This window comes from Hirundo rustica, chromosome 3 (genome assembly GCF_015227805.2).
Source record: "Hirundo rustica isolate bHirRus1 chromosome 3, bHirRus1.pri.v3, whole genome shotgun sequence".
NCBI classification, from domain to species: Eukaryota; Metazoa; Chordata; class Aves; order Passeriformes; family Hirundinidae; genus Hirundo; species Hirundo rustica.
In genome coordinates this window covers 76,343,464-76,415,552 of record NC_053452.1, presented here as the reverse complement: position 1 = coordinate 76,415,552, position 72,089 = coordinate 76,343,464, and the positions used below count along the sequence as shown (strand labels likewise).

The 72,089-nt window shown below is 39.0% G+C and overlaps 2 protein-coding genes across 4 annotated transcripts in view; both read right to left on the bottom strand.

The window, feature by feature from the left end:
- Window positions 1-14,696: 14,696 nt before the first annotated feature.
- Window positions 14,697-43,000, bottom strand: GPR63 (G protein-coupled receptor 63). Of its 3 annotated transcripts, none has more exons than XM_040060654.2 (4): window positions 42,739-43,000; window positions 27,499-27,583; window positions 22,865-22,942; window positions 14,697-19,813 (listed from the first exon to the last, which is right to left on the bottom strand). In XM_040060654.2, the coding sequence occupies exon 4, from the start codon at window positions 19,669-19,671 to the stop codon at window positions 18,412-18,414; it is 1,260 nt and encodes a 419-aa protein (XP_039916588.1). In that variant the 5' UTR covers window positions 19,672-19,813; window positions 22,865-22,942; window positions 27,499-27,583; window positions 42,739-43,000; the 3' UTR covers window positions 14,697-18,411. The 3 variants fall into 3 exon arrangements, with proteins under 3 accessions (XP_039916588.1, XP_039916589.1, XP_039916590.1); XM_040060655.2 differs by lacking the exon at window positions 42,739-43,000 and adding an exon at window positions 42,141-42,201; XM_040060656.2 differs by lacking the exon at window positions 22,865-22,942.
- A 25,941-nt stretch (window positions 43,001-68,941) lies between these two features.
- Window positions 68,942-72,089, bottom strand: part of NDUFAF4 (NADH:ubiquinone oxidoreductase complex assembly factor 4) — a 3,522-nt gene continuing 374 nt past the window's right edge. The window contains exons 2-3 of the mRNA XM_040057596.2: window positions 71,569-71,666; window positions 68,942-69,465 (exon numbers count right to left, since the gene is read on the bottom strand). Coding sequence (XP_039913530.1) covers window positions 69,151-69,465; window positions 71,569-71,666 — 413 coding nt within the window. The 3' untranslated portion in view covers window positions 68,942-69,150. The remainder of the gene's footprint in view (window positions 69,466-71,568; window positions 71,667-72,089) is intronic.

The following is a 72,089-nucleotide window of genomic DNA, read 5'->3' as shown; positions in this document are numbered from 1 at the left end:
GACTTGCTGCTCTGCAGAAACCCTGAACAACTCTTTCCCTTGCCCCGAGGGGATAGACACTGAGCTCCAGACAACAAGGGCTTGAAGTTTGAACAGATGTCCCAAGTTTAAGCACAGCCTTTTTCCATTGCAGATGGATGCCCGCTCCTTGAGCAGTGAGTCAAAGAAGAGAGAATTTTGCAACCCTTGAACCCTTGCCATTAAGAGCAGGCAGAGCTGATCCCAGTGATGTTGGAGAGGTGATGCAGACAAGCTGAGGGAGAAGTGTTGCTAGAGAAATCAGCATTAGGGGGGACATGAGAAGTCTATGGAATAGCAAGATGGGATTTATTTCTGCCAAGCTTTGCGTGCAACTGAAGCAGCCTGGAGATAAATGCCTGTGTCTAAAGCAAGCGCACACCAGTGCAAAACTTAGGCAACCTGTAGCACTACCTTCAAGGAAAGAAGGCTTTTTAAGGTTTATGTCTAACTCCACTGCTAGAATAGCAAAGCACTCAGGCTTCCCAGAAGACAGAGAAAGGAAGTTGAAGAATTCAAGCTGTAGTGTAATGAAATGCACTTTCCACCCACTTAGGTTTAAGACTGTGATTCAGTACTGCATTTATGCAGTTTCTGGAATGGAAGGGCATTGTGATGCATCTAAATAAGATTTCTGAGCCAGTGCTAGCAGATGGACCTCAAGAAAAGAACCCCACACAGTCATATGGCTAAAATAAGGAGATATTTTTCACCACTGCTATTTTGGTGATGGTGTCACCCTCTGTCATTGCCAATTCCAACAAAACTAATAACCTCTCTAAGAATTGAAACACATGGGAGATAAAAATATCAAAAGCAGAGATTAGTCAATTTAGCAACCTCACCTTTTTTTGCAAAATTTGCATCATCTATATCACCTGTATGACACTTTGATGAACAGTTACACAAAGAGCCTTTACTAGCAACCCAGGACACCAATCATTATAGGTTATCCCAGGAATATTACTCTAAAAAATACATTAATAGACATCTTGAGAAAAAGATGGCAGCCATACTTGATAATTAGCTCAATTTTAAGGAAAATATATAACAGACTAAATTTGTAGTTTTATCATTAATTTGCTTTTTTTAAAATAAAACTCTAAAATTATATAAACCAACGAGGCATTGAAAATCTTTTATGGCTAATCTTAATCTTAACAGAGAAATGTTCCTCCCACTTTAAAGTTGCACAGCCATTCTGCAAATTTTACTTAGTGTTTCCCTTCCAAAGCAGCATTTGCATTTCTTATTCCTGCATTGGAAAGTCCTGTACTCTCCCTTGCTGTTTAAAAAACCCAACAAACAAAAAACGAAAAGTCATCCAACCAACTAAACAAACAAAAACAACACAACCCCCTCCACCAAATTTCAGGACAATGTGATTACTTCTTATTTGATTTGGACAATCCAGTGTTCACCCAAAATATTCAGTCTTATCTAAGGGAGATAAATCACTCCAGCATAATGCCAAACACTGTTTGTAGTTTCAAGCAGAGGAATAATTATTGCTTTCCAAGTCTAACCTAGGTGGGGATATTAAAAACAAGTAAATTTAGACTAGCATGTAAAGCAGAAAAGTTCAGTCATCCTGAGGCAGACCAGAATAGCTTGTAAATTAGGAAGACAGATGCACTGATTTAACATTTTTTGCCTCTTAGACTTTCAGTTACAGAAATTGTCGTACTTAACTACGTCATTACCATTTCATTCACTGCTTAAGATAAAATGTGGCCAAAAGCATCCATCTGTTCATCTTTAGCACCCACCCAGACAGAATGTATAGTGCCAATTTCTACTCAGAAGCACACTGAGGTAAACCAGTAATAACCACTTTGACAGTAATGTATTCAGGTTTAATATAGAATAAAATTTGTTTCCTGTTTGGCAGCTCTCTAAAGACTAGAAAATCGCCTTGGAGCCTTACCTAATATTTCTTCTGAAAAAATCTCCCTAGAGACCTACCTAATACTTCTGGAAAAATTCATGCTCATCTGCAATAGTATTTAAGTCATTGTTTGGCAGATCAGTGTAAACACTCTGACCATTGTTTAAATGCTGGGCAATCTGCTTTAAGGCATCATATTTTAGAAAAGCATCATATTTAGAAAAGCAATGTACCACAATACATTGAATATACAGGAAAAAAAACTCCAAACAACATTCTTTCTTCAATATCAAGTTCTCTAATTAGAAAATAAGATATTTGTGGGATATTATAGGAAGTTTTGAATGTTCTTCCATGTCCAATTTCACCCTGCATAGAGCAAAGCTACAGAGGGTTAAGGTTACAACAATCTTCAAATCAATCCACTCTGTGTCTCAAATGGCTTCATAAGCATATGAAATCTTACATCAGACTCTGTACTCTCATGCTCAATGAAGATCACGAGTGAAATAAAGTTGAGAGACTTTAGAGTGCAGCTAAAGAATCAATGATCATTCTCACTCTAGCAAAAGCCTGCAATAAGTATGTTTCTTAGTAGAAACATATTGAAGGGTAGAAATGAGTTGATTCTGTTGCCCATATCAAGGTCTGGGAAAAACCCAATGAAAATTCCACTTTAGGATTTTTCCTAATTCCAAGAGTAGTTGGAACTCATTACCAGTTTTTGAGAACACTAGTGGTTGCTGAAAGCCCTCCTAATTTTGGTCTTTGATGTCTCTAATCTAAATTATTCATATTGGTTCAAATCTATAGCCCTAATTAAAGTTCTGTTTCACTTCTGCGACTTTCAAGCTCTCAAAGGCAATGGTATTTCTAAATGTTAAAAAATAAAATAACTGTGTTTGTAGTAAATGAGTGCATCTCAAGTTCACTGCTGTACTTTCTACTTGGCTATGAAATCTATGTATGAAATGAATATTAAAAATAAATTGATGTTACATTTTGAAGGACCACCCATTATTTGGTAGCTTCAGAAATCTACTTTGAAACTATGAAACATATCCAATCCAATTCATTAAAAATTTATTAAACTCTCTTCAGCCTGAGTATTAGAAGCACAGTCACCATTTCCTGATGAGACTATGACCAATGGAAACGTATGCCGTGACACAGTGTAAGAAGTGAGGTAAAAACGGTAGTACTTGGAATTTAGAAACTTTCCTCACTGCATTCCTGCAGTGGGGGTACGAATTCAGCTGTGTGACTTCGTTGGCTTAAGTGGGAGTCATGCAGCAATATCTGGCAAATGGGTTTGTCTACACATTCCCATGGCTGGCATTCACTAATAGGACTGTGCCGACAGAAACATTGATTATCCTTTAAATTATTTTATTATGTTTCTCCCATATAGCAGGGTAACTACATTATAATCTATATTTCTGTCATTTTCACATTCACCTTTGCTCAGACAGTAAAGCTACATTGGCATGAGAAACTGCATCCTTGTGCACAAATACCTTACCAAAAAATTGACTTTTGGCAGCTCCCACACTTGTCAAAAAAATGTACCAGTTCTTGCAAGGGCTAAAAACAGTTAGGCCCTTAGCATCTTTAGCAAGGAAGAAGTTCCTGCCTAGTTACTGACCCCCATTTTGACCTCTAATCAATAGATAAAGAACTATCAGCAGATAAAAAACTATTCAGTGCCCTGGAAAGACCTTGCAGGAAATCCTTCTGATGTGCCTGCAAACAAGCTGCATGCAGCTTGTTAAAATTTAGGAAGAGTTCTTGGAAACTCATCTTGCTTACCCCACATGCTTGCAGGGGATAACACTATCTGCTATGACATTGGACAGTCTTTCTTCCTCCTATTTAAGACAGCACTAGGTTAAAGCAACCTGGACTGTGCACCACGGTCCCAGAGTACATTACAGTAACTATTACAGTACTCTTGTACCACAGTACATCACAAACTGTGTTGCAGCTATATTTAGGTCCTGCATTGTGAGAACAACTCTCTGTAGGTGGAACGGAAAGACTGATTTGCTGAAGATATTAAAAATATCATCAGAGAGGGTGGATGAAAGAAAGAAATGCTGCTGGACATAGCTTGGAGCTAAGAGAGAAACTTTTAGACAAGTTTTCCTCTGTGCTGTATTTTATATTAATATTTTTTAAAAATATTTGAAACAATTTCATCTAACTGTACCATAACAGGGAGTGGTATAAAACCTGTCACTAACAATACAGTTATTACATACAGAATATGACTGTAGCAACATCTTTATTATTATTATTATAATGCTGAAACATCTGCCATAACAGAAGCTTGCACTTATTTTTTTTACCAACTGAAACTCAAAATCTTAAGGTAATGATGCAAAGATAGAGTAAGTTAGCTACAGGTGTAATTAATGGATTGAGTAAGAAAGTAAAATATGATGAGTCCTGAAGAAAGGGTGAGTGCAAGGTTTATTGTAAGAAACATACTGAAGAGTCTGGGAAATTTCACCTAAAACTTAGAGGGGTCATTTGCAAACTTTAAGTAATGTCATACAGGAGAAAAACTGCTGATACAGAAGCAAGAAAAAACAATGATGAGACACCGCTGGCCAGTCAAAATTTGAACTAAAGAAATCTACTGCTTTTTAATACTCTAAGCAGAGTGGACTATTGTATATATTCCAAAGACAGTGGGAATGCCATATCTGGTACCTCATTTGCCTGCTCACATAAGACTTGATTCAGTCAAACTATTAAATAGATACCATGGGATAATCATGGTGTAATTCTGTGCTTCTCTCTTTTTGAAACAAATGCAAACATGGTAATAAATGAAGAGAAGCAAACTCTTAACTTCATCTTACCACACTTCGGAGATGCAAAAGTCAACTTCTCAAAAGCTTACCCTCCTCAAGAGTCACTGGAAGCAGGTGGGCATTTCTGAATAGTGACTCATCTTCCTAAAATAAGTTTCTTGGATAGAATGGATGATTCACCACCTGAAGATACCTAGAGAGCACATGGGAGTAGTTTAGATTGGATGCCTAATCTTTTAGTGCTAAGTTAGATAAAATGAATCCATAATACAGTAGCTATTGATATTCCCAGAATCCAGAAATTTAAAAAAAAAAAAAAAAAAACCAAAACAAACAAACAAAAAAAAGGCACAAAAAATAAACCAACACAAAATGAGATTTATTCATTTTCCTCACTCACCTAGACTTACATTGCCTTTCAGAGCTGGCAAGTAGTTACAGTTTATTCTTGAAAAAAATTCAAAGCAAATGCCATTGAAAGACATATACTGAGCTGGTAAATGCAGTAACAAAGTAACATTTTAGTGTTTCTTTTATTTCTCACATTGCTATTATAGAAAGGAGACACACAGTTCAGGAAACCACAATGACTCCCATTATTAATTTTCAAATACAAACCTCTTAAAGCAATGTGCATTTCACTGTAAGACATAAAAACCAGCACAAAATCATGCTTGCCCAAGACACTGGCACCAAGAACTTCAAGAAACATCCAGCCTGTCTCCAAAACCCACCTGACCGAAGAAAAAAATAAATCCAAGTACAATTCACCACCTTGTCAAATGAATGTTTCTAAGTGATATAACTGGATATATACCCCCTGCAGGTTTAACAGTGGTTGATGTTTCCCAGCTCCAAATCCCTACTGGAGTTAGAGGGTGTGGGGTGTTTTTTGGTGTTTTTTTTGGTTTTTTTTTGTTTGTTTGTTTGGTTTTTTTTTTTTAATAAAATATCTCAGCATATAGTATATATATATAGAAACTAGAAGTAGTAGGCCCTTATTCTCAAAATGAAGCATCCTCTGTATTACTTTCACACAAGGATATTCCATAGCAATGCATGTCTTGAATTATTTCTTCAGCAGGAAGAGGTTTCATTCCACATGCAATTTTTTCAGTGGGGCAGGAGTGAACTGGCACTGAGAAACTGCCACTGTCCTTGTGTTATATTAGTCCTGGTGGCAAAGAAAGAGCTGAGTATGTATTTGTTATTTTTAATAGTCCCTTAAAAGACAATAATCCCTATTTCTGGCAAACTAATGTTTAAACTAATTCCTCAGATACAGGGGAATATCAGGAAACAGCAGGAAACTCTGGGAAACAACATGTTCAGACTGGCACATTTAGGAAAAAGTTTCTTTTTCTGGAAGTTCAAGCACATTACTACATAAGCCATAATTGCACTTCCTCTGCAGGAATGTTTGCATTATTATGCATTATTATGTTTGTCAGGAATGGTTGCATTATTAGTTTTGAATGAAAGGGTCAGAAAAGCAATAAAAACACAGATTTTACTATGCATATTTTACTATTTTACACGCTTGTAAACCAAAGTTTTCTATTGCACTCTGAGCTCAGCAGGGTATCTTATTGTTTGAAGCACAGTTCATATAGAAACCTACTATTAAATATCCCTGACTGGAAATGAGTTACATTAAAATATCACTGGCTAGATAAGTTCATTGGAAAAAAAAAAAAAAGTCAAAATTTGATTTCTTGAGACTTGCTCACTAAGAAATTTTTATGAAGTCTGCATAAGAATAGTGATATATAGGTCATAAATGCATTACAAATGCCAGGTTTTTGTGCCCTACAAGAGCCATTATACTTCCATGTCAGAAATATTTACTCAGGTTTATATTTTCAGCATGCTTTCTTTTAGTCTCTCTGTCTAGGGCAGGCCTCAATCAGAAGATTGGCTCTAGGGGGTCAAAGCACAGTGCCTGTATCATGATATTATGTGATAGCAATTGATATGATGATTCAGGCTCTTGACCTTCCACCCGAAAATAACTTGAGTTTTGCAAACCAGGTCCTTTGAAAATGGTACCACCTTCCTTGGGCAAGACATGCATTTTACATCACCATGAATGACAGCTTTGTCATTTTCCACTCCAACTGGGAAGAAGGCCAGTATAAAGGACTGTAGTAATCTCATATTTTTTACATATTCAAAATGCAATAAGAAATGTGTAGCAGTAGAGCCTTCCCTTTTCCACTGTGGCTGTATCTGTCTTTGAAGAGCAATTCTAAATTATAGGATTTGTTTTATGGAGCTTAGTGTGGATATGTCTGTAAACATAAACGACAGTGATGACATTGACAACAGCATTATGTAAGTACACATAAACACAAAATCATAGATTACAGAAAGAGATCTGCAAGGATCATCAAGTCCAACTCTTAAGTGAATGTCTGATAAGAGGATTGAGCCCACAATCTTGGTGTTACTAGCACCATGCCCTAAGTACACACATGCAAAAAAATATTTTGTTCTGGAGAGTGTCATACCTTTTACACTGGTGCCTGCCTAAGTTCAGAAAACCAGCACCTACTGCAAAAACACAACCCAAAATTCTCCACACCAAATTTTTCTTGAGAATAATCACTCCATCAGCAGCAGAACTAAGGAATTCCGGTTTCCCAGTTTACAGATTATGGATACTTATACACTTTCCCCCCACATGAACTACATATTTCTCTTTGTTCCTTGTAGTTTTGGATATAATAAAATGCACTGAAGTCAATACAAACAATATCTGCTCTATGTTACTCTAACACCAATTTTTTAAAGTGGTGCTAGTATCAAAATTTTGAAAACCATTAGTTTTCTTAACATTTTAATAAAATGTATAATTTCAAATATGCAATTGACCAGTGGCAACACTACAAAATCTTTACTGCTGTAAGACTGAAAGTTATAATCAATCAATCAGACTTCCCACAACTTATTTATTCCAAACCATTGCTTAAATGATTTACAGCCTACAACATAAAATGATGATACAATTAAAGAAGAGAACCTATTTCTAATTGCACATTCATTTTAAAAGCCGTCCAGTCACTTGATACACATAATAGAAGCAGAGACAGTGGTGATCTTTAAACTCAGCTGCAAAATTTCTACATAGATTGGGGTGGGAGAAATATAATGGGTTCATATTCCCAGGCATTTTCTCTCTGATTATTTTTACTTCATATACTCTCACATGAGAAGTCATGGGGAAACAGACTGCCCTTTCTAAAACTTCAATCCCTTTAAACTGCGTAAGGTCTAACATTCAGAATCAGTCATCTGGAAAAAAAAAATCCATCATGCAAAAGTTATGTACAAGATATAGAATGCTCTGGAAAAGGTGTGAGCCATTTCAGGTCTGATATGAGAGTGGACCTGAAGTTGAGCATAACCCTTATCTGCAGCTCCAGGTCAGTCCAATTCTATTTTCAATTTATTTACCTGTTTGAGTATTCAGACAGTACTTCAGATTATTCCCATGTGATAAGGCATCTCCCAGAACAGCCAGCCAAACATGAGCTGCAGAGTATTCCTGGGACTGTACTAGACTGGGTTGAGATACTCATTAAGCCCAAAACCAGTTATTGCTACAAGGTGTGATGGCTGCAAGGGCTTCCTTGTGTAATGAATACATGTGTTTTATTAAAGTCCTGGGCTCTTGAGGAAAAGAGTGGGCATGAGATAACTGTGTCACCTCTGTAAGCAGGAATTGCATTAAATGGCTGGACACTGGCAGAGCTTTGGTACGACTTAGGCACCTCTATCACAGTCAGATAAGGACACAGCTGCTCCTAGGCATGTCCGAAGAACTTACTTCACATAGCTTAGAAGTGTAGACACCTGCTGACCCTCAGTACCTCCAGGGACAAGGAAGCATCTAACTAGAGGTTATGTTTACTTCATTTTTCTAAAAATTAGTGTCTCTCATGCCTCACTTCATAAAACTTTGGATAATAATCATTCTTTCTTTCATGGTGTCAGAAGATATATTTTTTAGAAAACTGACTGTAATGATCAAAGTAGTTAGAAAATATTTGGATTTCTCAGCTAACAACTGCTTTGTATATTCTGTTCTTACCTTTGGGGAGATATTTTTAACTCAAATATTTAGACTATTTTACTTATTTCCAGATTGTACATATTGTACATGTACCATGGTGAGTGGGTTAAGTTATGATACTGTAAAGTTATGAGTTCTATTGAACAAATATTGAAATTCATCTCACGCAAATTCTACCCTAGAAAACGATACCACTTACAGAGTCACCCAAACTGAACACAAGAAAGAAAAAAACAAGACAAAGAAGCTCACTCAAACATTTAAAAGGTTATTTGAAGTAATTGAGGGGTTTGAGGTTTCCTCCCCTTTATCATTTGTACCTTGTCTGGGCCAGTGGATAAAGGTAAATTAAGAGGACAGAATGAAATCTCTATCCCCAAAAAGCTGAATATCCAGGTGTGCTTTTTTTATATAAGCAAGATTCAAATACGTATTTCTACTCTGCATAGAAGATGATACTATCTTTTGTAACTCAAGAAAGCACTCCTGGTATTTCATTTCCCTCTGCTCTCACTGCTGGAATAACCATTCTTTTTTTTTAGTATCACTGAAGTATATTACAGGTGATTGCTTTTCTCTGAAGAATTATGGATGCTGAAATATATTTGGGACTAGTTGTTTTTTCTTTCCCCTTGGTCATGCTCTGGTGTAGCTCTATATTTGAGTCGAGGCTGAACCTTGCATTACATTCACCATGGATGGTGATATGGTTCGTGCTGATCTTTTACTCCTCTGCAGGAGCTTTCCCATTGGTCAAAAAACAGCTTTCAAGGAAGGAGACTCCAAAACAGGCCCTGGCCATAGTGCTATTTGTGGCCTCTGTGTCTGGGGATAGCATTTCATCATTTTTTGCACTGTGTTTTGCTTTACTCCTTGTACATATTACAGTTTCAGGCCCCCAGGAGATATTCTGCAGAATCTGTTGCTTAGTAATAGTAACCTTCATGGAAATTAGCTTGAACTTCAAAAGAACAAAACATCTTTCATTAGTCACAGGTTTTCAGTTAATGAATTCCTCTGAGAAAGTTGATTAGAAAAGCAAACTTTCCAGAATCAAGTACCACCAATGTTGACCTAGGATGAATTACTGTCTTGAAAGTGCCATTTCTTTGTCCTCTTTAAATTATGTTTGAGATTGTTTCTATCAATAGTCAGGCTTACCTTGACAATGGCACTAATAAATTTAAGTTTCACTTAAGTGGAATCAGGATCTCATACAGAATACAGCCAGAAAGTTACTACAGTCATGTAGTCTGGCCTCCTGTAATATAAATCGCATGAATTGTGCTAACAAAAGCACCTCTCGAATTATCTCAATTAAAAATACTTTTAGAAATTTTCTTTTTTCTTGAAGACCTACTTCAGTAAAAACAACAACAACAACAACAAAACCAAAACAACCCACCACAAAAAAACTAACTCCTGTTGTGTGATAAAGATGAGGCATTAAGAACCAGAAGGGCACCAGAATTGCTGCAGACTTCTATTGAGAGAGTCAGAAGTAGGGACTTACACCTGCTGCCCTGTGAGTGAAGAAGTCAGCCACTTCTGCAGGCTGTCTCACATTGTCCAGGTGACAGAAAAGCAGCTGTTCAGTAGAAATGCTTGGCAGGACTGGCACTTTCCTGCTGAAGTCCTGGTTACCATCCCCCACAGCACCTACCTGAAATCCTACATTTCCAGTTCATGAGGAGGAAGGCAGGGATCTAACGATAAAGAATTCATCTCCTTTAAAACACAGACACATGGAAAAGAACTTACCTCTCAGCAGAATGGTTCAGCAGGTGCTGCATGATCCAAGTGCCTCTCCCACCACTTACCAGGAAGCACAGCACAATGCAAGAGGCCACAAAACTTTGTGGGGACAGAATGAGGGGAACAGGAATGAATTAGATGCTGGTGCCTAGAGATCAGGACATGTAAGGATGCATGATATGGACAGGACACTCCTTCATTTCACATCAGGTAATACCCAAACAAAATCTGAAATCAAATAGGCAGTTTGGGCTGTCTTCAAAGATTCTGACTTGCCCAAATTAGTAGGCTGCAAAGTCAGGTCCCCTCAAGACTTGGGTCCCTTGGCTTTGATCTTACTTAAATTTAGTCTTACAAATCTTCCATTGTTCCATCTATCTAGTCTAACAAAATAGATATGAGAGCAGCTCAGCCAATGCAGTGATGTCTTCTGGACTTCTAAATTTGACATAACAGAAATGCTATAATTAACAACCTTAAAACTCATGCTAGAAGGCTAGGTAATTTTAGAAGTGACTTTATAGTCTTCTCTGCATTGGAACATGAGAAATCAAAGACCAAGTAATTAAAGATACAAGGGCAATGCATCCTAATTTAACAATACTAACTCTCATTCTAAGTGTTTGCACACATAAGCAAAGGGTTCTAATTCCTTCTAAAAAATTAGACTAAACTGAACCAATTTTAATTTTTCAGGAGAAAATCCACATCATGGTTAGAAATGCAGGAATTTGCATCTCATCCACAAAGAAGCATTAGAGGAAGTGAATCAAGTTCTGCAATGCCCAATCTTTTTTTTCCAGTGGAGTCACCACCAGAAACAAATTGTTTAGGGGTTTATCATGCTGTTTCTCTCACTCCTTTTGCAGGGTAACCTTCCAGAGGAGTTCCTAAAAACTTGAAAATGTCCACTCATCTCCAGTGGCTGCAAAAGAGCCTCAAGTGATTGGTTGAGCTGTCTAAGCTACAGACAGCTAAAGTTTCAGAGATGTATCTCATACACCTGCTTCTGCATATGTCCAGAAGTGCTGCAGCACTGATGGCAGTAAGCCATGCGCATCCCCAACTAGAATTTACAAAACAGGCTTTACATTATCTATGCCACAGAGAAGATCCAGCCATGGGCATTTTCAGAGCTCAACCAACAGCTTAGTCTGCAAAAAAAGGCCCATAAATGCAAGTCTTGGTAGACTTAACCTTAACCTAATAATTCAGTAGTGAAAATATTAGGAAGATGAGGTTTCAGTTGTTCTCAGGACCTCAGGGGATTTTCAACAGTCTCTCCTCACCCCTTGAATTTGTGGATTACCTAATCTCAGTTGGGAATATAAAAGGCACCCTCCTTCACCTCTGTAAAAGCTGTTTCACATTTAAAGACTAATAAAATGTTCAGCAGAAGGGACACACCTGGGCTGGAGTAGTTACTGCACTGATGGGAGAGATCCTGGCTTCCACTGCTGCTCTCCTGACCGCCAAACTGTGAAACTCAACGTCATCTGGTACCAAACAGTGGCTGGAGCACATCCTCTCACCTTCTTCCCACACTCACCCTTTCTCTCCAGCCCAAGGAGTGTTCAGTGTGACACAGTTCACAGGAGGGGCTGATGGTACTGCTCATCTCCTCTAGATCAGAAACAGAACACAGGCTGATAAATGACACTTTCAATTCCCCTTCAGTGAGGAATGGAAAAAAACCGAAGTCCAGGGAACCAAGTTCAGAATTACTGTTCTCACAGTTAAAGTGTCAATAAAGAAGCAAGAGATGTTGCAAGAGATTTCATTTCATCTCTCTTCCTTTGAAAGGAATTACTTTTACAGAAAAAGGCAGCTCTGACATCCAAAAGAATAGCAGGTCTCAAACTATAGCACTGAGATTTTCACATAGGCTTCAGCAGCTCCCTCTTGCCATCCTGGTTGTTGAGGCAATACCCTCAGCCACCAAAAACTTCTCTGTCTTTGACACAGAGCCTAAGCCCAGTAAATCAAAGGAAGATACTGTTAAAATTATTACAACTGTGATTACATCTCCTTTGGAGATCAGATTTAACTGGCTCTTGGAGGAACTGTCATTTATTTCACTAGACCTCCTCTTTCAAAAGACGGGGAAACGTTAGTGGAATTTCTACTCACGATGGCAAAAAGGCTTATTTTATTTCAGGTCAATCACAGAGGTTTGGATTGCAGTAACCTACTGAAGGCAGAGCACCGATTAAACAAGAAGTATATCTCATTATTGCTATGTTCTGTGCCTGCAAATTGGCAAAGCTTGGTTATGTAAACAGGATGATAATATAAAGCAGGAACAAGTCCTACTTTGGTATTTATGAACACTGTTACTTATCAGCAGTACTGTAATGATTTGGTATCAAACTGCATTCACTGTCACACAATAAGGCAGAACAACACAACCCAACAGTCTGTGCATAAATATCCATATATCAGTTTTAAAAGCAAGCACTGTCTCTGTAAGGGGTACTTAAGAAGTCCCATTACCACTCAGATTTTCCTCCACCACAGTGCAGCCACTGACTTACAGCTGTTTTACCACTTACATCCAAGCAGAGCTGCAGATGTCTTCATGTATGCCATTTTGTTTTGAGAGCAAGCTGTAGGAACTTCTGTTATGCTGGAAGCTCACTGGCAGATCCTGTGCCCAGAACACTGATAGAGACACAGGTCAGCTCAGGGATTCTTATTCAGTCATAAATTGGCTGAAGATGGATGAAACTCAGTTGCTAAAAGATGTAGAATAAAATTTCTAACACTACTGGGGATAAAATAAGTATCCTGCACTAGCACTAGAGGCAAACATACATGCAGAGGTGGTAAAACTCATCCTCAGTGTGTCCTTGATGGTCCAACCTGAACTCAAGACAGCAAAGAGTGGCACAGGGTCAGAGGTTTGCTGCCTCCACAGCATGCCCAGGGACCTCCACCTCCTCCTGCCACCATTGTACCTGCTGCAACACAGTGGTGCAGAAGAAGCTGCCTTGGGTGGACGGGGGGGGCACACCTGGAGAGGATGAGGGAGGAAAAAGTGGCTGTTGCAGAGGTATGGAGTCTCAGAATGAGGCACTTCAGCAGCTGAGCACAGCCATTTTCAAGCAACCAGAAATATCTATCTCCTCTCAAGCACTCTTTGGGGACGTGTCTTTATCACTTAGAGAAATCACTCCAGCAGAATTTCTGCTAAATCATTGTCAAGCCTAAAGTTTTCCCCAAAACAGCAGAGTTGCTGAACTTTTTTTCACATTACTAATATGGGGAATAATCCATCACATACAAACATGCAGCACTTGAATCACAAAGGTCACTGTCTTGTGTTGATATGAATCATGTCCTGCAGTACTAGCGCCTGCTTTATTTATTACACTGCAAGATGATCTTAATTACTTAGAAAAAGCTAAAAGGTAGGACACCGAGTTCAGGTAGTATTTTAGGAAAGTTTCTTCCTTATTAAGCTCTCTCTCTGCTTGCTAGATACTATCCCAATTGTTCTAGATATCTTGACATGTCTCTACTCCAGTGTCTCAGAAAAGAGCATTCTGCAAATGCTTTATGCAAGAAACATTTTGGCTTAGACAAAACCACCTCAATAAGGCAATCCTGGTTATTTCACAGATAAAAGAAATGTTTGAAACTATGGAGGTGGGCATTAAATACAAGAAACAAGTGCATGTACAAACAAGAGTCAATTCTAAAGACTTTTGCTACATTTCTGGAGAATGTTTATGTTTATTTTCTCTTTTTTTGTTGTTGTTTCTTGGGTATTTTCATGGGTATATTATGTACAGAAAAGACAATGCCATTCTACTTAACAGCTTGTTTTAAAACAATAATTTCAGATTTCTCCACATCAGACAATGACTAGTCCTCAAAAAAAAAAAAAAAAGAAAAAAGGAAAAAAAAAAAAATAAATAACAAAACCAACCAACCCCTCTCCAAAAAAGAAAAAAAAAAAAAAAAAAAAAAAAAAAAAAAAAAAAAAAAACACCAGTTCAAAGTAGTGGCAAAGTAGTGGCTCCTGGAAAACTGGACTCAAGATATTCCTCACCATTCCAACCACAAGCTTGTGCTCTGAACTTTTAGTTTTCACACTAAAATAAATTAAAATCTCTTTCAAGGAGTGCATTGTTGAATGATCTAAGAATCAAAAATCTCAAATGGTTTCAGAAAGATCACTGAAATCTTAGTTTTTTATGCATATGTCCCAAAATAAAATATGAAAACATTAAGCATACAAGTGAAAAAAATGGTGACAGAAAGCAACAATGGGCAAAACAATTTTCTTCTCTATATACAGAAATGTTTTTACATAAGTAACAAGAAATGTCAAAAATACACATTTTTGAGTACAAAAGAATCATTTCAGCAATAGATTTGTACAACTGAGAACTGTGTAAGCAGCATGCTTTGACTGAATGAATTAAACTTCAACATACTTCAAAATACATTCATTTAAATCCTCCATACCAAGATGTCTGAAAATAGAACATGAGGGAATACAGATTAGTAATGAATATCATCTCTGGAGAGGAAAAAAATTATAATTCCCCAGTAAAGTCAAGAAGGATCAGTCTGAGTTTTTAAAATCCTTGGTCTTGGTCAAGACCATTAAATTGCCTCAAGAGACCCACTTCTGCCAATATGTATGCGTTTTAACATCACAAATCTAAGCCAAGCTGTGCAAGACTCTTGGCAGGATCACAGACAGCAAGACTGAGCAGTTCAGAGGTCTTCAACTCGGTCCTAGGACTTACCAGCTGTAATTATCAAGGCACTGCTCTCAAGACAGTACATAGACACAATAGCACAAACGATTCTGTATACACATAATTACCCAGGGGATACTTCTACACCACCTTGTTTCTTTTTTTGAACACCGTTTTGTTGACTATATGCGTTGATCACCTCAAAAAGCCCCGGTAAGTGTGAATACTGTATCACTATGGAAATCACCTCTGAATTTGGGCCACAGAATTTGGGTTTATTTTTTCTAAGGATCAGAAGATGCAGCTTTGACTAGAAGCCTTGTTACAGTCAGTGTAAGCAAATGCTTAATTATCAAGACAAATTGACTCTTTGATGTTTGCAATTTATACTTCACACCCAGAACATATCAGAAATCACGAAAATCCCAGAAAATGTTTTTTCTCTCCTCCTTCAGGAATGTAATTTCACTAATTTTCCGGTATTGTTCAACTTCTTTCCTTCTTGAATTACTGTGTTTCACAACATTCAAATCTCTTGCATCGTAGAGCTGGAAGACAGCAAAAATATCTGTTCCTACCATTTAGGCAATGTACACTCTGTTACATCAACTCTAAGCACAATTTTGCTGCTTTCAGAGATAAACAGGTATGACAGCTTTGAAACAGAAAATCCATACTAACCAGAATATAACCTTGTGCTATCAATGTAAATGTAATTTAAAAATAAAAGCCTTACTGCAAAGACACACTAAACACTGCTTTATAGTGGAACTCCTTTAGATCAGAAAAATCTATACCACCATCAGTAAAACTGACAAGGAAGAGAAAGCATGGACATTGATAACATCACTGCCAGGTGCCTCTACATGTAACCCACAGTTAGGGGCTGGCAGTTTTTTGTTTTGTTTTTTTAATGAAAATACTGATAACAAAATTCTTCCTTTTGTACTGCTAAAATTTAAATAACAACGACAGTTTCACCATTAGATGTCAATGAGAAGAAGAGAGATAACTTAAATAAGTTCTTTATTGAAGACCTTTAAAAAAAATCTGGGGTGTGAACACTTTGTTGTCCTCAGGAAGCAAGCAGTCCCTGGACATCCACATAGGACAAGGCATTCATACACGTGTGGATACACAGAACTAGATAAAATTGCTATTATTTTTCCTCCTCTGGTAAAAGACCAACGGAGACGTCCCCATGCTTTGGGGCACTGAAAGACAGATGGAAGCAAAAGAAGCCCAAACCCTAGCTCTGGTTGTTGTTTGTTGAACATCAATTCCTCTGTTCTCAGTCACAGCTCCAAAAAGCTGACTCTGCAGGCATTCTTCCCATCCTCAGAGCAACTGAGGATCTGGCTCCAAAGCTCAAACCTAAGTCTTAATTCTACTTGTCTCACAATAAATATTTATTTAGCTGATTGAAAAAAAAAAGTGTCTGAGTTTGGTTTGCTATCATCAAGGAAAATCTTTTTTTTTCTGCTCTCCAGGAGGATACCAACACAGCCTGACATTAATCAGAAAGGTAGTTTGGCATTTTAGGGAGAGAAGCTGATGCCTCATAGATGAGCAGCAGCCACTACAGAGACAAAGAGGTAATGAAAAAAAAAAAAAAAATCAATGTGAAGTAGTATCAGAGGGAAAAGGGGAATTTAAATTACATCCCCAGCAAACTCTGCTGGCTGACTGTTATAAGGGGTAATTGCTGAAAGAGAGCAGATTTAGAAAAGATATAGGATGAAATTCTTCCATGTGAGGGTGGTGAAGCACTGGAACGGTTTTCCCAAAGAAGCTGTGGATGTTCCACCCCTGGAAGAGTTCCAGGCCAAGTTCAATGCAGCTGAGTAGCCTGGTCTAGTGGAAGATGGGGTTGGAGGGGGGGTTGGAGCAGGATGGTATTTATGGTTCCTTCCAAACCAAGCCATTTTATGATTCTGTGACTGCTTATGGTTTTGATCCAATACTTAAATTGTAAAACAAGTCCAGGATTCTTTTTCTCCCTGTAATTACTATGTAGACTAAATCCTAATCTCAGCTATGGTTCATTTGCTATCTGTGTGATGGTTTACCCTACTATTTCAAATCCTACCCCAACAAATGCCTGACAGCATGATTTCAGCAGTGTAGAGCACACCTAGCCTATTATGAACTCCAAGAAGAAACAACATTACACCAACACAGTATATATTGCAGGCCCAAAAATTACTATTTCAGACAGATTTTCAGGCATAGCATCAGGTTTGGAGAACTTGTAACAGCCTCAAGTAACAACTACAGTAACCCTTTACCCTGTAACAATTTTAACAGGAACACTATTCACCTAGACCATGTTCTAGCCTCAATCTCAGGTCATAGTATTTTTGTTGCTTTTGCTTTCATTCCTCTGTTTTCTCCCTCCAATGTCCTAAGAACTGAGCAGGTAATTTTGATCAATTGTTAGAAAACCAGAAAATCTATGACTGTATATGTAGCTATACCAACATAAATTGCCCTCTTAGAGCTTACATGAGTCTTTCATTGAAATTCACCAACATAACAAATAATAATAGAAGCAATAATAATACACTTTCAATACAGAACAAAATATTCAAATGAACAAACAATATAGTAAATTTTTAAAGTGCACAAAAATATTAATGGAAATATTTAAAAAAAAGTCTTTAATGTTACCATGAAAACTTTTGAAATATCATTAATTTACATAGAAATAATCTAATGAGACTTTTTGGCTCTAACATATTGGCAGACAGCAGCAACAGTTTTCAAAAAACTTACACCAACTAAATGCACCGTATCTTAGCAGCATAAAAAATGTCCCTACAATTAGATAAAATTGCAGGCCTAGTAAGCATAAACCTGACAAGATGTTCCAAATATAGTTTTCATATAAAGAATGGATTTTCATGGAATCCTAGAGGTAACATTTGTTATTCTGTTTACACTGTATTACGGCAGTAAACCCAACTACAGCAAATCACGTTCCCTCCCTCTATCTTCCCAAAATTGCACAGAGTACTGAAAATTTAATCAAGTCATAAGATATGGCCACACCAAAAAAGCCATATGAAACAAAACAAAATTCAACCTAGAGCCTAAAAAGAAATTACCCCAGCAAACAACAATCACTGTCAAACAACTGCAGTTTCAAACTACCGACCGATGCTCCCCACACACGTAGATGGCACTGGGCCGGATGCGCCGCCTCGTATGGCCAGGGAGCTGTGGCAAGAACTTGAAGAATCTGGGCATCAAGTCTAAGCATGCGTCATGAAACTTCTTAATCCTCCAGTAGTAAATCAGTGGGTTCAGTGCAGACTTGAGGTAGCAGAGCCAAAGGAGCCAAGTGCTTATCTCAAAAAAGTTGTGCTTGTAGTAGAAGTTGCTGTTGAACGTGGCAATAAGGCTGTAAGTGGTGAACGGTGCCCAACAGACTATGAAGACAAGGAACAAAATCAAGATGGTTGTGAAGGCACGAGTTTTAAAGCTCATATCAATATTCATCTGAAAAGGTCTCTGTAAGCTCATGAGACCAAGTTTGCTGGCCTGGCTGAGACATATGCTATCAGGGTGGCTGTGGATACGAACTGCATTGTGGCGGACGGTGTTGAGTATGCCCATAAAAGAATACAGCATTACCAGGAACGGAATGAAAAAAGAAATTAGCAAGATAACTATCACGTAGGCTCGGTAACCTGGGCTTGTAGAGTAGCCAAAAACACACTGAGGTGCTCTCGACGGTATCTGCAGATTAGGATTCCCTACTGACAACGGAAACGCAACAACAAAGGATGCTGCCCAGGAAATCACAATAAGAATCTTTGCACGGTAGGGGTTCAGTTTATCTTGCCTCTGAACTATGATAAGAAATCGGTCAATACTAATAATAAGAAGAATGGCTACCCCCTCTATGACAAAAAGCCAGAAGAACATGGCAGAAACTCTGCAAAATATATCCCCAAAAATCCACTGAGTGGTAATGATTGTTATCAGAGCAAATGGCATGTTCAGCACTGCCAGCAGCAGGTCTGCAAAAGCCAGGCTTGCTAAGAGGATATTAATTGCAGATCGCATAGCTGCCTTCTGGTAGACCATCAGGCAGACAACAAAGTTTCCAAGGAAAGAAACAAAGAGGATAAATATCATAGCAGCAGAAAGAATGACTTGGAGTGGCAAACTCAAGCTCCTGAAAACTTCTTGTGATGGCAGGATAGCTGTGGTGTTTACCAGGAAAGTACTTCTCTCAGTGGTGAGCACAGCACCTGAATTATATCTCAATGGTTGTGTTGTGCCACTATGAAGCAAGAACGGGGGAGTGGTAAAATTCGTATAGGCATTTTCATAAACAATGAAAGTAGCATTTGAGGTCCCAGAGTGGGCCAGCGTCAACATTGCGGAGAAAACCATTGCTTCAGGAAAAATGAAAGCAGAACCAAAGGTCTTCAAGGCATTTCATCTTGTTCAGGCAGTATTTTGAACTGGTCATTTAACAATCAAAATTCAAGGTTTGAAAGCATCAAAATTCTTAAGTTCATGTCAGTATTTCCATCTGAAAAAGAAGAAAGAAATGTAAATACACAAAGTAAAACTCTCTGAAACCAATGGGAACCTAATGATTGCTCAGCTTTGCTTAATGAGAATAGTATCCTTAATATATGCTTACACTTCAGGTTTACACAATTTACTTAAGCACAAGACACAGGAATCTCATAATATTTGGCCTTTCTCTCATAGGTCCTACTCCTGATACTGTGCAATACTCTCAACTCACCACATTTGTTTTCTACCATAACCAAGGGTAGAGAACTTTTATGTTTGAAAACAAACTTGACTGATTAAGATCAGTTTGATAATAAATCAAACAAGTATTTTTATTTAAATCTTGTCATTTTCGAACTAACATTTTGTTTTGAAATTGCCTGCAGGTGGAAACTTTAATAACATTTCTAAATAGCTTAAATACTACTAGTATATTGCCTATTTGGTAAGCACTGAAAGCCTATTTATCCAAGTTATTGAACGTAATACAGAATTCTTGGTTCCATGTCAGTCATCCATATCAGACATGTCAGGAAAAACATGCAAAACATTCTAACTGGTTATTATGAAATAACTTGTCCACAGGATAAAATAATTTGTTTTATTTAGGGGCCGATTCACATTAAGGTGTAGGAAACCATCACTTCTTTGGTCACTACAACTCTTTCCCTAGCAGTAAGCTTTCCTGCTTCCACTGGTCTGGGCACATTTTTGTTAATTCATCTTGGTATCCCATGTAATTTAACCACGTGTGCTCTCTTTTTCCTTGGGTAAATCTAATCCTTAGCCATCCTGCTGAACTCCCTTGTCATTATAGTCATAGAACAGCTTGGGCTGGAAGGGGCTGTAAAGATCTTCTAGTTCTGACCCCCCTGCTCTAGCAGTGACACTTTCCACTAGATCAGGTTGCTCAGAGCCCCATCCCACCTGGCTTAAACGCTTCCAGGGAAAGGCCATCCACAGCATCTGTGAGCAACCTGTACCAGTGCCTCAACAGTCTCACAGTAAAGAACTTCTTCCTAATATCTAGTGTGAATCTCTCAGCTTTCAGCTTAAGACCATTGCCCTGACCTTGTAAAAAGTCCTTCTTCAGCCCTCCTGCAGGCCCCCTATAGGTATTGACACAACACAACATTCCCTTTTATAGTTTACAAGCACTGTCTTGTTGCACTATTACTACTAGTACTATTACTAGTACTAGTACTATTGTTACATATATTTGCATGTACATACTCTTAACAAATAAAATGCAAAGGAGTTGAGACTTTACCCACCTTTTCAGTGCTAGCTCCTCCCCCCTGTCTTGGACTATTAAACTAAACACACTCAGAGCACACTGGCATCTGATCAAGCTGGAAACCAGAAGGATTCTATGCCCTTTTCAAATAAGAATCACCACGGCCAGAAACATGAAGTGGGCTTCACCTCATTCATTCTGGATGACTGCAATAGTCCCTTCTAGCTGTTTTAATGTTTATCATTAGAAAAGGGATAAAGGCATCTTCAGAGGGCAATCTCTTCCCGCCATCTCCGAACATAATGACAAGCTCGTGCTACAAACACAAGCAGCTTACAGTAGCACAAACCCTGCCCACAGTATTTATGCAGGTTCTGTTTAGCGTCAATGTCAGGGAAAAGTAAAGGGAGGAAGGAATGTTTTTAATGAATTTACACAAGGACCACATGCTTTGTATAGGATAAAAAGTTTACCCTTTGCTGGATAATACTTCACCAATAAAGAAATTAACTGTAAGTCAACAAAGTCTGATCCATGCCCCCAGTTTGGACTTCTAGCAATCTGAAAGCAAGTCTGCTCAGGCTGCCATCAAGAATTCATGAAATAACATCAGCACTATGACCTGCTCCTTTCATCCCCTGACTATCTGCAAGCTCTCTCACTAGATGATTTCCAGGGCCAGACTACCAACAGCAGTTTTATTTCAGATAAATGATTAACCTCTCTGTGTCCTTTAATTTGCAATGGAAGCACAAAAAGGTATTATAAACATCCTAATATAATTGACTCTTGTGATGGCCTGATCCTGGCTGGACACCACATGCCCACAAGAGCCACTCTTTCACTCCCCTCCTCAACTGGCCAGGGGAGAAGTATTACAAAAGGCTTGTACGTTGAAGTAAGAACAGGGAGAGATCAGTCACCTGTTATTATGACAGGCAAAACCTCAACTTGGGGAAATTAGATTAAATTATTACCAATTATCACAGTAGGATAATGAGAAAATAGAGCTAAATCTTAAAAACACCTTCACCCCACAGCTCTCTTCTTCCTGAGTTTAGCATTCTGCCTAATTATCTCTATCTCCTCCCCACCAGCAATGCAGAGGGACAGGGAACAGGGATTGGAGTCAGTTCATCACACATTGTCTCTGCTGCTCCTTCTTCATCGGGGGAAGACTCAAACTCTTCCTCTGCTCCCATGTGGATTCGTCTCATTGGAGACAGTCCTCCATGAACTTCTCCAATACAAGTCCTTCCCACAGGCTGCAGTTTTTCTTCAACGCTCGTGTGGGTCCCTTCCACTGACATTGATTCTATTGGTCATAGAGGAAGCTTCTGGCAGCTTCTCACAGAATCCACCCCTGTAGCCTCCCTGCTACCAAAATCTTGTCACACAAACCCAATAGAGAGTCAAAAGTTCCACTTTCTAGAGGTCTTACTGCTTGAATGAAGGTCATAATTTTCTATTTTGTCCTATTATATTTCAAAGATTGTAAAACTTGGCAAATGTACATAAAGCTATGTAAATTGACATTTTGCAAAAATAACCAATTCCATTAACTTTATTATAGATTTTTCTTTCTCTCCGTTCTTTCTTTTTAAATTTTATTTTTACACTAACTCCTTTAGAGAAAACCTCAATGTTAATTAGAGGCTAAAGCATATATACTAGCCAAAGCTCTTCTTTGGTCTATATAAACTTTTCCTCTATTAGTCTTCTTTAAGATTTTTTAGAATAAAATATGTAACCAACAGGAAAAAGGTTAACAGAACTTTCCAGAATAAATAAGAAATATTTTAGCAATGAGCAAGAAAATCTCACCCAAAGTTCCACTGAGGTTTATGACTCCACAAGCTGAGAACACTATGAAGGAAAGGAAGCTGTAGCATTCTGCAGGGACTGCAAAAGAACATAAATTGAACAAATAATTCTGGATTTAAAATCTTGGAGCAAGAAAATTAGAACCCCAGGGTAATATCTTTTAGAGCTGTGTAAGCAGTAAGTCAGCAAAGGTAACTTCTGCATTTCTGATTCGCTTTATATAGGTCTTTCCACCAAGGTGCCAAAAGAAACTAATCTGCCATTAGATAAATGTAAAACCCTCCTAGAGATAATAATCAGTCTCAAATAGGAAACAAAAAAAAGGAGTGGTTAGTATTGCAGAGAAAAGAGGCATCAGAATGATCCTACAAATAAAATCTTTACTGGGGTTCAAGTTCTTTAATCTATACAGAAGAGCGAAATGCAAAACCATGACAGTTGCTGATGAGGAACATGAACTGTTTATCAGGTCAATTTAATAAAAACAAAGGTCAACTATAAAAAGGTACAGAGGAATCTCTCGAGAGTTAATGGCAAGCTAACAGTCCACCCCATAAAATTCAGTGCTAGAGATAAGCCTATGCCTGTATTGAAAAAAGTTATCTGCACAGTAACAGAGGCTAAACCAATAATTACCATGCAGAAGGAAAACAGATCTTCAAATTTTCATAGTCTGCTCTATGAAAACATCAGCCATGTGTTCAGAATCGCTTGCAAAGGAACTGAGAAGAAAACCAGGAACTAGCTATATACACTATATATTTAGATACACCACCTGCTAAAATACACATCTACAGCACTTCTTCAGTACTATGTTCAGTTCTGATCTCTATTAAAAAGCAACTGAAAAAAGGTATCATAGAGGTCTACCAAGTTTTTAGTGACACAGGGTAAGTGAATGATTGCTGTCTCTCATAACATAAGAATAGGAAAAGTCAAAGAAGGACAAAACACCTCTGAAAATCATCTTCTCCAACCTCTCGCTCCAGCAGGGCCACCTAGTAGAGTGCCACAGTAGAGAAAAATTGTCTCCTGATGCTCAGGGGAAATTTCCTGTTTCAGTTTCTGCCCACAGCCTCTATCATCTGGCACTACTGAAAATATCTCAGCTCTGTCCTCTTTGTATCCTCTCTTCAAGTATTTATATAGATTGGTAAGATCTCCCTGAGGTTTCTCTGCTTCAGGCTGAACAGTCCCACCTCTCTCAGCCTTTCCTCACGGAAGGGATGCTCCAGCCTCTTCATCATCTTTGTAACACTTCACTCTACTCTCTTCAGTATGTCCATGTCTCTCTCAAACTGAGGAGTCCACATTTGGAAATTATTTTTTCACAAGTAATTATGAAACCACTTGCCACAGGATGTTGTGGAGGTCACAGAGCTTCTGTGAATTCAGATGGCATTTGGGACATATTTCATATCATTATGCAGATGTTCATGTAGAAAGAGGTGAATCACCCATCTCTCTCTGCTGACTGCAAAGGATACATGGCCTTCTGATTTGAGTACAGACATTTCAGCACATACATGTGGTTACTTGACTAGCTTTAAATGTACATAAGAGAATTTGATCACTCTGGTTAAGTTTACACCCTTTATGCTACATACACAACCTCACACTCTGACGTATGGAGTTCAGCAGAGGCTTAGATGATAGCATGTATCATAAAAGCTTTAAAGAGGAAAAAAAAATCAAACAAGAACCAGAGAAACAACTGATAATGTTACTTAGTAAACAATTAAAGCTATAGAAATTACTGCTATATCCTAAATTTTCCTTCTTAACAGAAAGAACCAGACAAGGAGAGAAAGCATCCTTAATTCAGTTGAAAAGACTGTGCATTTCTCAAGTCAGTAGCACCCAGTATATAGCAAAGGCCAAAGGACTCACAAGTGTCTACAGTTTATTCCTAACAAACCCAGAAAAAGAAGGACAAAATTTCACATATGTTCTCTCATCATCTCAGCTCTCTATGGAAATAGCTACATCCCCTTTTGTGCTTTGTCCCCTCTGTGTGATGTTCGCATGTTTCTCTGTGCAGCATTAAGAGAAGAGGAGTAGAACGATCTCATCCAAGCTGCTGCCTGGATCCAGCCTAGAGCTAAAAGTGGAAAGGGAGCAGCAGCCATTTGGCTGTTGCAGAAGTCATCAGATATATCTTTTCAAGAAGGATGAAAGAGTGCACAGTGATCAACTTCTGCAAAGACATCTAACCCAGTAAGAGGACTGCAGGCTTTTGATCCCATGTTGCTCCTGTGCTCCTTGCTTCCGGATGGCTTCCAGCAGCACCCTTCGCAATGCTCTGTTTACACTCTGAGTATGAAATATCTGTGTGTAGTGCACACAGAATCTGCAGGCTCAGACATTGGTTTGGATTTACACTTACCTAACCTGCAGGCAATGCTCTTTCTTGGCTATCATCCTTCATGGAAGTGATTGACCAATTCAGCCAATAAACTCAAGAGGTTCCCCTCTGTTGACACCATATATATACATTTTTCTCCTCTTTTTTTTCTTCCTACTTAAAGGCTTTCTTCCACAAGCATGTACATGATTATTAAACACATGCCTCCACCCTTCTTCTTACCCTTCCAACTCCTCCAAAATCATGTAAAGATAGAAATATAAGATTAAAGAAACCAGTAAGATAATTTCACAGCAACAGCATTTCAGCTCTCACTCGTTCTTTGAGAAAGGCAGATCCTATAATTTCAAAGCCCCAGTCCTTGCTGAATGGTAATCACACAGCTTGTAAAAGACAACCATGCTTTGATAGTTTGAATGGGTAAATCTACTGATGGTCAGGTACTCAAGCAAGAGGCAGATAGGTGCATTTTTGTCACAGCATTCTCACTTTTGGAACATATACTCTCACAGATTCTTTTCAGATGCAAAAAAGCTTCATACCATACGATCACTTTTTTCAATTTCAGTGCCGAAATTTACTGTGTATGCACATTTTCTCTAAAGCAAGGTTCTCACTCACACACAACTTTCTTTTTATGGAACATAATAGACACAATTATTTCAATGAAGTACATACTTAAAGCTAAATAACACACAAATTTCATTCATCAAATATAATTACTGCTAGAACTATGGCGTCTGTTTTTAACAGCTTTAGAAGCTAAAAGGTTGCTGTTCAAAATTTGGATAGCATGCTCAACTGGAAATAAAGATTATATGTTATATGCAAAGCTGACATCAATCAAAGTCAGGAACTCCAAAAAAGACAAAGGAAGGAAAATAACCGTGCCATAATAACAGTTAAGTTTAACGCTGATCAGAACACACTATGAACAGCTGCCAAAATGTTCAGTGACTTAATAAATTTGTTTGCTAAAAGCAAGAACATATTGGCAGTACTGACCAGCACCAAGATTTCATCCAGCACATAAAAATCATTCTTATTCATAAATCTGAAGGCAACACTGCCTGGTACAGTGATCCTATTTCTTTGGGATATTTTAAGTGGTCCCAGAAGCTTCTGCATGCTTTATAGCTACTACCAATGGTTTTATTTTACAGGCAAACTTTGGCAAAAAATTATTTTTTGCAACATAAAAAATAGTTAAAAAGCAAAGTATTTTTAGGGGGAAAACAATAAAAAGAAGCATGAAGGACATGGGCTTATCTTGCTTTCAAAAGAATTTATGTTCCACAAGAAAATACTCAAGTATGAGCTCTCTGACACCACATGATTGTACAAAGCAGCCCAGGACATACACCCCTCTAAATACGAATCAAGCATTGTTTCCTATGCAATTAAGCACAGGCAGAACATGTTACAATGGAATCCTTTCTGCTAACACCAGTGAAAAGAATGAGTCAGAGCACAAAGCAGCAGGGACAATGTTCTTACTCACTTAAAAGGAACCAGCAGTTTTCAGTTTTAATACCTATTTACATATAACCTAAATTGAAACTAATCAACTACACTGCATGAGTAGATGACCCATAAAAGTATTCACAAGAGGCATTACTTTCATTTAGGAAATTGTTCTTTTTTCCACTCTATAAACACTGCTGTCGCAATTTTCATAGGAAAGTACTGTGGGAAACAGTCACCTCTGCTTTGGGTCATTTGGTACAACTAATTGCCCTCTCGATGATATTTCCTTATGACCTTAATTCAGAGAAGCATTAACTGTCAAGAAACGTCAGTCATGGTAATCATTATCACTGCTGTAAACCACAAATATTCAAAATGTAAAAAATAATTCTATTTTCTTAGCTCTTGGAAAAATCATGTTCTCAATTTGCAGATCATGTGAAAGTTCTTGGGCAGTTCTAGGTCCATTTCTAGTTCTGTCTTATTTCTCTTGACTTCTAACTTTCCCACTAGTCCAATGGTCACATTAACGATAATCATGATGAAGAGCTGAGTGAGCATTGTAGTACCCTGAATAAGAGTAAACAGTGAACATTATCAAAAACATACTATTTTAATTCGTAGTCTCCACCTAGTTATTAACATGCAACTAACAAGTTGAAAGCTCCCTAAAAGATTGGATTCCTAAATTTTAAATGGATCTTTGAATTATACATGCAATCACTATATGTCAGTGTAGCAAAAAAAAACAAAAACAACCAACCAACCAACCAAAAAACCATTACACAAAACCCAAACATACCAATCCAGACAGGTTCCCATGGAGAGCAGGAATCATAAGCCATCTTGTGCTGTTTTGTTCAGCTAATTATTCTCTTCCCAATAACCTGCCAAAAATAATAATAAAAAAAAAAAGTGACATATTTACACTCAAGGCAGGACAAGAGCAAAACTTTCCCTGTAATAAAACTTTAGTTTTATTGGGAGAAGTAGAATATGGTGTGTCACCTGAAGGAAGGCAGATTACATGCCCCCTTTCTGGCAGAAGGGATAGGAAGGACTAAGGCATGAAAGTTTCATCAAACCAAAGAGATCCTCAGCTATGCCACCTGTGGATCATAAGAATCTCACCATTTCATACGAGTATCTGTCAGGGCTGGAGTAACATGTCATTTCAGGTCTCATTCAGCTATGTTTATTTCACTTGTAGACAAGCACGCAGCGGCCAGCTACCAAAAGTCTTACTGGATCTATCAAAATAAATCCTTACCCTTAACCATGAGGACCCTAATCTTTATATCTTTAAAGATGCTCAAAACATTAACATTTAAATCTACTACTGAGCATCATAAAGAAGATCAATTTTCCCCAAACAGCAAAGATAACAGCACTGAAAAAAAAAAAAAGACAAGAAAACAGGTCTAGAGAGGACGAATAAATCATTGAAGTTTCAATGCAGGATCCCAGCACTTCCTTTACACATGCTTGTACCAATCAATCCTCATCACACTGCTAATATACCTCAGATAGCTAAATTGTTTCTGCAAACTGAGCCTAACACAGCTAAAAAGCTGCATATTCTATCATGAGTTCATGTGAGATTCAGTTACCATCAGGTATCATCAGTTCTTAACTGAGAATGTCAATTTTCAAGGTAACTTTTCCTTATACTCTTAAAAGGAAGGCATAAAATTTCAGTAAGCCTTGAAAACTGAGTCTATGTCACACTAATAGTTTTAAGTGACTTAATTAATTTATATATTTTTATATATATATATATCAAGAGGACAAATATATGGGACAGTTTACATGCTTGTTTTTAAGCAGCTACATAACTTAATTTCTGCAAGAATAAGCTTTAGGAGCATCTCAAAGTCACCTCCACACTGGAACAAAAGATATCAGGATCCTTCAGAAACAGGTTTCTAAATAAATGATGCACACAGGGGCTGAAGGACAAACGAGGCAATGAGTTGAAATGGGCTTCAGCAAGGGAAGCAGCAACAACAAGCTGCACTCTAAGAATGCCCACAATGTACTGACCCTTCCAATCATACAGTGCTGAGTTTCTGTATCTGCAGCCAACTCAACACGGACTTCAAACACCCAAAACATAAGGCTTGATTTGCCAGACTGGAGTCTGCTGAGACATCTGCCTTCCGCAGAACACATTATCTAGCCACAAGGGAAGCCGGTGTCTGAAAGATTTTTCTGATAATCTATTAGTACAAGTTGTTTTCCATAAGCACAAAAATTAGGTCTTTGCATTTATTCCACAGAACAAAGAGGGAAGGAAAACAATTCTCAGATATACATATGTATAAAAGAGATAAAATATAGCAATTGGATTACTACAGACATTCTCCATTTGGTTTGTTGCCTTTTTAGTGAGGTAAGTCATATAAACTGGTAGCCTTCTGCTTTCTGAAGTGTCAAAGAAGTGAACAGGTTTGCAAGGAGGCAGAAAACTACCAGGGGCCTGGACAAGATTAAATACTTCAATAACCTGCAAGATCTTTCCAACAGACAAGTGCATCCTCTGACACAAGAGCCATTTCCAATCTCTACCCAATCATGATCATAGGAAAATTCCCAACTCTCACTAAAATAAAACTGTCTTTAAATCAGCTTAGACAAGCATCTGAAACATCACAATGAACTAGGAAATTCTTTCACTCCAAGCCTCCAAGAAGGAAAAAAACAGAAGTACTTTTTTAAAGTGAATCTGTAAAATTTTGTTAAATTGGAGTACCTTGCAGAGCTTGCTGGGCAAGACTGCTTTGGGTAGTTTTCTGTTGACAGGTAGGGGTTAACACTGTTTCATAATGAAATTCCTTTTTTTTCACTCCATTATAAATGATTAGTCAGGCTTTTTTCTAAGAACAGAGGGAAAAAGCTTTTGTAACCCTTCATGAAATTTGAGTGCAAGGACTCCTGATCCTGCAAAGAGCTCTACTTGTGGAATTACAATCTTGATGATATCAGCATTCAGACTTGGCAGAGCTACTGAAGGGGCAGTCCTGACCTTTTCCTCCTTCATTCACTCATTCCTGAACCCAGCTCCCAAAGTAGAAGGAATAAACTGGACTCAAACAGACCCTGGCAAACAAATTTAAAAGCTTCACATTTCTGGCCTGAAGCTGTAAGATGCTGGGGAACACAGACCAAGGCTTAAGATGCAGATTTAACTTCTACATACTAAGAGGTATTTTAATTCCAGACAGTCACTCCCGTGCCACAAGCAAGAATGGTGCAAAACCTGTACTTACTGATGATCTCAGAAAAATCTGCATCTCTAATTTGATTCCCCAAACCAGGAGCTGTCATTTCCAAAGAACTGAAATACTGGAACTAAAATCACAAAGATCTTAAACATAATTAAACTTAAAGGTGTTTCCCACAAGTATTCAGATTACATTAAAAACTTCGCAAGAGCCTAGAGAAGATAAGAAATATTATGAAATTGCTTTTCAAATGAGCCGTAATTTTGTTAGATACTTTACTGACAATTCTCTGTGTCTCCTCATGCCTTGTGTATAGCCATATTTTATCAAGTTTTCCTAACATTTTCTTGGGATACTAAGTCAAACCACAGGCAACAATGAACTGAGATACCAAAAGCTTACCTCCTTCACAAGAGTCAGTCCATCATAAGATAATTACCAAGTAAAAAAGTCCACTTCAAGTCAAAAAGCTTTAAGAGAGTTGTCCTAAGGCTATTTTGGCTTTTCAACTACAGAAACTCCTCCACTAATATTCTCAGAATGAAAGACTGAGCTCTGTGAAAATGTTCCACCTTCATATACCTTAAGGTAAAGATCTAAAGGCTCTTTGCATTACATCATTCTTATCGCCTCTACAGTGCCCCAGTATACCCAACATACACTACTGCATTGCCTTCTGCTAAAAACAGGGGAAGAGGAATTTTTTTGTCAGTAGTTTGGACAACAGCTGTTGCACATTGTCTTCTTTTGTAAGCGAGGGCTTACAAAATTCAGCTTATAAAAATGGTAATGCCAGCAGCAGCACTCTACACTGGTGGAATTTAAGCTGTCTCTCCCAGAGAAAAAGATACCTGTTTCTTGAAACAAAATTTATTTTAACAAAAATTCATCTCTTTATAAAAAGATGCAGGGATGCTAATGAAAAGGTGATTACAATGACCAGAAGTGTACACCCTTCATATAGTGCGCTACCCACAAGTTCCTGGGATTTGATTTAGCTCTCAGGGCAAAGCAATTAGCCCTGCTTCTGCTTTTCCCTCAGGGATTCAGGACATGCAAGAGCCATGTTCTGTGCCTGCCCAGGAGTCTTGCTGCTGCGATACAGCTGTTATGAATCTCACTTCTTGGTCCTTGGCTCACATGGAAGAGGTGCTGGTACCAAGTTAAATGAGGCGACTCCCACTCACAGCATCCTGCTCTGAGAGTGCTCAAAGGCTGCAATGGCAATATTTGGCTGAGAATTTAACAAATATTTACTTTACATGCCTATTTATATTATAACCTTTCTTCTCATATATATACACATACATTTCCAATACTTATTATCATCTCTATTCAACCAAAGGCAAACATAAAGTGCTTAATACAAGAAAATAATCTAAGTTATAAGGTTCCTTTGATTTTTTTCCCCAAATTTACCCTACACTTTGCTTTTGGTCTAAATTAGTCTATTAAAAATCAGCTATATGTTACAATAGTAACTTACTTTTCCTAATACAGAAACAGAGAATAAATAAATGATCAAATTCTTGACAGTTACCTGTGTCATCTAATTGATTTGATAGCTTCAGAATTATTTCTGGTCATGTCAACCAACTGGAATAAAACTTTTAAGACAGCAACTATTTTGGAGAAACAATCCTAGTCAGAAATCTATTCACACTAGAGATTAAAAGACAATTAAATTAAGACTTCCCATCTGGACAACTCTCAGGGTGAGATGATGTACTACAGACATTCAGACCCTACGCAATACAGGCACTAACAACTTCTGTACAGACCCAACAAGCAGGGCTTGTAACCTGCATCCCAAGGAGATAAAAAAACTCATTACATTTGCAAACCAAAAACACTTAAATGAGCTAATCGGATGATTTTTAAAGCACACATTTTTTTCATGTAATACAAGAGATCGGTACTTCAATTTTTTCCTGGGCTTTTTAATTATAAAAATGCAAAGCAAACAAATATGTGCATCAACTGAAGAATTCAAATCCTTTCCAGGAACACTTTTTGAAAGTACCTCACAATTCCTTGTTACAAATAAATTTACAGTTAATCAAAGGGATTTTGTACTACTCATTAGTTCTGTGCTACTTGGGACCTTTTAAGTAAGCAGAGGATCAAATCAAATGCCTTCCATAGACAGTTACAGCAGTTCTGAGTTCACAAACTTCATATTTAAGAAGGGTTTCTTTCCATAGAAAAGCTCCTTCAGTAATAAGTTAGGGATTTTCACACTATTTTTAAAAAGTAGAGAAATAAAAATCCAAAAATCTGAAAAAACACACACACCCAAAAAGAACAACAAACCAACCAACCAAAATAAACCACTGAAAAATAAAAACATCCCAAATCCTTCAAACCTCCAAAGAGAAGTATTACCTTACCAGAAAGGTGTAATCCCTTATTTCCTGTTGTCTTCCACTTTGGTAGCTAAAGATCATATTTCCCTACTCAGCCAAAGGCTGTTTAAGTATGCTCAACTTACGAATTCTGCAAATAGTAACTGTGTTTCTTCAGTTACAGAGAACTTCATTTAGCCTTGATTTAGATATGACATTGAACCTGAGAAAATGCTGTAGGGAATTTATCATCCTGCACCCAGGATAACTTTAAATAGCATAAATATAATATATAAGTTCTAATTCAATTACAACTACTCTGTAAAAGCTGAAAGATTCAGACCAAGAGAAGCCTTTTAAAACACCGCAACACACAAAAGTAAGAAACGACTCAAAGTTGCGGGCATGATTTATAGGAAAACAAGTGCAATGACATCTGCCTTGATATCAGAAAATTAAACCCTGGCCTCTATGCTCTCTGTAAATCTCTTTATAGACCTCAATGATACTACTGAAATTAACAGTATTCAACATAAGACATAAAAAACCAACACAGATAAAATCAGAAGTAAAGCTTCTCCTATATTTTCAACTCAGCAGAAAAAAAGAAAAAAGCTCTGTATCAACAGCCTCTCATGGGTCCTACTGCTCTTCCCACCACACAATGAGCACACAGAGAGTGACTTATAGGAAAGATTCAAGGCATCAGGAACACCCAGCCACCATGACAATTAAACTTGCTCAGTTCCAAAGCCCCTCAGCAAAGGAGCAATTATAGAGGAAAAAGTTGTTTTACATGCCATGAAGTTCTAGTCTGTGCCTAGCAACAGTGTTTCATGACTCCAGCGAAAAGACAGTGGCAGATCCTGATCTGTATGCAAACTGACGTGACAGTTGACAGCACTTATATAAATACAATAAATCCAGTCATTTGACAATCATGGAGAGAAAAGTTATAGTGCAATCTCCACAAAGATCTCTGATCTTTTTCTGTCTACCTGGCAGAAAAAAACAGAAACAGTTCTCTTAAACATACGCTAACAGTTCAAACACTGCATGTTGAGAAGGTTTAACACTGCTGGAACAATGACACATTTTCCAGAATGTGTTTTACTGGAAACAGTTTAACTTCAATTCACAACACATAGAATGGAAATTCTACCAACCACCTGTACAAACCTGAAAACGTTCCTCAGCCTTCCACTTCATATTTAGCTTACAAACTATCTTTGCTTGTCAAGTTCTTACCATTTTCAGTCTTTCCAAGAGCTCTCCAGACCTTTTTGTTACAGAAGTAGCTAAAGCAAATTTCTGAAGCTCCAAAGACTGAACCATCACCTGTTCTCCTCCCAGACCACCTTATCAATAGGAGAGGTTTCTGTCTGCCCTGCAGGCTCAGCTTACTTTAGTCTTTATCTCTATTAGCTGCATGCTTAGCTAGAATGGCTCAAGTATGCTTGCCCTTTTCACTGATAAGGGAAAAAACCCACAAGAACACCACCATTGCAGTATCACTCATTAACCCTGGTCTGGAAACCTGATACATTTTCAGCAAAAGCACTAGGAAAAAAAGAGTCAGTTATCTTCTCAGGCAGAGCAAGCATCAAAACCACAATTCATTAATTCCCTTGCTCTGAGCAACTTCATGTACATGTATCAAATAGCTGTAGTATAGATGTTTATACATGAAGGTCAAAACCTGTAACTTCACCAGGTCTGTAGAAGCTCTGTTCTTTCCCAAGTACTCTGAAGCAACTCAGCTCACTTCATCATATCAGGTTTTCAGTCAGACCATACTGCTGCCAGGTCTTTAAACACAGTTATCCATCCACTAGCCAGTAGTTTGAATGATTATTTTAGAACCTGTTTCACTGTACAGCTTCTGTTCATTTTCCAATTTCCATAGCAAGTTTTTGTTCAGTGACCCTCAAGGCAGGTAGTTTGAGTGGGAAGTTAAGGTACCCTTTGTAAATACTAACAAAGCCATGAAAATTAATGAACCATACAGGAAATCAACTTCTCATCACATCATCTAGCTACCCACCTAAATGAGTTTAAAATACCAGCTTCAAGCAGTCTGATATTCTAGGGACACCCAGTTGCCACTTCATTTATAGTCTGTTTCCTTAGCAACACTATAATCCATCTGGCTGCAGAAAGCTAAATTCTCAAACCATATCCTCCTGTACACCGGAAATAGGCCCAAAACCATTTATATTTTAAACAGTCATCGTGATTACTGAGCATATAAATGAATCTGAAAAGGCGATAATGTCCTTAAAACACACGCGCAAATTCTCGCTGCTCTAGTTTGAAAAGCTGCTTCCCATACTGAGAATATCTTCCACCAAGAGTTACAGAATTGAAAATACTTCATCTTTGTCTCACCATGTCCAGTTAAAGAGGCCTTCAGAACTGCACCTGGTCAACCAGTTCTCTTAAGACTTTTCAAAGAGAAGTAAATTGCAAGATCTAGGATGCAATGCCATTAATGGCAGCCAAAAAAGCCTGATGAAAGTTGATCACGTTAGAAAGTAGAGCCACTTATCTTAAAAGTACTTACTCTTCAACTTTTTGTATCTAAAACTATAAACATCATCTACACTAACTAGACTAAAAATCCAGTCCACAACAGCAACTTTAAACATTAAGAGTGTAAAAATAACAGGTTCAAAATATTCAGGAAAACCAGGTTAAGAACTGGAGGGTAACTGGCAATTTCCCAATGAACTGGGTAACATCAGACCTTCTATCACCAGAATGAATGGATACAACTTAAAACCACAAAATGTATCTTAAACATGCACTGCTTTGAATGAATTTGGCAACTTCAACTTTGCAAAGGATATTCTACATATCTAGTCACGTAGAATAGAATCACCACCGCCTGTATCTCCAAGACTCATCAACAGCAAGCCAGTTTTTAACTCACAGAATACCTCCGGCACACAGGGAACCATTCCAGTTCTGCACAACTTTGCGTGACTCAGCTGTACAGCGGTGGCACACAAGCCCACATTGCCTACCCTGCTAACAGCAATGACAAGAGATTTGAGCAAGCTGAGCAATGAAGTGGGTAGGCCTTTTGGCCACGGCTGGCAAAACTGGCAAGTGCTTATCAATATGAAGCCCCAACCTCAGACCTTAGGGAAGTCTGTTTCCTTATCAGCATCTGGTTTTACACACACCATCCCCCTATTCCTTTTCTTCCTGCTAGGGCTGATACTGATCTCACCTAATTTCAACACAGCTTTGAGGTAACCACATAAGCTTACTCAGCAGTCAGACAGAACATGCATTTCTGGAAAGTGAATTCACCTAAACAATTCATGTATCTATTTTATTTCTCTTTATTTTGTAACAGTACTGTATATAAACACCTCTGGGTACCTATAATGGCCTGCACATGTCTGCCTGAAAATCTAACTCATGCTTCTACGTAAGAGCAACATAAATCCTTAATAGGTATATTCTGCAATTCTGTAGTCTCAGCAAACTACAGAAATTGCCCTGTCAGCAGCTGACACCAGCCTCCTAACAGAGGGATTCATCAGGACTCTCCTCCCTGGAGTTAAGATGCTGGGATCCTCAGTGTGCTCTGGAGCTTGCCAGGATCCCACAAACACCACAACAGAATCAACATTCCCATCATTTCAGAAGTGTGAAATCTTGGAAGACCACCAAAGCAGCTGGTCAGCCTCTGACCCAATGCCTAATTCACACTCCTTTATACTGGCATCAAGAAACAATCTGATTATTTATTCAAATAGCTACATAACCAAGAACAGAGAAAGACTTTGCAAACAGTGCAAAAAACCCAGAGAGAATATTCCAGGGCTATTTTATTTTCAGCCTTGCTGATAATAGCTTTAAGTGTATCACCGTATTGGCAGTGTACCACGAAGATGCCTTTTCAAGTCTATCATTTGTGGCGGCCTTGAAAACACACATTTAATCCACTCCATTTGGATCTGACGGTTTAACAGCATAAGTGCTATTACCTGAGATTTCATGCTTTGATTTGTTATCTCCAGAAAAGATGAATGCAGTCGGAAATTGCCTTCTTATCAAAATGAAGGGAACGGGGAGGGAAAACACTCCTAACTTCAGTCAGCAAATGCACTCAACCCCATCCCTAGCATCACAATAAATGCAACGGATACTTCTGACAGCAGATGCAGATGTCCCAATATCAGTAATGCATTGTACAACTTCTCCCTGTCATAAATACTCTCAACATGCCTTTATGAGGCATTATCAAATATTGCCAAATTTCTTTTAAATGTCACCTCCTTATCATAAGTGACACACTTGGAGCTTGAGCAGCCATGCTGAATGAATTCAGCCGTGTAAAGGATAGAATTAGCTTTTCTCAGCTCTACCAACTCACAAACCCTTCAAACCAGAAATAAGGCATGTGGTGGGAGGCATCACTGCAATTCAGCTGATTTTGCTTCAAAAATAAAGAAGTAGTTCCTTTCCAGGCTACATGATTTTCCCAGAGTACTCAAGCAAATGAAGGTCTGGGGTGCTAGTGGGCATGTGTTCACTGAGCGAATGGAAGCACAAATACAGCATACACATCTTCTATGTTTCATAACGTGACTTTAGCTAGATTTGGGAAGTTTGGATTTTTGTTTGGAGATTTACTTTGGTTCCTAAAGTCATTTTGGTAATAGGATAAAGCACAGGAAATTTGGATATGAATTTTAAATCACTATCTGCACTTTGGAGTTCATATATGCAAAAGCATATGAACATACAGTTAATAATATCAAAATACCGTGTGTATATGTTCAATGCTTTTAAACACATCCACAAGTTTCACATAAGACTCAAGAAAATGGTCTAGAGAAAATTCAGAAGTGACAACTGACAGAAGAGTCAAAATCAAAATGATCATGTAATAAAAGGCTTGTTGGAGTATTATCTACTGAAAAAAAGAACTTAATCAGGATATATAACGTGTCTTCAAATTACATTTCAAGTCTTTGACAAAAAGAAAGTAATCTCTATTTTTCACAATATACCTGTGTCTGTCTATCATTATACAAAATGAATGTTGTACAATCCTTTGAAAGGGACAATTCTATGAATTACAGCATTGATGAGGAAAACTAGTAGCAATAACCACTTCTGAGTAGTATCAGGTTTTGAAGTTCTAAGACAGCTTTAGAAAGACAGGATTATTATTTCACAATTTGCATTAAAAACACAGGCTTTTTCTTCTGCTTGGTTGCATGGTTTTCCCCTTGCGCTCAAAGCAATCAAAACCGACCACCTCATGTTTGTGAAATCTTCTGCCCCCATCCCATCATTTTTTTGCCTGTTTAAAAGGGAGGATAACTTGCACAAGACAGTAGGGCTATGAAGATAATTTAACTTTTCCTAAAGAGCTGAGATACAGAGGTGAACATCACCATAAAAGAAATACACATTGAAGTTAATTATTAAGCATTCAGAATATGCTGCAAGTTAGACATGTCATCATATACTGAGCAATGACAAGAAAATAAAGGACTGGAAAAGTGATCACTAAAAATTAACCTCACCTAAACGTAGCTGTCCTGAAAGCTGGATAGAAAGGCTAAGAGCCATTGAGACTCTAATGATACAAAGCAGAGAGACACTGAGCAACTAATACAGCCATAGGCAGAATAAACTACTTTCTGAACAGCCTTATTTTTCTCCCCACCGACTGTGCCTAAAAGGCTAGTTGAGACTTCCTCAGTGTCAGTGTAGTACTCTGCAGATAATTTCTAACAGAGCCCTCAAAAGCAGCCTGCAGTCAGTGGGTTTAAATTTGCTATGCAGGGGTCCATACACCTAACAAGGTGGGAAAAAAAATTACACGATGACATAGCTGGCTTTCTGAAGCCCAGCTTAAAGACTTAGATTTATCTCCTAAACCACCAGCATCTATTCACTAGACACTATGAGGCAGTCTCCTGATGGAAAATACAATGCATGATCATGTGTGAGAAAGGAGAAATTTCAAACATCTAATCTGTTTCAAAAAGCAAGGCTAGCAAAAGACTTTTCTTTTGCCCCATAATCAAAAAAGTAATCCAACTGATTTGATCAGCCTGTTACTGAATAAGGTGTGCAACCATGGCTGGAACAGAATTGTTTTTTATATACTTGGCAAAAGTTATCTATATTCCTAACAGAAAGTGTGCTATTAAGCATTAGAAAAATATTTGTTGCTTTTAAGAGCACAAGAACCTCATTCTTCTTGGAGGGTCACAAAAAAGGACCAGGACAATCGACACAAGCTACAGTATAGTTACTTCAATTAGGCCTTAAGGAAAAGACTTCATCATGACAGTGGTCAAACACTGGAACAGGTTACTCACACAGGCTGCGTAATATTTAAAACTCAAGTGGACGTGACCCTGAGCAACCCCATCTAACTTTCAACCAGACTCAGCTCTGAGCAGAGTGGTGGCCAACATGACCTATGGAGGTCTCTTCTAATCTCAATTATTCTGTAGTTCTATGCCCCAGCCTCAGTTCACCTAGGTTATAACAGTGATAATTTCATCACAACAGTCTGCAAAATCCAGGCACTGGATATGAAAGCTAGTTTCCCCTTTGCTTTCTAGACCTGATCTGCTTGGCCAGCTAACCTGACCCATGCAACTATAGGGCTGCACACTAGATTAGGATAAAATAGTCACATTGGCCAAATGAAGTGACTAGCAACTACAAATTATCAATTAAAACAACAAAGCAAAGGATGTGGCAGAAAAATGTAGAAAGCAGCAGGGCAATAAGCCCAGGAAGAAATGTGTAAATAAAATATTGCAGGGAAAACAATGGTAAAGTCACCAGACAGCTTCGCCCTGTGGCCAACAGAATGGGAACTGTGCATCAAAGCTTCAAGTCAGCTATATTATATTACATAAAAATTAGGAGGTAATGTGGGTTATTTCATAACAGATGTATAAAGGCTGCTATCTCTCTTCATTGTCAATCCACCCATGGATCACGACCTACCACTACATTTTAGAAAGTTACAGCCTGAGCCATTTAGAGATTCTCACTCTGCTAAGGACATCAGGAATGATCAAAGATACCCCAGAAAAAATACACCATTTGCTTCTATTTCTTTAAGGAGTAAAAAAAAAAAAGCACTGAGAAAATTACACACCCAAAAACTATGTTAAAAATTAAGGTTTGAAAGCTCTGAAGACTTGAGAAGCAGCAGCTAAACCCTGTGACTTCAATTAAACCCTGTGACATAGGCTTTAACTACATGACTAAATACCACTTATCCACATAGAATCCATCTTCTTTCAGAAGGTGCATTGCTCACCAAGATGAACAAGTGTTCAAAACCTTGCTTTCTCCACAATTATTGTGTGTCACCATGTTACATTTAACCAACATGATTCAAGCCTTACTTTAGTAACTACAAGGAGGAGAAAATTCAGGAGAGATGCAAATGTCATAACCGTTCACTAATTTTGGTTGTCTTATTTGAGATGCAAAGCATTCTGAAAAAAATTGGATCCTAGAGGTATAAGGCACAGTTCCCACAGGTCATATCATCACTACTTCAAAGCTTTAAATTTCCAAGCTCTTCTGTGCTTGTGTGGTCTTGATAATATTCTTTTAAACACAGCTTGTGTATAATAAACATCTAGATTGAGGTAAATTAGGTTACAGTTATGCAAGAGATTTCTCAAAGTGCCATTCAAACCAGTGGGACTCCTCAGATACCTCCAACACATGTTTAAATGTAACTATACCTTACCGAATGAGTGCTTTTATACAGGCAGGGGAAGAAAAAAAATTTTTTTTAAAAAAAACAAAACAAAACAAAAAAAACCCTCACCTTTCTCCTTAACTACACCCAGAAATAACTCAATATTAAAAATTGTAATTTATGAGATTTTTTTCATTCTAATGAAATCAACAAGAATTTCACTGTGCCAAGCTGCCTGTTTGGGAAAGTACTTTAGAGCATTAACCCAGTCCCATCATGCACTTCAGGCCTACATAAATATCTAAATACTATCCTCAGCTGGAAATGAGATGGTTAAACAATTTTCCTATTCAAGTTCAAACTGTCCTACTAGCTAGGTTAGCAAAATAAAGATTGCCAGCAAATTACAGAGATAAAAAGTACACCGTTCCATTAAAGTATTTTATATGTCTATGAGAGGCAGCACGACCTGACCATTTTTGACCTGAAACTCTACTTCTGGATGCTAAAGCAGGATTTCTTAGATGATAGTTACACTTCCTCTTCCCTCACCTCATTTTTACCAACTAAGTCTGACATCCTTTGGAGCATTAAAAAAAACCCCAAACCGAACTTGCTCTGCTTAACCTGCTACTTGTGACAAAGTAATTATGGAAGTTTCATGTGAGTGCAGGCCATGGACCTCCACACCTAGCCATCAGGACTTCTTATGGACATGCAGTGCCCTGACAGCACATTCCCAGAAAGCCAGAACAAGTCATGTAAGCCTCTTCCTGGTCCTCTTTAGCTCTCCCTTATGGACAAGTGGGAAAAGCACCAAGCCTTCACCTACTACTCCCTCTTCACACACATGCACAAGCAGAGAAAAAAGGAAGAAAGCAGCCCTGTAATTTCTAAGCAGCTGACTATGAAAAGCAGTGTTTTATAGCGCCAGAGATCATCAATGCAGGGAAGTCAGATCACTACAATTGAGTAGAGTTAAGGGAGGCTACCTGCAGATAGACTATGATACAGAGACTATGTCCACACCAGTAAACCAAGCAATGCCAGGAATCATTCCCTGGAAATGGAATTCACTGTCACACAGACCGCTGAGCTGCCACGCGCCAGCACAGCATCCTTCTAACACAGGCCAGCTACAGGTCTCCCACGCAAATTTCCTGATCTGGAAGGCAAGAGAATTAAACAGCATTGACAAGGCCTAACCCACAGCACTTAGCTTCAGAACCAGAAAATGGTCTTGGGTGCATTTCATTAACTGCAGAGAAGCAATCACAGCCTCGCCAAGCTTTATCTGCTATTATTCCTAGAGGAATATTTTAAAAGTGGCAAATGCAATGATGAAGCACACAAGCAATGCCCGACCAGCAGCACCTGACAAAAGTCACCTACGCATTGTGACACACAAGAAGAAAATCAGAAACTTGTAGATTTCATCTTGCCTTCCTCCTGTTTCCTCTGATTAGGCAGAGATTGCATATGAACTTCTAATTTGTCACTTAAAAAAAAAAAAAAGTTTTATACATTTAGAATGCGTTCTTATAGTAAGGCTACTCTCTGAGAAAGGAGGAAAACAAAAAACCCACATTTGACAACTGACAATACGCAGCTATTCTGTTTTACCAATCTTGACACAAATCTCTTCGACATTTCTTTGTATTTTCAGTTTACTTGAAATGGTCTATTTAAAACTGCCCTTTTCATAATCTGATGCCTCTGACGCCTTTGCTCTAATGTTAGAACGTGCAAATATGTCTCACAGAAAATGCATTATGCAAAACCTATTTGCCACTGCTTGGACAGTCATTATCCATTTCAGTAAGGACAAGCAATTCTTGGGCATGGTTCTAACTTTCCAGCCATGCCTAGCTCTGACCACTGAAAATTCCTACGTTACCTATATCTTCCTGTAAATGAACTGTTTCCGTGGAAAAGTGTTTTTGTTAAATTACAAGAAAAACTTTATCACATGCTTTGTTATATATATATATATATATATACACTAGGCTGCACTGTATCATTTGACTTTTACAAAACAAGTTTGGAAAACCATGTGGCGCACCCAAACAAAAATTACACACTCCTTTAAGCAGATGAAAAACAATCAAAACCAAGCGAGACGCTTCTATTTCTTTTGTCCAGGAGCGACACACACACACCGTACCGAACCGGCAGGTTCAAGAGTTGAGCACAAGCATCTGCCTGACGAGCAGGTGACAGCAAGCAGACAGCTCCCCCGTGCCTCTAAGCAGCGTTCCGGAGAGCCGGTCCCGGGGAGCCGAGGGGAGCCAGGCCCCCTCCCGGGACGGAACCCCGGCCGGAAGCGCGGCCCCCGCGCCCGGCCCCACCGCCGCCGGGGGCGGAGGAAGCCCCCCACAGGCGGCTCCACGGGCCGCGGGACGCGGCCGAGAGCGCCCACCCGGCTCCGGCAGCGCTCCCGCCCCCACTGCCCGCCGACGGCTCCGGCGGCCCCGCCGGGAGAAGAGGCGCCCGGCTCCCGGTGCCCACGCAGCCTCCTCGGGGCGCCGACCCCCGAGCAGTGCCGGCCCACGGACACGGATTCCCGAGGCTAGAACGCATTCCCGATGGCGGGACCGCGGCCGGGGGAAGCGGCAAAGCCGTGGGCGCTCCCCGCGGTCCTCAGCGCAACTCTCTCCCCGTTCCCGCCGCCCGTCCCGCCGCCCCTCGGCCGGGCATAGCGGCAGCCGGTCCCGCGGAACTGCCGCGGCCGCGGCGCGACGCCGCCGCTCGCCTCGCCTCACCTCACGGTGTGGCCGGAGCCCTGCGGAGCCGGGCGCAGCACAAGCCCGGCCTGAGCCCATCCCTCCGGGAAGTTTCCTGCCATCACAGCGGTCGGGGAAAACAAAAGCTTCAAAGCCGGGAGAGGGAGGAGAAGGAGCAAGGGCAGCGCAAGCAGAGAAGTGAGGGGCATTGCTCTCTCGCCGCGCCGCTGCCCTCGGCTGCCGACTCCCGCGGAGGGCAGCCCGCTCAGCGCCGCCTCTCCATTTGCTTCGGCCACGGCTCCGCTGCCCGGGCAGCGCTGCGGAACCGGCGGACCGAGGAGCAGGCAGGCGAGCCGGCGCCTCCCTGCCTTCCCTCCTCTCCGTCCGTCCGTCCCTGCCCGCCCGCCGGCAGCGCGCCCCGCACCGCCCGTCCCGCCCGCCGCAGAGCCGCCGAGCCCCGCCCGCGCCGCGGCTCCGCCTCCCGGGGGCGCGCGCACGCTCCGGCCGAGCGGCTCCCGCCGCCCCCGGCGGCCGTGGGCGCTTCCCGGCGGAGCGGCCGCGCCGCCCCCGTGCCCCCCTCCCGCGGGCGGCGCAGGCTGGGCTCGGCAGAGCCGCAACACCCCTGTGTCATTTCTCACCGCCTAGCGCCGAGCAGGCTGTTCCTGTAAAGTTCCAGGCGTCTCCTTAAAAAATCCAGGTAAAAGATGCTGAGGAGCAGGATTAACAATGCAAAGGAGCGCCAAGCCTCCTGCCAGGCAGGGACGTAAATACGGTATGCGCTTAGTGGTACTGTACATAAAGGGAAAATTAATATATCTCTTAAGAGTCACTTCATTGTATAGAGTTGTTCCAGCTGATTTTTAAGGAGTAAGACAAGCCGTTATGTCTCCTCATTGCCCGCACAGCTAACTTGGTAAGGAGGATCTTCCAAACAGGATGTAGTTGCAATGCTAAAGTTGCATAGTATGTGGCGTTGGCAGCCATATCACTTCCAAAGAGGGATAGGGTGACTGCTGATTTTGAGAAGGGCAAGGCCATAGATGATATTTTCAGGCCAAAGTCTACATGATTCAGGGTAGCTAATGTAGTTTTAAGTAATTGTTTTAATATATAAGTATGTATTAGTGCCAAGACTATATCATACTAAATGGCTATAAAAGGATGTAAACTGATAAGAAAACTATATTCTCGTACAAAGCTTGGTGTCTGAAAGAAGAGTCTTTCATGATTCCTATTCCTGTTCAAAGTGCCTTTACCTGATTGCCAGCAAACACGTCTCTCTCTGCATCAGATCACAACTGCACAAAGTGAACTCAGACTATTAAAGAAGAGAATAAGGAAGCTTCTTGTTCTCCCAAATGGATCTCTTAAGCACACAGCTGACGGGATGCCAGCAGAATGCTAGCTGCTACGTCTAATCAAAGCACTGATATTGCTTTGATTTTTGAGGAGCTCAACTCTTGATTGAGTTTGGCAGCCCTGCGCCCATAAGGCTATGGCTGGGAACTGCAAGGCAGAGAAAAAGTCTTCTTTACAAAAATCTTGACTGATGAAAATTATTTCTTTATTCTCAAATTTTCTTCTACAAGTGGGTGCTAGCACTGTTTTTTGGTTGCAATTTCCTGACAGCGTTAAGTTCAGTTCTCATCACTGTTAAGTTCTACTGCTAATTTTGAATGCAGAGGAAAAGACCTAAAAGAACCTGTGGACTTCCTTTTTTGGGATGCACTCTGAACTCCCATCTGAAATAGGTGCTACTAACCTGCCCTGCAGGGGCTTCTGATTTGTCTCGCTGTGGCTGGATAAAGTTTTTAAAGGGTTTTTCTAGCATAGAGGGCACATGATATATTGATTCAATTTGAAAATCCTCAGATATTATCACTGCACTCCATCTTGTGGAAGAGACAACAACATGTTTTAAAATGATTCTGTAGTGGTTTGAGTAATTAAACCTAACAGTGTTTGGTTTGTACTGCCAAAGCAAAGAACTACATATAGCAGTGGATACAAGAAGTTGCTTAAGGCTTAATTTGCCTAATTGTACCCAGTGGATTTGTGTAATTGTCCCTTGGTTCTAGGTATGAGCTTCACATCTTCTTTGTTTTGGAAAGGAGCTTTAGGAAAGCATTTGCCTATCGAAAAGTGAAACTAAAGAAGAAAATCTGTTTTCTAGGTGAGGTTGCCAAGGAGCATTCCAGATTTGGGAGAGATTTGGGGATGATTATGCCTTGGGAGTATGTGGCTGGGGTAAAGACTCTGCTAAGCAAGATTGCTCTGTAAGGAACTTACTGGGTTTGCGGTTTAATCTGTGTGGTTTTGGTGGTTTGTTGTTACCCCTGTATTAAGTACAGTAACCCAGTTGTATCTGGGCAGTGTATTGAGGATCACTGTCTTAAGAAAAAAAACAAGAGTAAAGAAAAGAAAAAAAAAAAAAAGAAAAAAGAAAAAAAAGAAGTGATGAGCTTCACTCATGTCATTCTCAAACTGCCTTTCATGGCTTGTGACCTTTTTCCCCTTGATGTTCAGTGCTGCTTTGGGAAATCAAAATAGGTATTGAGGCAACAACTGTGAACCACAGCAAGGGCATGGGCATAGTCATACATATTTGTGTCTGACCAGATTCCGAGAAAATTGAGAAACTTATCTGAATTCACTGCTATAAAAAGGTTAACTTTATAATAGTTGCCCTAGGACAAGCTTGAAGATAAAGCCATTTAACTTTAATGAATAACTGAAAATACAAAGGGCTAGTTATTCTAACTGTTCCTTGGGCGGAAGCAAAAAGGTTTTATTGAAAAAAGACTGTAGAAAAGCTTAGTCATTCAGACCCAAAGAAGCAGGGAAAAACAGGTCTTGCATGGGAAGGAGTTAGGAGAAAATTCTGTTGTACAAATGAGGATTCTCTGAATTACCTCACCCCAGAAGTAGGTTCCACAAGGAGACCTAACTTAATTAGCAGCCATGAACTATGCTCTTTTTTTTTCTTTTTTTTTTCTTCTTTTTTTTTTTTTTTTCCCCTAAAACTCTCCCCTCTCTTGCAGTAGCAGTAATGTCTGTTCCCCTCCCTGTGATGTGGTGTGGAACAGCAGTGCTGAATGAAGCACTGGCCTTTTCTGTTTCATTTACCAGGGAGGGGGTTGGACAACAACTTGCTAAAGGCTGGTGGCTGTTGTGCTTTACTGCTCCAGACAGAGCTGTCTGGTAAGGTAGAATTGATCTAGCTAACGCCTCAGTGCAAACAAGGCCTTGAAGGTGGAGTGTCTCTGTCTACTATTCTAATAGTGGAGAAAGGTCTCATTAATTCCTGATGTATACTAAAGGCAGGCAATCTTCATTGATTATAGTGTTTGTTAGCCTTTTCCAGACTCCTTGGTCATTTTCCTAAAGCAATGACTCACTACTCCATTGCTGCACTGATTACATTAAATTGTTACTATTATTACAATGAAAGTAACATAATGTTTATGTTAATGCACTTTGTGCACAACTGTCAGAATTCTTGAAACAGTCCTCAATTGAAAGAAACCTGCACAAGCATTTTGGCATTATTTAGACTCTTTCTGATCATGCTTTTTGATATTGTATGTAAAAACTTGGAGCAAATGACCAGACCTGTTTGTAAAACCATTAGTATTGTGTGAGGAGAAATCAGGACATTACTGCTCTTGAGTATATTACCTACTCCAGTTCAGTCTCACAGATTTATTTTTCTTTCTTACTGAACGGGCCAAGAGTAATGTTGGTGCAGGGGTAACAGAGAAGATTCCCCAAAATGAAGTCTGCTTTTTCAAAGCATTCAACATGGATGATAAAACAATGCAGTTAGGTTTGGGGTTTTCTCTAACAGTAGCGAGAAAACATATAGACAAACAGAACAAAAGTCGGATGCTAAGAGAATTTATATTTGCATTTACTTTATTAAGCAGAGTTGTATACAATCCCAATCGAGTCTTGAGTTTCAAGGCTGCCTCTGAACTCTGTGCCCAGAGACTTCAAACTGTAGTTTCTGCTACATGTAACATAAAAACACCCTTATCATCCTTTTTGCATGCTTTTTTCTTTGTAATAGAATGAATTTGAAGGCATGATAGTGTCAGTATAGGGTAACAAGGAAGAGACAGTACTGAAGTCTGACCTTGGTGGATTATTCATATGCTTGAAGTTACACAAGTATTTTGTTCTGCTTACCACAGTAACTGGAGCAAGGGAAGAAAGACTGGGTGAGTAAGGCTTATAGTGGGAAAACAGGCTGCTATTTTGAAATGGAAATTTATGACATTGACCTGAGAATTGGTGCAGAAGGCTGGTGAATTGAAGCTGAGTTTGAAATGTAGCATGAAAATGCTTTCACACCTTTTCTCTAGAAAAATGGAATCCTCTAGAGCTGTGCTTGCAGTGGAGCACATATCAACTAATCATTTCCTTACGGCTTCATTACTTTGTTTTCTATCCTGTTTTCACTCTGAGAGGAAGAGAGAAAGAGAAAGCACGTCAGCAAATTTTTTCTCATTGCCAAGCCAACCTGAGATAGTTTAGTATAAAATTTCAGGTATTGGCACACATTGAGTGTCTCTTGTCCTCTTATGGCCATCTGACTTCTATTGAAGTAATTCCTCTTTTATTTCTTAAAACAAAGATGAAAAGATGGTCAACAAACCTCACAAATTCACCTGCCTCGCAAAGGCCATTTGCTGCTTCAGTTGCTACTGTTTGCCTTTGAAGCAAGGTAAACCAAAGCTCTATTGCATCTGTGCACCATCCACATCAGCACAAAAAAAATGTTTTGAGAAAATTCAGTTTTCAATTTCCAATATACAGGACCCTGTACTGTCTGGGCTGTAACTTAAATCCTTCAGTAGTTATAATAATTTAACGAGCTTGGGGAAGTGGCTGACATGGCACAGAATAGTCTCCAATGCGATAATTTGCTCTTAAAGCTCAGTTCTGAGAACCATGTATCTTCATCCCATATCCCTGTTTTAAGAAAGGAATGAGACTCACAACACTTCTCTTCATTTGAACTGTCCCATAATAGAACCAGCAAACTTCTTGTAGTTAGTATGCTGGACAGGGAGGCTGTGTCCAGTGTTACTGAAGTTGATAAACCTGTTTTAATTTGTTTCCTTTTGTTCTGTCATCCAGGAACCAGGGGCAAAAAATATTTCCTGGATTTCCTAGAGAAAAACCATAAACTTCTTTCCCCACTCTCTGCCCTCCCCTCCTCCCAGTTCAGTGTTTACCATGCTTCCATGATTAGGGTATAATAAAAGAAGTGTAGTCTTTCCCCCATTCCAATCCCATCTGGTTTTGGAATTTTTCTATTGTGTCACTTTCAGCCTAGATTTATATCTACTTCAGTTACTTGATATAACTTTCAGTAGGATCTCTGTGATGCATATTGGTATCTCTGTTTCAAAGCAGTTATTTTTAGTGATAACATAGGAATTGAAATTAGCAGTCCTTTCAGCAAATCCTTTGGGATCCTTACATTATTACAGTCTAGTGAAACTGGTTGGAATGATTTTCCAATGTCTTTGTGAAGGAAAATATCTACAGTGTAGTGTCAGAGCATTTCCAGTTTTTTTGTTCAATTACACTCAAAGAAAAGTGTAACAAAACAGGACTTCTGCCACAAGCATCTTTCTTTTGTGGTGGCACAAATTTGGAAATCTAATTCTGTGCATCATTTTAGAATTGTTGCCATTCATTCATCAGCAGATTTGACTTTTAGAAGATATGAGAAGTGAAGATGGACAACATAGATCATATTTATTAGAAATATTTTAATTTCTTTTTACTCAGAACCAAAATCAATACCCCATTAGCTTGATTTTATGAAGTTATCTCTATAATAAAAGAGGTTTCTGAACTGAAAGCCAATAACAAATGTTTCATAGATACTCTAGTTAAAAAAAAAAAGGTGAAAAACTCATCTATTATTGAAAGAGAGCATTACATTATGTAAGGTATACCATTTACCACTGGGAAATACCTGTGTTGGAATCCCCTTCTCTGAACTGGTAAGTAACTTCAGCAAAGAAGTAACATTAAATAGTACTTTAAAACAAAACTCTCTGTTCAGTTTAATGAAAAGATAAGAATTTTACTGAGATGTCTCACATAATTTTTAGTTCTCTCTTTAAAATAGTTACTACCCTATTTTAATTGCATCTGGGATTAGTTAAGTTTTCAAATTCTCTGTAAGTTCCCTTTGTGCTAAATATGCCATCCCATTTTTTGAACAGTACTAGAAACTCAAGAGTGACTTTCACCTGTGGGGGCCTTTAGAGTTCACAGCCCTCAGAGAGGAAAAAATGTCCTCAGAGCATCCATGAATGGGGAAAATGCCCCACTGAGTTGGACTGTGGATCTTTTTTTCTCTCAAAGGGTGGCAAGTACACATCAGATGTTTTGAGTGTAAATCAAATGCCATCTCTCCTCCAGAACTGCTTATTGAAATTCTAGCTGTGCTTTTCCCTCTGCACTTTTTATTTATACACTTCCTAACCAAGACTCTTTCAAGTAGCAGAATCTCCTCATCAGCTTCTCAACAGCTTCCAGGCCCTGCTGGTCGTTCATGTCACAAGAAGGAAACTGGATGGAGGGATCCTAGTGACAGTGGAACCTGTGTATATTCATTTCATCATCCTCCCACATCTCCAGGCAGATCAGCACTGGGCAGCATCCACCTTCTCCTTGGTTAACCTTCAAGAAGTGATGTGTGATGTCAGGGTTTCTCTGCTTCATGCCCTCCTCCAGTTTCCTAACTTTGTATTTGCAGTGCCATATCTCTTCCCTTTCTATCATCTGTTCTTTGTTGTTGTCTATTTTTCATCCTTGTTTTCATTACCTATAGCCCTAGGGGCTCTTCAAGGTTTTGCTAGTACAAAATTCTGTTTTCTAAACAGAAAAGCAAATAGAAACAGCACCAGTAGGAGAAACTGTTTACAGAGTGCACACAAGCTTGGCCACCTTCTTCAAACTCTTTTCTTTGTACTCCCCTAGCTTCTCTGACTCTTACAAAGGTAAATCCTTGCCTAGTCCTTTCACTGTCCTTTTTTTGGACTTGTTGTACATGAACTTATCCAATTCCGGTCTGAACCTATTGCTAGGATCTGCTTCCACAACCTCTTTTGGCAGCAAGTCCAGAAATTTACACTAGCCACTGTAAAGTAATATGTTCTTTTTATCTAACTTAATTCCACTGAATGAGCCACACTCTGAAAATGGATGAAAAATATTCATCCTTATAGCCACCTTCATGATTTCATAAAGCTTGAACAAGTCTCACCACGGCCTTTGCCTAGCTGAAAATTTTTGAGTTTGATCTCCTAAGGCACCCTCTCCCTTTAATCCATTCAGTAATTTCAGTTGTCTTCTATTTATCTTCCCTACTTTTTTCATGTCCCATTCTGGATATTAAGACCAATTTCTTTTTAGGTCCTGTGAACAACTACTTTTACCATTTTTGGTATAATGCATGATTATGTCTATTGACGCCAGTGCTGTAAGTCTTACAAAGGAGCAGCTCTACCTGGAGTGAAGTGGAATTCTTACTTAAATAAGCTCAAACATATCTTTGTTATAAGGTAGATGAGATCAGAAAACAGTAGATCCTAGCTAGGAAGACAGCAGAGAGAGTTGCCTTTGGATCAGAGACTTAAGATTGAAAAGCCAGCTGCTTATTTTGGGGCTGGTGATCTCCATGATGAGCATGAAAAGAGGAGAGGAAGGGGTGTTTCTTAAACATCAACGAAGTCTTCATGGATTTTGGTTCTTTTTCTTAATTTAATTTTCAATTTGTAGATGCATAAGTGCCAAAAGTGAACAGCTAGGAGGGTTTTATCAAAGACTTTATGACATTGAGCTGTTTGTGTGTGTATGTGTGGAGATATCCCTCACAATGATGCACTCTGAGTTGAAGACCTTGCACTAGAGTTCAAAGAGAGATAGACTGAGAAAAGAAAATTTTTTTAAATCTGTTTTCCTTAAAGAAGTAATTGCTTTCTAGAAATCAGACACTTTGCATATTATATTTTTTGTGGCACATTAGGTCTTGTCAATTCAGTATTCGTATAGAATAACAAAATAGGACACCTGTAAAGGAAATTGCCCAGCAGACTATTCTTTTATAAGGTTCTTTGCTGGTTTGGTTTTGTATTTTAAAAATCCAGACATTTTAAATCCCATTTTATAGCAAATAAAAGAATATGTTATTTTTTTGGGGGGGGGGGGGGGTTAAGGCATAAATGTTGTAAAATATCCAAAGAATACATACAATACCTATTTAAAAGTTAATATCTTCATACTGTTCTATTCTTATGAATGCTGATTACTGGAGAGGAAAGGATTGTTAATGTGAAAGCTCTATGTCCTTTTAAAGCAACTCTGTGTTATTAAAAGTAAACAAGTTTGAAGAATGAACCTTTTACCAATGATCAGCATACTCTCTCCATTTTTGTCTTCAAATAGACCAGCTGACACCAGATCTGATTTTTTTTTTCTTATGCAGGGAGGAAACAATTACAGCAAAGTTGTCTTTTAACCAAAAAACTTGATAAAGCCATCCTTTTTTCAATTTCAGATCATGTTTACTGAAGCATATTTCTCCAGATTGCTCTACATAAAATCCTTTCTAATATTATGGTTGATGCCTATAAGTACACAGGCAGTGAGATGGCAATCACCAAAGAGGAAGAAGAGCTATGAATAAATTTAGGATTGAAATTTAGAACATTTCTAATAATCAGAAGAATCAGGTTCTGGAACAGTTTTTCACCAGCAGTCTTAGTGGGATGATCTTTCAGTACAGAGATGACATATGTGATTTTTAGCTTCGCCACCTTAATCACGAGACTGACATGGCCTGCAGTCTTTATTTCTTGTGCAGAACCAAAAAATAAAAGCCCTAATCCTGAACTGCACAGTCTAAGCATCCTACTGTCTATGTGTGGCATAGCTGCATTTCTAATTTAGGGATTAAAAGGAAAAAATCCCCCTTCTTCTCCACTACACCTTGCCTATGCAGACAGTGAGCTCTTATTGAGCTCTATGTGTGGCATAGCTGCATTTCTAATTTGGGGATTAAAAGGAAAAAATCCCCCTTCTTCTCCACTACACCTTGCCTGTGCAGACAGTGAGCTCTTACTGAGCTGTGGAGTTTACAACATAACTTTTGTGAAAGCTTCAGTGGATGTTTTAGACACGACTGTTTTTCTGCTGGAGGGCAGTGCCATCAGAGTAGGACTGGCAGAAAGGCTTGTACAAGTGTTTCTCATTTTCTTCAGCAAAAGGTCAGCCAAGATTAGCTCAAAATACATTAAACAATAGGTTAAACGATGCTAGCTGACTTTGTGCAGAAGTAGATTAGGAGTGCCCACAAAGGCCATTCCACAGCTGAGCTCCAGAGGCAAGTGAACTCGGAAAGAAAGGACAGTAACAGCTTCTGCCATTTCTGTGGTGACTGACACAGCTCAGTAGCTGTATCCATGCAACCAGTTATTTCTGCTTCAGTCTGAGTTAGTCTCCTTGCAGAGAGGACCGTTGAAATATTAAGCTTGTAACATTTCTGGACAGATTGAAAATGCTGTGCTTCCAGATATATGTATTCTGACATGCTTTCCTGTGGTGCACTGAGAAATGCCTGATATAGATGGAAGGAAAAAATCAATGGGCCATACAGACTTGTGCTTGCTTCCATGCTGCCCTGATGCCCATTTCTTGGCTTGTTTGGAGGGTTCTGTACCAAACTGCTGGTCCCTGCAAGTGCTGAAATGCTGCTGAATGGGTGTTTGATGCCTTGACCAATGAATGTCAGTAGATCTTTACAGAAGCAAGTAAGTAAAAAGAAGTAAGAAACATGTACCAAATGATAACATCTGCTTTCCAGCAGAGTGACTTATGAACTTCCTAAACCACTTGTTCTTCCTAGGAGTTATATCCCAACTGTTGTGTTTATTAACACATGAATTTTACTTCAGTGTTGATTTTTTGGAATGTTGTTCTACTTTGTTTTAAATCTACTTATGCTTTTGACCTCCATAACATCTCATGGCAATGAGTTCCACAATTTAATTATACATTAAAAGAAGGACTGGTTTGCAGGACTGGTAATGCACCATAGCTACACATTCCTCAAAGCCTGTTTGCTATTTTAGTGCTCTCGTTGCAAAGTTCCAGCCTGCAGGGACACACAGAGAAACTAGAAATGGAAAAGAGCTATTGTATCATAGTGTTAGCTCCAGCCTTAATAGAGAATGTTTCAGTCACAGCTTGACATGATAACATCAATGTGCTTAAAAGATACATCAGGTCTCAGAACAGAGTCTGCAAGGTGTGAAAACAAAGACTTCTACAGCCCCCAGGGTGTTTTTGCTCAACAGAATGAGCAGGGCAGGATTCATGCTAGAGCTGCTGTGAATATCTCTATTGGAAAAGTTGATATTTTGAGTAGGCTTGTCATTTTCCTGACCATTGTAGTTCTAAAGACATTTCCTGTCCTTCTTCAACAGTTGCTATACTAACGCTATGTGCATTTCCTTGTATAGGTATTACAGAGATTACATTGTTGTATTAATGAACAACAGTTTGTAAGTATCTCCACGGTGAATACGTTGGTTTTCCATACCATCAGCATTGGTTAAAGAGGAGGCAACAAATTGGTGACAGTTTACGACAAACAGTCTAGAAGCAGAGCTCAGTCTTGAAACATGAAGGCAGTAACTCATTGTGGCAGTTTCCTAAGGATTCTCACTGGAAATTACTTGATCAGTAGTGGGTTCCTTATTTTTCCCCTCAGCTTCTTCTGTGTTTCAAAGAAATGGGAAATTAAGGAAGCATTCATCACTTTATTTTAGATCACATTAGAGCATCACAGTGGTCATGTCTAAATTATGAAATAAGAATAAATGAAAAACCCAGAATAAATGATTGAAAAACACAGTTTCCTCTGGAATAATTCAGAATAAATAAAGATCAGCTAGTTTAAAGAAAAACTCCTTCAGTAACCTACTGAGGGCTTTTCCTAACAAGCAACAACATCAACACTGGAGATTTATATAATACGTTTATTTAGTGACAATCCAAAGTGGTATACAGATTATTTATGGGACTATTTCATGCATCTCTAAAAAGCAATCTCTTCTTGAGTAGAAAAATTGTAATTATCAACAATAATACACTATATTCTGGATCAGCAGTGTGATTTCTGGATATCTGAATAATTCCACCTCTAGGCAAAATATATAAGCTGTTGTCCATTTTCCTCTTCTCAGATAATAATAAGAAACAAGTGCTGAAGAAAATGCCTACGTGCTAAAAACATTCCTCCCAATCAGTTCTCAATATTTGATTAAGATATCATAGATTTTACATTAACACAGATTTTTTTTCCTCAAAGAGAAAAACTATTATTATAATAGTTTTTTAGTTTAATTAACTAATATTATGGTTTTTCTATTCATCTTTATTATGTTTTCTTTTTACTTTTGAAGTTTTAAATCCTTCAGTTCTGCTATTGGATGAAAAGTTTTATTTCCATCCTTTTTTAAATGGAAGTTTCTAAGCCTTATGATTGTAGAGAAAGTACTACAAACTTGCAGCAAAGGTTCTGTAATTGTAAACCAAATACACCCTAGGAACCGGATCCTTCTTTCAAAGAATTTTAATGCTTGAAGGCAGTAATACAGTTCTTGACAACTGAGACAAAAGACTTTACAATGCTTGGGACTGAACAATATTGTAATTCCTACCTCCTTGTAGCCATTTGTTGTCATGAGAAATTACTTAGACAGTTTAATAACCTCACTTGGCATTCCAGCAAACTCATACAGATTAAGTGACTCCAAAGTGAAGATGTTACTTATTTTCAAATGTATGTCCTTTGTTCCAAAGTGCCCTCAATTAATGGGAACATTCAGTGGTACACTGAACAAATACACCAAGCTTTTGTAACAGATAAAATTTTGAAAAACTCACTAATTCATCACATCACCTGCCTGAGTTTATTTTACCTAGATAAAAATGTCATACACATTTTAATTAGCACAGTATATATTATTGCTAGGTTTTAAACCAGGTACAGGTTTTTAATATCTGATAATATATGTAGCAAGAAGAATAAATTGCCAGTCTGTAGTTAGCTGAACACAAAATTGTCAAAATTTGGTACAGGGCAGTTGCTTAAAAGAACTCAATTCTGTCAACCCAGATCTCAAAGCTCATCGTAGGCTTTTTATATACTTTTAACCATTATAAGTGGCTCTGATTTATATACATTTCTAACTAAAGCAAGCCTTCCAGACTGCACATGCATGAAATCCATGTACCAGGCATATGGGGACTGTGGAGCAAGCAGCTCCACAATTGTGCATTGACTTTGAGGAAAAAATGGATGCCTCATGAACCATTGGCATCACAATAAGTTTTGGAAGTCTGGTCAAAGCTGCCCTTCTCCATCCCCACTGAGAATTTGCATAGTTAAAAATAGTAAAATTGTTTTATTCAATATTCCTATTCTTTTTCTTTTTCTTTTTCTTTTTCTTTTTCCTTTTTGATACACAGCATTAATTTTCAGTGTAATTCTGTTCCAGGTGTTTGTGTTCTACAAAAGGTTTTTGTTTCTAAGTACATGTTCTGCTCTGGTAATTATCCCTCCTGCACTCTAATTCAAGCCTGAAAGTTGATTTACTCTCCATGTGTTCTTTGTATAATTTGTACATCTGACAAAGCTGATCTAAACAGTTGCAGAAATGTCTCATTGCCTTTGCAGTTATGAGCCCAATTAACTTGTCAACATTTTCCAATGGTTATTTACTACAGATTTACCACAGCTCTAATCAGCTACAGAGGCAGAAGAAAGAAGGACAGTTGGGGTAGGGAGTGTCTTTCCTTGCAGTTTTCTAATAACAAGTGGAGTCTCATTATGCAAGTATTTTATGATCTGTAAGAGTCAAAATGGTGATGGGTAAGAAAATCACAGAGAGGTTTGCTCAGTGATTGTGGTCTGACTCTGAAGCCTACTGAAATTAGTTTTTGTATTAATAATTATTTCATTCTTGGTTGTTTCTACAGCCACATTTAAAAATGAGATTATCCCATCTGTCTTAGCATACTTTAGATGTCATTGGCATGCAATTTGCTACCTAAAGACCAGCTTCTGCTATCTTTGTTCATCATATCTCACTCAGAATACCATAGCTGCACGGAGAAGGTGAAAACAGAACAAAATGAGAATATAAGCTATTGTTCTGATAGCATTAATCCCTTTCATAATTTGCTTTTTGCATGTATGCTGTGTCACCCGAACTAAATTACTGTAGATTCTCCTAGGGAAGTATCACAATTAACGTTGTGTGATTTAAATATAGCTAGAGACGTCAAGGTGCCTTGCTAGAGAGCAGGTCAGTGCACATTGCACTTTCTGGAGCTGTTGAAAACTGCAAAGATCAGATGCTGTTGATCTAGCCTGATGCCTTTACAATAAATACTGTGTTTAAAACACCTTCATTCTTTTATGAGACAACAAGCAACTACTCCCTTTGAGAGGGCTCTGGTCACACTAAACAGCTGCTTTCTTCACTGCAACCATCAGAGCAGCAGAGCATTCCCTCCTGGCAGGTGGACAGGAGCAGCAACAGCGCTGGTGCTGCCAGGTTCCCAGCAGCCTGCTCTAGCTCTTAGGTCCATCACTGCCCACCAGTGACGTGATGGTACCATGGCGCTGGTGGTGCCAGATGGACGGGGGAACACATTCGCTGTCCGGGCTCATCAAAATCTGTGAAGTTCAGAAGGTTTGGCACTCTTTGAAAAAAGGCATCTCTGTGAGTGTGGTTATTCTCAAACCTTGCTGGGGTGAGAGGAGATGATTTGGGTCTGGGAAAGTATGTATTGTGTTCAAACATGAAATCATGTTGATCTGTCCATAGACAGGTCAAGTTGTAATTTTGGTATTAAAATACCTAGGAGTTATATGTAATGAATATAAAACTAATGTTGTTTCTTTTCCAAGAGGACTCTATGGCTGAATGGAAACCATGGAATTTAGGGTGGCATAATGCTCATACCTTGCTCCTGAGTGATAAAAATGCACATAGAGAAGGTTTTGTGCTTAGCAACAGAAAGGTTGGGTTTTCAAATAGCTGCCTCTAGCCCTCCATTACAGCTGCCACCTTGTCCTATGCAGTGTGTATCCCCGGCTTCATACTTTCATGTTCATTGATCCTTCAGGCATTCAATAAGCAGCAGAAAATACATTTCACACAAAAGTAAGTAATTTAATTTTTTTTGGCCATTGCTTTAGAAGAATACATAACTCAAATCTCTTCCCTGTAGAGCTGTTGTGAAGTATGACTCATCCTTGCACAACACATTGGATGTTCACTTTAATTAGAATATGTGCATCTAAAGATTGTTGTAAACACTTGCTGTTAATAGCATATTATTCCCTATTTTACAATGGGAAGTATTAGCAATCCAAATATATTTAATACATTAAGCTGTACATTTTAAGTCATGTTAGGGCAGCACACTGACAGAAATTAGTTAGGGAAATTCTCTAATTAGCATATGTTGGCTGCCTTACAAATCACATTGACCTGAAAAATTGGAATAATACAAATTTTACTCCACAGTGGTGCTTAAATATTGTCTAAACATTAAATATTGTTACATAAATCTTTGATATCTACCTATGTGGTTAACCTGGATCCAGTTTATTTACAATAATGAGTGAAAAGAGATAAAGTATTGCTACTTTCTTGTTGGTGATAGCACATGTGAAATAGGCTAACCTTTATAGAATCACAGAATAGTTTGGGTTGGAAGAGACCTCTAAAAATCATTTAGTCCAACGCCTCCACAATATGTAGGCACATCATCAACTAGATCCAGTTGCTCAGAGCCCCATCCAACCTGACCTTCAGTGTTTCCAGGGATGTGGCAGCCACCACCTTTCTGAGCAACTTGTTCCAGGGTTTCACCACCCACGTCATTTAAAAAAAAAAAAAAAATATTCCTTATATCTAGTCTACATCAACCCTCTTTTAATTTAAAGCCATTCCCTCTTGTTTTATCACTGTCTTCCTGTGTAAAAAGTCTGTCCCTTTCTTTATTACAGGCCCTCCTTAAGTACCAGAAGACACCTATAAGGTTTGCCCAGAGCCCTCTCCAGGCCTCTCCAACCCCAAATCTCTCAGCACATACTCATTAGGAGAGGTGCTCCAGCTCGCTGATCATCTTCACAGTCCTTCTCTGGACCCATTCTAACAGGTCCACGTCCATCCTCTGCTGAGGCTGGATGGACAGTACTCCATGTGGTACATCCAGTACATCCATCCCAGGCTGGATGCAGTACTCCATGTGGCGTCTCACTAGATTGGAGTAGAGGAGTTCTCCCTTGACTTGCTGGCCACACTTCTTTTTCCTTTCACATACACATATTTTCTTCAGTACAGGCAGGTGAAATGCCTTTATACTTTAGCTGGGATCTAACCAACCCACACACCAGTGCCAGCATATGACACAGCATAAATTGATGATCCAGAGATTTTACAATCTCTCTCTCGGGAGATTGTAAAAAAGAACAGGAATATTATGTCTTTCCAAACGTGGCTTAGCATACTTGAGTAAGCTTGACTGCTCTCAAAACCTAATACAAGAATGATACCATGTGTGGGGGGGTTGTGTGTATGCCTTTCTCTGTTGTACATAAATGAATCATATTTGTCTGTAAGCAACATATCTTTTTTTTCTCTTTTTAAAGTTCACTGACATTTACAGACTCAGGCTGTACAGTATTTCATAACCATATGTTGTATCACCATGTGTTAAAAAGAAGGCTCTAAGGTGTTAGACTAACTGACTTTATTAACATCATCTGTACTTTAAGAGTGTTCTCACATGGTCAGATCAATAGCACATGATTTAAACATTATGGCACCTTTTACTGATTAGAAATCTTCACAGGGTGCCACTTCACACTTTCACGGAAGAGTATAGTTCAATCTTTTTATCTGTCAACCAGAAAAATCCCTCAACAACAGAATCTGAACTAGTCTTATCTCTGAGAAATTAATAGACACCTTAGTGTTAGTCTGAAGACCTAATTGTACATATTTTTGATCACATGAATATTTTCTTTTGGCGGACACCTGACCATTTATGTTAATACTCATGCTTAAGCTGCATGATGAGGACTTGAGAGTCTAGCTCATTCCATTCACTTGATGAGGATAATGGTGCACCCCTGTATTGGCACAGGCTGGACTTCACCAGTTCTCCCACAGTCCTTTTGGCACGTCAGAGTTCTTTGGCTTTCTTTTACCTTTGATTTGAACTTAAGCACCTGCCAGAAAGACAAATGCATAAATGTCACAGGACTATCAGAGAGTCTTTCTGGTGTGATTTAAGTGACATGACAACAATTTGGTGTATGCTCCTAAGGCAGTGATCCAAAAAATAGCAACCACATTTTTTCATGTGTCTGATGTAGACCTAAGGCGTTAAGAAATTGCAGAATTTTTTTGTGTGGTGTCATTAAGAAAATGTGGGAGAACTTGAAAGTAAAATGTCACCTCACTTGTGCCTCCCAATACCATTTAAACATAGAATCAAGGCATCATAACAGCCTGTAACAGATTTGTTTCCAAATATTTCATTAATTTTGATTCCTTAGAACTGTGGATCTTTTAAGCATGTAATAAATGGAAACTGTTTTCAGAAAGTGTTCAGACTGTAATGTGGATCCTGTAACCTATTATCAGAAAACATTACTAAGAGTTGCTAAGAGAGGAGGAGCAGTTGTGAGCTTATGTATAACTTTTCTACATTACTGTTCATTAAATAAAACAAGGCAATATTATTTCCATTGGCAAACCACAGAGAAAAAACAGGGATAAGTTTTGCCTGGATTTTTGCTCATTTCCTTGTTCACCCACCCACAGCCCTGCTGCTGCTTTCCAGAGACAAATGACTTGGCTGGTACGAAGTATATATAGAGAAAACACAGAAGTTGACAGGAAGAGTGATGGTGTTACTATTGCAGGAATAATCCTTAAACTGGCTATTTATATTCTGGTGAATGATTTCTTTGTCTTTTAAGCTGTATTATATATTTAAGCTATATAGTGCCTTTTCCCTCTATTCATGTTTTTCAGATGAGGTGGTAGAGTTAGCTCCCAGTAGAAACAGGAATTGGAAGGATGACATTCCCAGCAAAGGAGTAAAGCACAGATGGATGGAACCAAATTTCTTTCAGATAATTTTTAATGTTCTGGTGATGCCGAAAGATATTTGGCCAGGCATAAGCAATAAGAAGTGACTCTTCCATCTTCCAGTCTTCTAGCAGAACAATGGGCAACAGTCATAAGTTGCAACAGGAAATTTTGCCCAGCTATAAAGAAATTACTTTTCCCACAAAGACAGTTAAGCACTGGAATGGGTTGCCTGTGTTGTAGAATCTACAGCTTTGGAAGTATTCAAAGCTTGACTGCACAAAATAAATTATTCCCTTACAGTCTAAATTACTCTGTGATTCTGTGAATTCAAAAATGTTTACAACACGGTGCCCAGTGTTTTGAGGTAGCAAGTGGTCTGCCTTGTTCCCAAATGAAATGCTCAGTTCTTCTTCCAAGATCATTCCTCCTGCCATTAGATCCCAAGTCTCTAGGTGGCTACCTGCAGTTGACTTAGAAGCTTCCCAACCATGGTTAAAACTGTCATCTAGGTCCTGCAGGTCAGTAAGACCACAGTGCTCCTTATTCCTGTTGCCTTTGTATACCCTTGATGGAACAAGGACAAGCTCTGAAAGTATTACAGACCTTACAGATGCTGCTAATGATCTGCAACTTTATAAGCAAAATTAAAAGGTGAAATAGAAGTATTTTGGTACCATGGCAAGAGATGCATATGTAAAAAAGCATGCCTAGGAAAAGTCTATATTAATTTCTCATTCCTATGGTTTTTTTTATTCCTACTCTGCTGCTAGCAGACCTCAGGAAAAAATATTATTCCTAAAAGTAAAACAAAGAAAAATACAGCAGTAAATCAAGTAATGTTTTGTGTAATGACTTATCCAACAGCTATGGAGTGAAGCATCCTTGCAGAACAGAGAGAAAACAAATATTATTCTTGTTCTTATAGTTTACATTTTGTAGTTGATCCTGGTAAGTCACCTTCCCAAGTTATACAAACAGGTCCCTTGAGATATCCCTGCATAAATTTAATGATGTTCTTATGAAAATCTCTGGCCACCTGCAGCATATATAGATTTGCCAGGGCTTTGGGGAAAATTTGATTTGCAGAGAGGGGTTATTTGCAAGGATTCAGCAATAAAACCACCTGCCTACATCTCCTGCACAGCCTGAATCTCTATTTTTGTCTAGCATATCTAGTGAACGGATGCAACAGATAAGCTGTTTTCTCATCTTTAAGCCACATTTTTTTAGCTGCATCTTTAGATAACCACTCTGCAACTCCAGAAACAGTTTGACCAATTGGAATGCACACTGTATTATCTCTTAAGTAACCATTTTTTCTTATGAACATAGCTTGAAAACCAACAGAGTGTGAAGTTAGTTTAGATTCAAGTGGTCTTCCATTTGAAACAAAGCTTTAATGAAGACTGGAAAAATGCAGTGCGTCCATGTCTAGTGCCAGGTGTAGAAAGGACATAACATTTGAAAAATCTTCATGACACATTCTTCAACCTGGTATTTAAATTATTTGAATATTTATCTACCATTTCGCTCTCTCATTCAGGAAGCCAAGAAAATCTGTGCAGGAGAAGGCAAAGGAGATGCTATCATTTCACCAAGGACATAAGATTATTTTAGAAGAGGCATTTCATATTGTTAAAAACTAAAAACAAGGGAAATTGTCACAGAGCCTGTGTCAAATTCAAGACAGAAAGGAGTAGTAGCACATCAAAAGCTCTATGTAATTTATATCAATATGTCCCACATTTTGACTTTAACTATTTAGGTTTTCATCTTTGATTTTCAGAAGTATTGAGCAGCTAAGACAGAGGAAGCGGTTCATTTTTCACAAAGTATGTTTTAAGTTGCAGCAAACTCAAGAGGATTGGAGTGAGCATGGCTTACACTCAGTTCAGCTTTTGTTCTTGATTGAGAACTAACTACGCTTTTTTGGCAACATTAAACATGTTTTGCTAGAGTGCAGTGTTGTAGCAAGGGCTGAATTCTGTAACAAATTCCACAGCAGCAGAATGATAGCACAAATTTTTAAGCCTGAAAATCTAACAAGAGTTTCTCATACTGCTCTGTCAGTAAAACTATGTTTTTTCCTTAGTGTATCTCCAAAACATTGCAGTTTCACTGCTTTCTGAAGGCTAGAGAATTATGTATGTACGTATAGGGTCATGGACCTCATGCATCACAAGCAGGTATTTATGCTATTTGTTGAAAGAACATACTTGCTTTTAATCATAGCTATGTGTCCACGGTAAAATTAATGTAATTTCTATTCAAAATGTACTCAACAGTGCACTTATTTCAAAACGGTTAAGAAGCCATGATTAAATGTCAACCTATTATGAGAGTCACAAGAAAAATGGCTCCATTTCTCAAATTGCTGCATTAATGAAAACTTTGCAATATAAAAAGGGTTTAATATTGAAGAATTGCATGTGCCAAAGTGAGCTGATAGAATTTATCTTTTTTAAGTAATGAGAACTGTGAATTTGTTCCCAGAAAAGAAATCTTCAACTGGTGACAGCTAATTGAGAAAAGCAGAACAGTATGCAATTTATTTCCACTTTCCTCCTTTGCAGAGAAGCAAAGCCAAGAGTCTGGCATTTTTTATTCCTGCAGACATCTTCAGTAGCCTGTTTTACACTGATTCATTGCTATTCAAGGTACCTGCTTTCCATTTATTCCAGTTTCACTATAGCTTTAGGTAGACAGTAAATCAGCCTCACTCAGTGTACACAGTTAATTGCCTATCTGTGAAACAGGACTGGAAACCTGACAGATGATACTCGTCAACAAAGTAGAGGGGTATGAAGAGGACTAGATTTAGGTAAGGGTGGGAATGGTAGTAACTAGAATGGAACAAAGTTTGTTTAACACAAGTCTTAGCATTTATTTTTGAGATGAACCAAAGGAAAAAAAGAGCCTCATTATTTTGTAAAAAGAGGGTGTCTGAACAAAATATTTTGTATTGTTTGAACTGTTCTTAGAAATAAATGTCATCTTATACCACCACACCTAAATATGCTTTTAAAATTTTTAAAAAATGTTTTTAAAAATATGCTTTTCAAACAAATAACCCAGAGGTAATGCATTTCAAAAAATTCATAGCAGCATTTTGGTGCATCTGCATGTTCAGCTTTTTGCCTCTAAATTTTGTGCAAGAAAAACATACCAAATTTTAATAACTTGTTTCCCCCTGTAGACATGTCCGATAATTCAGGTAAGCTGAATATATGATGGCTCCAGCCAAAGGATAGCCACTGATGCTGACAGTGGTAAAGACTTTTTTTATCTCAGTTTTAAAAAGTATCTATTTTGGTTTGTTTTCTGCCATGTTAGTGAATTAAATTGGTTCATAAAGTGGTCTGACAGTTGCCTGAGTTAAGAAAAAGAGAGGAGGTGGGCTCTAGTGGGCTGTAGCACTGGGAACGGGGTGGGGTGGTAAGGAACAAAGAAGGCTTCCCTCCCTGAGCAGTAGTGAGCCCCTTCCCCTGCTCTCCAGGCTGTAGCCCCTACCACTGCCCCACCTGAGCCCCACCAAGAGGGACTTGAGCTGTGCTACACGTATGGTTCTCATGAAGGAAATTCCTGGTGTGCAGGAATTATGCAACGGAGATACATAGTTTCGAGCTTTTAGGGGGCATGGAGGCTGCTAAGATAGGCTCTACCTAGCATTCAATTTCTGCTTGACCTTAAGAGAGATGCAAATCCACAACCCCACTTTACAAGAGGACGCCTAACCATCAAGCCTGTGGCATCCTTGAAACTGCAGTGCTGAGCTGTGAACCCCAGAGATTGGGACATGCAATGCTCAACTCCCATACATATGGCAGCCAAACAAGGATCTGACCATCCAGGCTTACTGTGCTCTGCCTCTCCTTCATACTCAACACCTTGCTGACCAGTCATGAACTGTGTTGATTTTTTTGGAACAAAGCCCTGTGCAATTAACAAAAGTGTGTATTTTAGGCCAGAGAAAATGTCTTGAAGACTCCACCTTTATCTCTTTTCACTCTGCCAGCATGGGCAGTTATAACCAGCTCTGCATTCCCAGCGCACCTTGGTTACCAGTGCTGTCTGTTGTCCTTTCTCCAGACCCATCTCTGTAAGTAGAGCTTCCACCTGTGACTTCACACTCAGGCTTCCAGTTCCAACAGCCCTGGCAGGACTGACTCTAGCTTTCACCAGCACCACATGCAGCTCATCAGCAGTGGGATTCCTCAGTCCCTATGTATTCCCAGCTTCCAGGTATGGGTGCCATGGAATGATTTTTGAAAAAGTAGAGATTAATGCAACCACACCATCACTTTCCTCAGCTTACCTCATGCTTACAAGACATCATGCATTTTCTATTCCCATGCAAGTAATCCTTATAGGAGATAACCGTGGGGTCTGTCCAGTCGTAGTTGCTTCCCTCCAGGGTAATGCAGCACTACTGCTCTCAGGAGGCCAAAACATCTCACCTAAAACCAGCTTCTGCAGTTGAAGTAACCCACACTGAAATGAGATTTTGCACAACAGTCACAGAAGAACCACCTTGGCTGACTTATTTTTTAAATTCTTTTCCTGGTGGCAGACACATCAAACCCCACCCCACCCTGCAGAGGCACAAGAGCACCTCAGTGCTGTCCCACCAGCATGAAACACGAGATGTGCTGCTGTTACTTACCACTACGGTTGTGTACATCTAAGTCTCTGTTTCAGAGCAAGAAAAAAACTAACACTAAATTTCTAAGCGAATTTAATCCATGGGATTTGTGAATTTTTTCAGCACAAAATACTTAGCTCTGGTAACAACACAGCAGTACCTACATTGTGAAAGGTTAACAGAATTCATTAGACTTGTAGATTGCTGGATTGCTGAATTTAATAATAGGCACCAACAGGGTGTTTTGATTGCAAATAGCACATCTGTTGGTGTACAACTTGCTACAGTTGCAAGTACCAAAATCTGTTTGCACCTGAAGCTCACCTGCTCTGGTCATACCTGCCCTGTCAGTTTAACACTGGCACCATCTGATTAAGAGCCAGGAAACTCCTGTATAGAAAGGGGCTCCACAAAGAGCTTCATGCAATCTCAAACATGCAAGCATGATGCTCACGTGTAACAAAATGAGACAGCCACATTTTTTAACTTTTGCATTTTGATCGTGTTGTATGACTACTTGGGCTTTGATTTTCCAATACAGAAATAAGGTGTTCTTATTGTAAGTTTAATACACACCTCTCACATAAAAGTTTCTTTTCTCCTTGAGCAAAAAAAGGCAGCTTAAAAGACAAGTTCCCTGTGCTGGGAGGCCACAGAAAAATAACATTTTGTACTGAAGGGTCCCCCTGACTAAACTGCATGGAGGGGAGCAAAGTTGAAACTCAATCCTGCCTCACAGCTTCAGTCTTGCTATACTGCCATCAGTCTGCAGGAACCAATTAATACATGTTTGGTGAGACAGATTACTTGGGTTCACATATCCCAAAAGAGTAGTTTTTAAAGATGTGAAAGCTAAATTTCTTTTGAAAACCTGTCCTATTCGTAAGTTCTGCAGTGCAAAATGTGCTCAGTCTTCTCATCTTTACATCAGCAGATGTGCTAGTCTTAGAAAGAAAGAGAGCTCTGCAGAAATAAAATAGTTGTTACTGAAAGGGCAGAATACAACCAACATTTGCATGTGATCTAGAACAGAGCAAGAATGCAACTGCATGAAGTTTTCATAGCAGCAAAGACTGGCTACAGGAGGCTGGGAATAGATGTAATGCTAGAACAAGGCTAGAGAAACAGGACTATGTCCAAGGAAACCTGGGTAAGTTAGCTACCGGACTCCCCCTAAAGAAATTTCTTAAAAGAAATTCAAGCCAAGAATTCCAGTATACATGCTGGAACTCACTTGAAGAAATTCAATTTTATGTCTCACCAGGAATGTAACCGTAATTTTCAAATGAGGCTCAGCCTACTGCTTTGTATTCACTTTGTATCAGTGCCCAAAGTGGCCTGGGATTTATTCAGTGACTTTTGAAGAACTGGTATAATAATGTCACATATAAGAAGTTTGTCAGCCATGTGGCATACTAGAAATGAAACAAATCCCTTACAGGCTCAAAAAGCTAATACTTGCTATGCATTGTACATTAATTCCATAATAACAAAGCAGTCTGAGTGAGACAGGTTTTTCCCTACCAAATGTAATGTTTCTATGTGGTGGCCAAAACCACCTGAGCTAAATTTGTTTCACCATATGCATGGCAATGAGACATGAAAAAATTTTCACATAGAAGTACCTGAAAAGTGAACTACAGGTTCCCAAAAATTCTCCATAATTACCTCTTCAAAGCAGTTTCTTGAAAAATACCTCTTTCTTAAGTAGACAGCCAAACAGGAAAGGAATGTAGACATAAAGGGACACAGACAAAACCATGTTTCAAGTGCAAAGAAAATACCATTATTCTTCCAAGTATCCTACACAGGACAAGATGGTAGCTTTGGAGAGCTTGATCAGGAACAGGCTTTCCCACCAGAGTAAAGAGTAAAGATCCATGCTTCTGGTTCTTGTGAGCCTTGGGCAACTAGCATGCTCCTCCATGTCAGAAGACAGAGTGAAAGTTAAACATTCAGACCTCGGATAATTTCGATAGATAATGGTACAGATTTTTACATGATCCTGTACCATTGGCAAGATCTTTGTAATGCTGGTTTGATGCTGCCCAGCAGGTGGGGCAGGTGACCAGCAGAAGGATCTGTGCTGACAAACTGCATTGCATCTAATTTTCCTGAGGTGAACACACTGCCAGAGAACTACCCTGCTCCAGAGAAGCCTTCTGGAGCACAAGTTCACCTGCTTGCTGGGAGTTCACCAGCTCTGCTGGATGTTGCCATATTCTATTAGCCTTCTGTAAATGTTTACATACCTAGTGGAGTCTTTTCACACTTGTAACATAAACAAGTGGCTGTTTTTTGCATTCCTCTCTGATGAGGGACAACTGATTGACTTCTAGCCTGACCAGTGGGATGGAGAGGTGGTAACCTTGTTCTCCAATCCCCGGTCATTGTTCAGAATCTATATAAACGAGGTAATTAAAATAAAGTAGTCTTCTTCTGTTCTGGACAACTTGAGCATGAGTATCATTTCTCTTCATGTCCTCTAGCTACAGCCGGACATCTGCTTTCCCGCTGTGGATAATATATTCTGAAGGAGAGATCCAGGCTCCACAGAATCAAGGAATGGCTTTGCAATCATCACAGTAGTGGACGTGATTTTGTCCTGAGGTGTGGCGGGGGCACTGAACATGATGACATCAAACCCCCCCAAAGTTCATGCCTGCTGAAGGGTGTAAGTAACACAGTAGTGTACCATGAAGTGAAACAACACTGTCATGGTGCAGCCACATCACAAGACTTTTCATGAAGGCAGACAAAAGATGACAAAATGCATATCAAGGTGGTCAAAGAGTATGGTTAAACTGTTGTCTGGTGCTGGTTGTAGTGTGTTTTTAATCAACTTCAATCCATAATTAAAAGTAATTTTAAAGGAAATTGCAACATCTTCATTATTAACAATGTCTATACCAAAGGCATTCCAGAGCTGTTTTCAGAATGTTACCTTAAATATTACATTAGGATAAACAGTACTCAAACAATTAAGTATTTCTGTTACAACATTTTATAAAACAGTATTTTGTGCAAAGCAAAGAAATCTTAATGTGGTACATAACTCAGGTGCATTAGTTGCAGAGTGGAGCTCTGCACCCAATTGTATTAGAGGACAAATGACAAGCCACACATCCAAAGACTAACAATTTTGAATTTTTATGCAATGCACATAGTGTCATCTTCCACTATTGTACAACGTTATGTACTTCAGAAATGAATCAAACATAACCTTCAGATACACTGTGGCAAACTGCACTGGAGATACTGTGTTCCAGCTCAGAGAAGGTGAAGGAATCTTGCTGTGAAATAACAAAACTGATCATCTTCCTGGTAAGACATTTATCAAACTCCAAATCAAAGACTTGGCAGAAGGGTTCTTGAAAAGAAAGTTACATTGTAAGCCTGGCACTGACTTCTACCCTTTAAATTCACCTTCTCTGGTGACAGGCATAAAATTAAAGATTCTGTGTTTTTTCAAGGAAGGCATCCATAATGCATTTTTAAATATCAATTCTGATTATCTGCTGCCCCATCTCCCCAGCTTATCTGGCCACGTTTCGCTACATGATTAACCATTAGTGCAAAACTTACCTACACAGATGTGAATAGTCACAGTACTGGGGTTAAAATCAACCACTACCTCACAGTTCGTGTCCTTGTGTCATTTGTCTAAATGTATGCTGTGAGTAAACATGACCCGATCTAGCCCACACTTGGATCAGACAAGGCTTCCACAGGGAAAAAGGATTGTTGTAACAGGATGGGCAAACATTCACAGAAGTCCTACTAAGTGGTTCCAATTAGTACATCCAGTTGCATGTCTTTGCTGCCTATCAATATGAAGCATTGTTCTCATACAGCAGATGCCTTGGGCTGCTGCAAGAGACTTCTGCCAGAAGATAGCACTCTACAAAATCCCTGACTAAGAGCACCTGGAGAGGTGCAGGTATTTGAGCTAAATCAGAATAGAGTAGAAGAGCAGTTACATACGGGCCATTACTGTTCCAGCACCAGAAAGAGGCCTTCTTGCTGTTCACCTTTTTTTTATTTTGTTTGACACAGCTGAATTTTCCAAATGCCCTTGTGGTTAACCTTCTTCACAAAGTATAAATACCATTACATTCTTATACAAACGAAATACAGCTGTTTGTTTTATACACACACCTTGACAGCAAGTCCTTGAAAGAACAGTGCAACATTAAATTATAGAGCAAACATCCACAGAGCACCTCTTAAGTGGCAGACCAGAAAATCTCTGCTGAGAAAGGCAATCTTTCAAGGTAAAATGCCTCAACTGAACTCATAACATTCAAATGGAATAATCAGAACAGTGTGACACGTTGTCATAGCATGAATTAGTCATATTCTGGTTTATAAACTTGAATTAGTCATATTCTGGTTTATAAACTGTAGTTTATTTTGTACTTGCTGCATTTCACTGAATCCTTCCCATGCAGAATGGAATTGCTTGAATACACCTCACTGGCCTAAGGAAGCAGCCTTGCTGGATGACATATTATTGACTGAATTTTCAGACATGGAATATACTTGAGAATAAAATGAAGACACGAGTGAGATGACAAAGGGTTTTGGCAAGTACTTTTATGTTAACTTTTTTGGTTTATGGCTTGTTATGGCTTTTTTGGTTTCTTTAGGAAATTCCAGCACAGTGAAAGGAATGAAGAATTCCAGAAGAGAGTGGACCTCCTTCAGTTCCAGACTGTATTCTGCTGCTATTTTCTCTGCAGTCCATATTTGAGGTTGAAGTTTATGATTATTAAGAAGTGTCAGAGCCTCCACAAGGGAAATTTTGCCTTTGGGAACTTTCTTAACATCTAGAGCTTCCAAGTGGCCTAATTTAGTAAGTCTCTTTTCCTCCTGTTTACTCGGAAGATGTTCACCACCTCCATCTTTTACCTAATTAAGGGAAGGAAAACAAAAAGAGCTCAACAGCAGTTCTGTTTACTGTGCATACTGTAGCAGCTAAGCTGCTTTCCTAAATATGGCATTTCCTGTTAGCTTTCCCCATTTTTTTAAAAAAAGCTTAGCCAGCCTAGCTTCTTCTATAGGCATTCTACATAGAGTGTCAACTCCCAACCAAATGCTGAAAAGCTCCTATTCACTGCACTCTAGGTGCTGTATTAGCTTGGCAGCCCTTCATACAAGGCACACTACAGATTCTGGTAGGCAAATGTAAATCCTGAGAACAAAATATTTGGTACTGATTCACTGGAAGGGACAAAAAAATCATACAACAAATCAGTATCCTTCTGATACCACTGGAAAACTTTTTCACGTAGTCTCCCCTTTTGTTTTAAAATTTTAGTTTTGCTACTAAAAGAAATTCCTTCTTTTGCTTTGTTGAGAGAACAAACTTTCCTGCTATTTTGCTGCATCATATGGAATTTAACTGCCATGACTACTGCAACATGCAGACACACAAAGTCTCTTCTCTAAGGTCCCTTCATTATTTCCAAATATCCAAAATAGCTTTCACTTCCTCATATTTCCTTTTATTAACATGTAATCAGTGAATGACACTGAGGAAAAAAAAGACACAGTTAAACCTTTCTTAAATTTAGAAGTATTTACATAGTAATCAGAGCCTACAACCACTGAGTATTACACAAACACTCTGTATTAACTCACTTGCTGAGAAAACTGATGTGGATGCTACAGCACCTGTGCATCTGTTTCTGAGCTACAAGGAATGTCTGGCCTGTACTCCATGTCTTCTACTTTTTGCTAAAACTGTGCTTGGATAATGAATGATTTTTCAACTCTTAATTATATCATCTGTCATTGGGAATCTGCCACTTCAAGACTCCCAAGCTGGTGCTTTTCCACTTAATACAGGCAGACACCCCAAACACACACACAGGTGTGTACACATCATGCACAAAGTCATCAGGATAGCAGCAGGAATAGGAGAAAGCTTTTGCATTGCTTTGCCTACAAGTCTCTGTGACTACACTTCAATTGTGCCTCTAACAACTGCAAGCAGACACAGCATAAGGGCAAGTCTGTGGCAGCAAATTCAGAGTAGACATGGAATCAAGCAAAGATTTGTTCCACTTTGGGCTTTTTTCTCAAATCTCTCTTGACAGGTTTATACTTGAGTATTGAAAGACACTGAAATTAGGCCTTTGATACTTCAAGATTAGAGTCCTAACCTCTGCCAAGGAAATTAAGGATAGAGATTTCTTGAAAATTTCAGGCAGAGACTGAAGAAATCTACTTGCATTTTAAATATTTTTAGACTTGAATACCATGTAAGTGGCAAATTAGAGAGACTTAGGGATTTTGCTAGATGACTATAAAAATTTTATTGCTGAATAAAGCAACTGGAATGAAGTGGTCCAATAATGCAACAGGTAAAACACACAAGCTGTAGCACAATATGACGGAAAAGAGGACACTGAACCCCAGTCTGCATTTTACAAAGGAGTATGCTTTGTCTTTCATGTAAAAGATTGCAGCCAGTGGCAATAAGGTAATTATGACCACACAACCCATAAGATTATGTAGAAAAAAACGTAAAGCACTTAATGAGCTGGATAAAAAAAGTCTCTGCACTTTATAACATTTAATGGAGTTAAAGACTCCATTAAAGAGTAAACATCTTTGTCCTCTACCACATCCCTGTTCTCCCAGCAGCCCCAGTCTCTTCTAACAACTCCACAAATGACCTCTGGCAAACTACTTTATCTTTACAAAAGGCTGGAGAACTATCCCTAGAAATGGGAACTTAGGTGAAAAACAATATAAGATTGAAAGACTGTGCCAGCATTTACAAGCTTGTAAAATCACAGTCTGTCAAACGTTCAAAATCCAGGGTCAGACACAGTCAGTGTTACTAATGTATAGAAAAGTAATAAAAAGATGTAATAAAACCACCAATTTTATCTACTGAAAAAAAGTAGCTTTTATGCACAAAGAGTATTTCTCTTTACACAGACTGTGTTGAGTTTGAAGACCACAAAGCTGATGGTGGTATGGCTCGTACGGAGACACACTCACCCGCACTGGTGGATCTCTGGACTCGACATAAACATCTTTGAGCAAGGTGAGGAACTTATCGTCCTTTTTGAGAACTTCTTCTTTTAACTCTGGGCTATCTAAAGGCAGTGAGAAGAAGGGAAGGGAGGAAAAATAAAAAAGGAGAAAAGATTGATCTGAGTCAAATTGTTTCCTTTTTGTTAGTTCTGCCAGCTCATCTGTGCACGGCTCCCGCAAATGCATGTGCCTTCTTGGGAAGGTGTCACTCTTCCCACAGCCCCTGACCTTAGCGACAGCGATTCACAATGGGGGGCTGGGCCGGTCACCCGTCCCAGCACACGCTCGGTACTGCTCTGCGGCACTGCCTCAGCAACCGCAGCTACCACCGATTCCACCGCCTCCACCAACTGTCCCAGGAACCACCCGCCCCATCAGCTGCCCCCAGGTCCTGTCCCCATCAACCACCTCCACCGCTCGCCCCCGCCACCCAGCCCCACCAGGCCGCCTCGGTCCGCCTCCCTGACGCTGCTGCCCGCTGTAAT

Excerpts from the sequence above, each read along its gene's own strand:
- GPR63 (XM_040060654.2), bottom strand. The coding sequence starts at position 19,671 with ATGGTTTTCTCCGCAATGTTGACGCTGGCCCACTCTGGGACCTCAAAT.